A 71,083-nucleotide genomic window follows, 5' to 3' on the forward strand; every position below is an offset into this window, starting at 1 on the left:
CTTCATAACCTCCTTCTGGCCCCACTGTAACTCACAATCATCCATGTGGGTACCTCTCTAGTATGTGTAACTAATTGCTCATCCTGTTTTACGAATTACCTTCCATTTTTCACCACTGTCAACTACTCAGAGTGACCAATAGGACAACATGTTCACACCATCTAACTGCATCAATTGCTCAGCTTCAGTATATACATTGACATCTGGAAGTAAACAAAAAATGAAAAAAGGTTCCATTCTCTCAGAGCTCACTCTCCTGTGTTTTCCTAGAAGGAAGATACCGATATTTGCTGGTGTCTACATATTAAGTGTGCTTTTCAGGTTGCATGACTGAAGTTGAAATTTACCATTATTTTTGGGAGGCCTAACATAGGTGCTGCCATACCCCCTGGCTTGAAGTGGTTTCCTTCATATTCACAGTTTACAGTTTGGTTCAATGGCTCTCAACAGCCCCACCATACAAACTGTTCCAGCTCCCCTGAGGCCAACGCTTTCCTCCCACTTCCTCCAGGCCTCAAAACTTTAAATATACCTAAACTAGTTTTGTCTGTCAAATAAAGGAAGTGATGAATGAGAAAAGTGTAGGGTTTGATGAATTGGCGGTCTTCTCATTACCACTTCTGAAGTGTGGATGATCTTATTATATTAGATCTTTAAACTAATGCATCATGAAAAGCCTGTATGTATGTGGATCCAGCATAAGTGAAAGGGGTTTGGTCACTTTCACAACAATACAAAAAGGAGGAAGCGTGGTAAAAGAATCTAGAAAGCAGTGAATTATACAGAAAGAAAAAGACTGAAGCCTCCAGGAGGGAAAAACCTTTCAAAAAAACCAAGAAAATGATGAAACAAAAATTCTGCAGCCAATTATTTAAAGTCAGAGACATGAAGGAAAAACACAGCAGTCTACATAGGACCCTCAACAAACTCCAGGCTCAAGGTTCCACACAAAGAAAAGAAGTGGAAGACATCGGCATGACCACCAGTTGTTTGCTGCACATTTGCCTCATACTGCTCTTCTCCACTGAAATCTCATCTCAGGTCTGTACCATGCTTCACTTCCAGCAGAACAAAGTGAACAAAGAGAGCTTGGAGCTTCTGGAGAAAGTGAGCGGAAATCTCCCCTCACAATGCATAAATGAAAGGGCAGCTTACAAACCCACCCAGGATGTCCTCCAACTCCCAGTGTCCCCGAAGGAGAATGCCAAGGTGGCAATTCAAGAGATCCTCCAAGAGATCTTCAACATCTTTAGCAAAAACCTTACCCAAAGTGCTTGGGATGGGGCTTCCATAGTCAGGTTCCAAAATGGCCTTTACCAGCAAATTCAGCGGCTGGAGGCATGTTTGAGAGCACAGACAGAGAAGGGCTTAACCAACCCAGAAAGTCAGGACCTCCAGATCACCAGTCGGAGAGTGAAAAAATACTTTCAGGGGATAGATGCTTTCCTGAAAGAAAAGCAATACAGCCTGTGTGCCTGGGAGATCATTCGCGTGGAAATACCCAGATGTTTTGTACTGATTGACAAACTCACTCGAAGGCTGAGTAACTAAGGTACAGTACAAAACTTTTCCCTGGAGTAAATGAATTCACATTAAGGTAATTTATACAGCTGAACAGAGATAACGGATATTTTATAACTCTGCTTATATAGGGCCTGATCCTTCTTCTGTAGGATCAGTGGCCAAATCGCAACTGATTTCCATGGCAGCAGCTTTAGGCTCTTCCTGTCCTGTGCTGGAATTGGATTTTCAGTGACATGGATTTATTTTTTGGTGTTTCTACTATTGTTTATTTTTGCACATCTTCATACTCTCTCACATATCAGTACTGTTGTGCAGTAGGGAATTGGCAGACCATGCAACAAAGTACACATATGTGGAATCCTTCGGCACCTCACCAGCACTTTGTGGTATGGGAGGGAAGGAAGTATCATTATCTGATGACCAAAGTACTCTGACTTCGACATACGTAGTGTGTTTCTACAATTATCAGCATGGCTATTAATTAATTTGTCCTCATGAGAACTATTTCTAGTATTCCAAGGTTTGAGAAGCTTCCTAGAGACATTTTAAAAAAATATGAAGATACTAAAAGACTTGTGAGCTTACGTGTGGAAAAGATATTGTCATTTAATTTCTTGAGATCAATTCAGTGAAAATTTTACTTTTTCCCTTTGTGTTGCAACTATTTCCGATTTCATTTCAGCTCCGGATGCTGCAACTACTGAGGTGAAGACAGACGGATGCAGTGGAATCCCTCCTCTCTGCACATTCTTCCCACAGTGACATCTAACACTCCATAGTCCTTGACGTATTACGCCGTACATTCACTCTCATGAAATTCCAACTGCACAAATTTCATTTTATGTGATAATATTCTGTTCATTTACTCAGTGTTTAAAATGCAAAATGAAGGATATTGATGCAAAAAAGTTGCAAGACAATTAAGAATTATAAAAGAAAGGGTTGGACCTTAAACACTGTTGACATTGTGTGTTTGCGCTATATTTCTATGGTTCATCTCTTATCTGTTCCAATCTCACCTCTGAACTGTAACATGCAGTATAACCACAGTATAACAGCATAACACATGTGAACTGGAACAGCTTCCAAACAAGCTCCCTGAGGCGGGAGTTCCATTCAGAGATTCCAACATAGACTCATCAGCCAGCTGGACATCTGGAGACAGGTTTGGTTGCAATGATGGAAAGCGGGACTCTTTTACAAGGAAGGAAGGATCTTCAGCTCACCAGGATGATGGTGAAGAGATACCAGTTATTTCCTCTAGCAGACAAGCAGTTCAGCATCAGCGCTGGCAAGAGAATCCAAGTGGAATTACGCAGTTTTCAACTACAGGACAAAGTCACAAAGAAGTTTAGAAATTAAAAATACCAACCTGTTTAGAAGGACTAACTGAAATCAATGAACATTTTAGACATGATTTACAATGAGATGCAGTGGAATTTTAAAAGCTGTTGCGACTATTTATTCTATTTGTGCATTGTGGAAATAGTTTCAGATCATTTTATGATATTTGTAACAGGATATTTATATCAGTCGATTATTTATTGCTCTTATTTATATTTTATCGTAGATTAATTGGAATAAATTATTATCTTATACAAAATGGCAACAGAGTGGTAGTGATTTGGTTAAAAAAAAATCCAACCAAACACTCTTTTATTGTTCAGCCTTAAAACCCCAAGTCCAGAAAGTACTTATGCATGTGACTTCTAGTATGTGACCCATCCTACTGGTGTTCATGCTTCCAGCTGGGAACATACTGAGATACAAGGATGAATCAGTGTGCAAGTTCACTGTACTTCCATAGGAAAAAAGGAGGTATAGAGTGATAATTAATCTTTCCATGATAACAAACCATGCACCACACCTGATCTCTGCCTCTTTTTCCTCTGCTACTTTTTCCTTGGTTATTTTCCCCGAGCAGATAACTTCTTGTTGTGGATGTTTGGTGGAGTAGATGTGCTGGAAGAGGCCAAACTACTGCTGGGAGCAGGTGCGGGGCAGGGGCGGGGAGGAGGCGGGGGAGAAGAGGGCACCAATCAAGACAGTATATACCTTCAAACACACACCAGTTAAGTTACCATTTAATTAGCTTGCCTATAACTCCATCAATCACGTTTGTGTGCCTTCACATACCACCTCCCCACAATACATTTACAAGCACCACCCCCGCCCATTAAGTGTGGGCTTCCATGAATGCTCATCATTTGTCTGTCCCACACACACATTCGGTTCCATCATTTTTGTGTGAGCACAGCACAGACAAAATTCATTCTTGAGTGCACACCACAAATAAACGTCCATGTGAGTAATGAGAGTGGGAATAGGGCATTAGAATGAGGATTATCAAAGTTTCTCTGTCACCTCTAAAATGCAGCCCCCAGTTTGGGGGTGTCAAGGTTCCTTCCCAACTCTGAACTCTATGGTACAGATGTGGGAACCTGCATGAAAGACCCCCTAAGCTTATTCTTACCAGTTTAGGTTAAAAACTTCCCCCCCAAAAAATATCCCACCAAGCCCTACACCCGCTTTCCTGGGGAAGGCTTGATAAAAATCCTCACCAATTTATATAGGTGAACATAGACCCAAACCCTTGGATCTTAAGAACAAAGAAAAAGCAATCAGGGTCTTAAAAGAAGAATTTTAATGAAAGAAACAGTAAAAGAATCACCTCTGTAAAATCAGGATGGTAAATACCTTACAGGGTCATCAGATTCAAAACACAGAGAATCCCTCTAGGCAAAACCTTAAGTTTCAAAAATATACATTCCATTCAGCACAGCTTATTTACCAGCCATTTAAACAAAAGGAAATTGAATGCATTTCTAGCTAGATTGCTTCCTAACTTTTTACAGGAGTTCTGAAGAGCATTCCTGATCTGTTCCCGGCAAAAGCATCACACAGACAGACAGACAGACCCTTTGCTCCCCCCCACTCCAGCTTTGAAAGTAACTTATCTCCTCTTTGGTCATTTTGGTCAGGTGCCAGCAAGGTTATCCTAGCTTCTTAACCCTTTACAGGTGAAAGGGTTTTGCCTCTGGCCAGGAGGGATTTTATAGTTCTGTATACAGAAAGGTGGTTACCCTTCCCTTTATACTTATGACAGGGGGAATACATCAGTCAGTTACTATCCAGGAACAATACTGAATTCTTCTGAAAAAGTCTAACTGCCCCAAACCTATTCTGTGCCAGAGAGAAACCATTCCCATTCATGCCAGCAGACCTTGAATTAAAAAACGGGCCATGCTGAGTGGAGAATTCAGTTGAGCTCTTTGACAATATCACCTGTATTATAAGGAGCAGCCAATCCCAGCTCGCATTTCTTAAAAGAGAGGAAAACTGTGTAAATATCCCCCACTGAAGTTCTCCCACATCCTTCCAATGGTGGGCAGGAAGGAGGAGGAGCAGGTTGGACCCCAGCCTTCCTTCTGGAAGTGGCTGTAATTCCATCTCCACACTCAGCAGAGTCTATGGTTTCTGCACTGATCAAAAAGGTCTCTCCAGACACAGATCTGCAGCATCTGTCTCAGCTCTGGTCCCATTAGATTCCCTGCCCCAGTCCTTTTAGTGCCAAAGAGTATTTTCAGAACTATGATCCACCTACACAAAACTTGGCGGAGAGGTGGACCCTCACTAGATCTGATGCCACCAGCAGGTTTATCACTATAAGAGCTGAGAAAGGAAAAGGAAAAAAAAATAGAAATCAGCTGTTGCCACCGGCTAAGTAAAAACCACGTGCAAAAACCTCGTAAGACACCAAAAATACAACCCTGTTCTTAAAAAGGGTAAATATTAAAAAAAAAAAGAGAGAGAGAGAGAGAAAGCTAATCGCATCTTTCTAGACATTTCCTGATCTACGTAGATATCTGGGGGTTTCAAATTAGTAGTTTCTAGGTATGATACTGATGATATTTCATACCTGGCACCAGGCTGCTGACAGCAGAGCTGCTGCCTTCTTGTACTCTCCAGCTGGGAGTACAGACAGACAGATAAAGGGAGAGTTTTTCCTCCATTTTAAGAAGTTCCAGCATGGTGAGCACTCACTTCCTTTCACTTATGCTTTGCAAAGAGACTTTTTACCCCTTTACAGGTAAAGCAAGTAGAGAACATCTGCTACGATGGATTTTACATCTAACTGGCTGTCCATAAAAGGGAGCTTCCTCCCACCTTCATTTAGCACAACAGCTTCACAAAACTTGCAGCCACCGGCCCCCCTCTGGCCTTGGGGCCACCGGTTAAGCCATAGACTCCTCCGCCTCCTGTAATCTCACCTCTTGGAGATTCCAGCATGCCTGTCTCTCGCTCATCCCCCTTTGTTTTCCTGCACTCCAGTCAGTTACTGCAGGATTCTCTGTCCATGCGGTGCACTTTGATTCCAGTTGTCGCGGAGTCACTGTGTGATGCTCTGGAACTACTCCATACGAAGCCAGTCAGGACTCTGCGGGAGCATGCCTCCTCTCTTTGACCATAGTGCTTCCAGGGCAAGAAGCTTATACAGCTTTGACCTTCTTGGGTCTGACCTTTGAGCATTCAGCATCCCCTTTTCACACTGTGCGCTTCCTACAGTGAGTCCGCACAGGCGGGGTCCTGGGGAAGCGAAAGGGCCCTGTGCCCCAACTCCCTAGTCAGAGGTGACTCTTAGCCAGCGTTAACAGAAGGTTTAGTCGTCAACAGGAACACAGAGTAGAACGGAGCTTGCTATTACAGACATCGGTGACTTTCAGCCAAGTCCATCTTGGAAATCCTGAGCCAGACATTGTAGAGCTGTGCAAAAGGAGAGGGCTGCACGCTGGAATTGGAAAATTCACCAAGGCACAGCTGATTGCCCAGTTGGAAGAGAATGATCACGCTAAGTAGCCGGTTCCTGAGCCAGCTGGGGCCGCGAGAGAGGCTGGGAGCAGCCAGGCAGCCTCTGGGGTCATCCCAGCCACCGACCCAACCGGGGATGCGGGAGGGGCTGAAAGCAGCCAGGCAGCCCCAGGATCCACTTACCTGACCAGAAGGAGATCTTCCCGACCGAGTTCCCAGTTGGTGGAGCTGAGACGGTTGGAGTTGGAAATGGGACTGAAACTGCCTCCGTTTAAGGAAGGGGATGATACAGATGCCTTCCTCACTGCCTTTGAGAAGCCCTGCAGTGTGCACCAGGTTGGCTTGCAGACGGGGTTCAGCATCTGGCCCCCTTACTGGGTCCCAAAGCCATAGAGATGTTCAGCCAGATAGATGAGGTGGAAGCAGGGGACAATGAACTGTTCAAACAAGCCCTGCTGCGCACATTTGAGCTGACCCCGAGGCATACAGGAAAAGGTTCCGGAGTGTGCAGAAGACCCAGGGGATGACCTATCTGAAACTGGTCACGCTGATGGGGAAATACACCCACCAATCGGTAAATGGGGCCAGGGTCCAGACCAAGGAGGATGTGATTGAACTAATGGGGCTGGAGCGACGATATGAACTCTGTCCCCCTGATCTGAGGATGTGGTTCATGGACAAGAGGTTGAAGGACCTGCGCCATGCAGGATAGCTGCCTGATGAGTTTGTAGACAGCAGGTTGGGATATGGAATGAAATCCCAGGGGGACAGGCCCACCAAGAGGATCAGCTGGACCTGAGGTGTAATTACTGTGGGCAGCGGGGCCCACAGATGGGCCCGGTGCCAACAGCTCAGGGACAGGATGAGCAAACTGAGCCCTCAAAGGGTTAACTGGGTGGGAGCCCAGCCGGAGGAGGGTCCCCCAGAAGTACCGCCGCAGGCTACTGTACCTGGCCCATGATGTCCCTCTCTCGGGACACCAGGGAATCCAGTGCAGCAAGCAGAGGCTGCTACAGTACTTTTACTGGCCCAGGATCTTTGATACCATCCACAAGTACTGCAGGTCCTGCGACCCCTGCCAGAGGGTGGGGAAGGCCCGGGACAAAAGGAAAGCAGCTTTGTGGCCCCTGCCCATCATAGAGGAGCCTCTCCAGAATGTGACCCTGGACATAGTGGGACCCCTCAGCAAAGCAACTCGGACAGGGAAAAAATACATCCTGATGGTGGTAGATTTCACTACTCCCTGTCCAGAGGCGGTGGCCTTGTCCTCTATCCAGGCAGACACTGTGGCAGATGCACTGCTGACTGTTTTCGGCAGAGTGGGGTTCCCCAAGGAGGTCCTTACAGACTAGGGCTCCAATTTCATGTCAACTCTGCTCCGGTGCTTGTGGGAGAGGCGTGGGATCTGACACACCTGGTCCTCAGCGTATCACCCTCGGTCCAACGGGCTGGTGAAGAGGTTCAATGAGACCCTAAAGATGATTCTGAAAACTGTTATGAACCAGCACCCACAGGACTGAGACAAGCATTTACCCCACCTGCTGTTCGCATACCGGCAAGTGCCCCAGGAATCAACTGGATTCTCTCCTTTCCAGTTCCTTTGTGGGTGGAGAGTGAGGGGACCCCTGGACTTGATGAAGGACGAATGGGAGGGAAAGGCCTCCCCAGATGGAAAAAATCAGCGGTGGAGTACGTACTGACTTTCCCAGAAAAGCTTGCTGAGCTCACGGACTTGACCAGGGAGAATTTAGCCAACGGAAGCAAAAAGATGGTACAACCGCTCAGCGTGTGCCTGCTCCTATGCTACCGGGGACCAGGTGACGGTTCCCATTCCCTTGACAATGGACAAACTACAGGATGCCTGGGATGGGCCCTTGAAGGTCATCAGGCAGCTGAATGAGGTAAACTATGTAGTGAAACCCTTGCGGCCAGAGTCGGGCGCCGGCACAACAAGAGTCCATGAAAAGGTTACATTTCTTCTGGGACAATTAGATCCTCAAAAGCTGAACACATCTTTAATGAAACGTATTCAACACAAGAATGGCCATACTGGGTCAGACCAAAGGTCCATCTAGCCCAGTACCCTGTCTTCCAACAATGGCCAATGCCAGGTGCTTCAGAGGGAATGGAGAGAACAGGTAATCATCTCGTGATCCAACCCATTGCCCATTCCCAACTTCGGGCAAATAGAGGCTACCGACAATGTCCCTCTTCCCACCAGATTTTTCAATTTAAAGCGGATTCACCCAGTCCCTTAACTGTTGTCATAAAGACACACGTACATATGCTGGACATGGACTTTAGAGAAGCAGTCTGCAACAAATAAGTGGAACAAGTTTTACATTTCTACCTTTCTTGTATGACTCTCAGGGCCAAACGTTTAACAGACCTCCTGAAAGGCTTCCTCAACATTTGTAGGCAGATTTATTTGCAAGGCAAATTGGTCAGTTACATGTAGTTTCTGGATTTGCATAAGACTTGGTGCAAATGCCGAGGTTTGGCTCTAAAAGATCTGTTAGCTAGCACTCGAACAGGAAACTAAAACCTACTTCTAAAGCAGATAGCTAATTTATTTACTGGCTTTGAAAGATTGCCGCCACCTTTTCGATAGTCCTTCGTAAGTTCTTGTTCGTAAGTCCTTCCCAGAAGGTCACTAACAATAATATCCACTTTTATAAATAAAATATTTGCACACCAAGAAGGGACACCATCAAGGTGAGTTCTCCTAACTCCCTACAACAAGTTACCAAGTCTATGTTAAATTGAGGGGAAAACAATCAGTAAAGAAACAGATTTTCGTTTTGTGCCTTTTCTAGTTTGGAGTTTATTTATTGTTCCAAGGCAGCACAATCTATGGAGAATTAAAAAACAACAACAACAACAAACAAAAAACCCCGACACATTTGGGCTAGGCCAGGAGCTAAGTAAATTCAAATCTTAGCAGCACAATTATTTATACGACTTACCAGCAATACTTACTCATCCAAAAAAGAAGTTTCAAGGAGGCAATCTTTGATTTCATTTTGTATGAAATTTCTTCCAAAGGACTTATGGAACATGGAAGCAAAGATTTCAAAAGTAAGTGCAACCTGGGGTGGGGAACCTCGCTGGGCTCAGCTACCCTTGCGCACCACTTCCTTGGGGCTCGTAGGGGAATCCAGTCCCAACCTCAATTCTGGGTTACAGCCCAGGGCCCTGTACTGCACAGCTACGTCAAATTCTCTAACCATATTGCAGTTTTCCCTGCGCCATTTCCTTCCTCACCTCTTTACTTCCCTTCTAGGTCTCCCAGTCTGCCCCCTGGTTATTCTGGGTGCCTCCCTGCTCCCTCAAGACCCTGCAGCCACCTTCTGACTCCCTGCATTTTCTTTCCTCCAACCCTTCCTTAGCTGGGCCCACTCAGCAGTTAAACCTGGAATCACCTAGTTTCTTTCAGGTGGGGCCCATTCTGGTATCAGGGCTGGCTCAGTCAGGGGCTCTCTATTAGTATCATCTCAGAGCTCTGGATGATCTCTGAGTGTACATCTCTCTCTCTCTCTCTCTCCATATGGAGATTAATTTTATTGTCAGGCTCTGGCTCTGACCCTCTTACACCGATCACTGTAACTGACTTCTACTCTGGCTTATCTGTTTTCTTCTAATGATATTGGGCCAGCCAATGGTGCCAGGCTGAATTCCATGAGCTGAGGATCTGGCCCATTGTTCTCATGTTGGGCCAGATTCTGCCACCCTTAGGTTGACTCGTCCAGGCCCTGGTTACTGTGTTCCACTATGTTTAAATACATGTAGTTTGTTCAATACAAGCTCTCCCTGCCTTACTGTGAAGTACCCCATGAGCAAAGATTACCATAATTTGGACCTTATTATTTGGACTAGTTATGCTTCCATATTAGTTCAACAGCATTTCACCAATGGAGTTCTGTATACTATTGGGTGAATACATATCACAATCACAATGAGACTCCATGAATATGTTACATGTCTTCTGGGAGGGTTGCTCCCCAGCCAGGCTCTCCCCTATCATCAGCCCTTCAGTGGCTTGGTGTGGTGGCTGTAGACGTCGCTGGAAGAGAGAGGAAGAGCATGGCAAACATCTCTCCCTTTTTTCATGTTATTTCTTCCCTCTTGGCTTTGCCCCCTCCGCCTACCACTTCAAAGTCAGGTGAGCATTACCCCATCGCAGTCCCAAACTGTCCACAGGAACGGGGGGCAGTGACTCACTGGAGAGTCCAACAGATTCTTTTGTTGCTGCCTAGGCCAGCATCCTTTGTTCCTGTGAGGCTGGACTGTGTTTCTCCCGTACATGCCCTGATGAGGCGTGAACTGCCTCTCTGCTCTTGGAGAGTTTTTGCTTTGGCTTATTTTAAGCCATGAAGACACATTTTCAGCCTCACAACTCTAGACATGGAATTATAACCTATAACATTACTATAACAGTGCAGTAACAACAATTACTATCACATCACTATGACCACAATGCTCAGTGCATCTTGAGTCTTCCAAAGACACTCGACACAACAAACTTTGCATTAGATACCACACAATCATATTATAAGGATGAACACGGAGGTGTAGGCTGTTCCCACGAGGTGTAGAATGTCTCACCATGAAACTGTTCCATTTCTTCTGGGAGGATTAGATCTTCAGTAGCTGGACACATCTTTATGAAACTTGTGGCCAGAGGAGGTGCTGGCCCTGCCCTTGCGGCCCTGCAAGTCAGTGTGTTCACCTTTCCTCTGGGTGTCTTCTTAGGGAAAGGACTCAGAATATCCACAGCTACATGCTGAAACAGAACCTCAATTTTCGGGAGTGGCTGAAGAGGGGCCTTGACCTGGTCACATTGCACCTGGAGCCATACAAACTCTTCTTCAAAGTCTAACTTCTTCACTACCCCTATCGTGCAGAGGAGAACTGCCTGACAATCATTCTATCACATTGTTTTGAAGCTGTGCTGCGTGGAAGAAGCTTTTAATCTACTTAAGAGCCATTTAGTGTTATCCATCATCTATGACTTTAGGTCTTCCTGTGGGAAAGCCAACCACAGGTGGATGAAAGGGAGAAAAACACCACCAATACATTCCCACTTAAGCTCCCCCTTTTCATTCCACTAGCAGGCAGGAGGAAATGATTTCTGTGATGAAAGCTGGGGAAACTGATGACACGATGGCTTCTGCACAGAACACAAAATCTTTCCAAACAGTGCACCTGAGTGTCTGCATCACTTCTAGGGCTTTGTCAGACCTCCCTTCCAGTCCCTATCAGCGTGGTTCCATTACAGTCACCCTGTCAGGGCTGCCCCAAGCTGGAACAATGGCTGCTGGGGGTGTGAAACTTCAATAAAAGCGACCAAAAGCATGGTCTCATTCATATCCTGGGTTTGCAGTTTTGCTCATTTGCTTTCAGCACCCTGCAACATCTTCCCCTGGGATTTCACCCGGGTGTGGAATACAGATGCCCAACACCCCTGGAAAGTCATGGGAGAATAGGGAGCAGAGCCCATTACAACCTGCAGGCTGTGGTAAGTCTGATTTCTCTGCTTTGCAGGGTGTCTTTTTTAAATTTCATTTAAAAAAATATATTTGAATTCTTTCATTCCAGGACACACTCGGTAAAAAATACATAATGTGACTTCTCTGCATAACCTCCTTCTGACCACATTGTAAATCATAGTCATCCACATGGGTACCCCTCAAGCATGTGTTACTATACTAATTGCTCATCCTGTTTTATGAATTCTTCTCAAATTTTTACTCCTGTCAGCTACATGGAGTGATCAACAGGACATGATTTTCACACCTTTCAGCTTCCTCTATTCCTGAGCTCCACTGTGTATATTAAGACCTGGAAATAACAATAAGTTAAGGTGTAATTTTCTCAGAGCACTCTCTCTCTTATGGTTTCACTGAAGGAAGATGCCGATGGTTTGTGCTGTCTAGATTTTAAATGTGCCTTCTAAACGGAGGAAATCGTTAAAGTAGAGATTTGCCAATATTTTTGGGAGGCCTAACCCGTTCCTCCCACATTTACTTCTTCAATGCCTGGTGAACTTTAAATATTCCTAAACTATTTCTGTCTCTCAAATGAAGGAGGTAATGAATGGCAAGTGCACTGTCTGACAAATTGGAGGTCTTTTCTGTACCATTGTGGAATTGTGGCTGACCTTCTTCAATTACAGAAATTAAAATATGACAAAATGCCTGTATGTCAGGGGTGGTCACTTTCACGCACACACAAAAAGAAAGAAAGAAAGAAAGAAATGTGGTAAAAGAACTAGAAAACAGCAAGAAGAACAGAAAGAAAAATTCTGAAACCTTCAAGAAGGAAAATCTTGTAAACAGAAAATGATCAAAGAAACATTCTCCAACCAAATACTTAAATTCAGAGAAGAAAGGAAAGACACAGCAGTCTGCGTAGGACCCTCAACGAACTCCAGCCTCAAGGTTCCACACAAAGCAAAGGAGCGAAAAGACATCATCATGACCACCAGGTTATTGCTGCACGTTTGCCTCATACTGCTCTTGTCCACTGAAATCTCATCTTGACTCTGTACCATGCTTCACTTCCAGCAGAACAAAGTGAACAAAGAGAGCTTAGAGCTTCTGCAGAAAAGGAGCAGAAATTTCCCCGCACAATGCACAAATGAAAGGGCAACTTTCAAGCCCACCCAGGATATTGTCCAACTTTCAGTGGCCCAGAAGGAGAATGCCAAGGTGGTAATTCAAGAGCTCCTCCAAGAGATCTTCGACATCTTTAGCAAAAACCTCACCCAAAGTGCCTGGGATGCCACTTCCATAGTCAGGTTCCAAAATGGCCTTTACCAGCAAATTCAGCGGCTGGAGGCATGTTTGAGAGCACAGATGGAGAAGGAATTAACCAACCTGGAAAGTCAGAACCTCCAGATCACCAGTCGGAGTGTGAAACAATACTTTCAGGGGATAGATGCTTTCCTGAAAGAAAAGCAATACAGCCTGTGTGCCTGGGAGATCATTCGCATGGAAATACCCAGATGTTTTGTGCTAGTTGACAAACTCACTCGAAGGCTGAGTAACTAAGGTACAGTACAAAACTTTTCCCTGGAGTAAATGAATTCACATTAAGGTAATTTATACAGCTGAACAGAGATAACGGATATTTTATAACTCTGCTTATATAGGGCCTGATCCTTCTTCTACAGGGTCAATGGCCAAATCGCAACTGATTTCCTTGGCAGCAGCTTCAGGCTCTTCCTGTCCTGTCCTGGAAATGATTTGCAATTACATGGATTTATTTTTCTGTAAAAAGAAAAGGGGTACTTGTGGCATCTTAGAGACTAACCAATTTATTTGACCATAAGCTTTCGTGAGCTACAGCTCACTTCATCGGATGCATCCGATGAAGTGAGCTGTAGCTCAAGAAAGGTTATGCTCAAATAAATTGGTTAGTCTCTAAGGTGCCACAAGTACTCGTTTTCTTTTAGCAAATACAGACTAACATGCCTGTTACTCTGAAACCGGTCATTATTTTTCTGTGTTTCTACTGTCATTTAGGTTTGCGATTCTTCATAATCTCTCTCATATCAGGTGATGTTATGTATTGCATAATTGGCAGACCATGCAACAAAGTACATATGTTTGGAATCCTTAGCCACCTCACCAGTACTTTGGTCATCAAATAATGATACCCCCAAAGTACTCTGACTTCTATACATGTAGTATGTTTCTATTATGAGCATGGTGGCTATTTATTAATCTGTCCTCATCCTATACCACAGGTTGAGAAGTTTCCTAGAGACATTTATAAAAAATATGAACATGGGACTCTCTGACCAGGAAGAAAGGACCAACAGTTTCCCAGGATGAACGTGAAGAGATAACAATTCTTTCATAAAAGACAAGCAGTTCAGCCTCTCTGCTAGCAGGAGAATCCATGTGGAATTATGGGGTTTTCAAATGTCGGACAAACTCACAAAGAAGTTTAGAAATTTAAATATCAACATTTTTAGAAGTACTAACTGAAATCAAGTAATAATTTTTAAATGATTTAAAATCTGATGCAGTGGAATTTTAAAAGATGTTGTTACTATATCTACTGAAAATATTTTCAGATCCGTTTACGATATTTGTAACAGGGCATTTATGTCAAATTATTATTTATTTATTGTTCTTATTTATGTATTTATCATAGATATTTGTTACTTACCAATAAATAATTATTTTATATAAAATGGCAACCTATACCAGTAATGATTTGAATAAAATACCGATTGAACCAAAAAGAAAGAAAAGGAGAATAAAAAACCCCCTGTAATTGTTCAGCCTGAAAACCCCAATTCCAGAGAGTACTTATGCATGAGACTAACTTAAAGTAGGTGAGCCATCCCGCTCATGTTAGTGCTTCCAGCTGGGAACATGCTTCAATACATTGATGAACCCAGTGTCCCAATTTGCACTAATTCCATTTTAAAAATAATCATTACAGAACGATAATTAGCCTTTCCATTCAAACAGACCACACACCACACCTGAATTCTGCCACCTTTTACTATTCTACTTTGTACCAGGTTACTTGTCCCCCAAAAAACTTGTCAATTTGGATGTTTGGTGTAGTAGACAGTTGTGTTGGAAGAGGCTAGATTGGTGCCCTTTCCACCACTAAGCAAGAGTGCATGCACCCCTTAACACACACCAATTACATGTGAATAATGAGAGCAGGAATGGGGCATTCTGTATTAGAATTATCAAAGTTTCTCTTTGTCACCTCTAAAACGCATTTCCCCATTGGGTGGAATGCGTCAGTCAGTTACTGCCCACGAAAACTATGGAATTCTTCTGAATTCTTCTTGCTGTCTGGTCACCCTAGCTGGGATATCAGCTGGGAAGTCTCTGAAGCTTGGCTTGGGCTTCCTCAGCGAGGGGAAGTATGCAACCCGTGCCTGGCTGGTGTGGTGCTCTGTCACCCTCTACTGGCACCTGAACCATTTAGAGATTGAGGAGTCTGCTGCAACCCTGGCTTAAGAGGCATTATCACATGTTCACACAGTCAAGGCTCATGCACTAAGGTTCAAATGTCCAAGGTTCAATCCTGCCTGCTGACAACTTCAGCCTGTCGGTGTTACAAGTGGGGGCTCATCCAACATGTCAATTGGGAAGTCTTTGAAGCTCAGAATGTGCTTTAACATGTCCTCTCCCAGAAATATACCCAGAGGTGTTTACCTCTTCCAGGGGCCATGTAATACGTGTAGATTACAATATGGAGACACTTTGCACAGGATTCTAACACACTATTGCTATTTACTTAATCACTCAGAACATACAGAAAACGGAACAAAAATTGTAAACCCTATCTGCAATTCCCTGCCTCAGTTTCCTCAACACACCAGGCCATTCTATGAGCCTGTATCAGAATCACCTGGGGTCATCCAACATCCTTCTGTTGCAATGCATCACTTATATGCACAAAAACAGAGCATTCTCCTCCAGCTCACATAACCTGGCCTTGGCCAGTTCATCCCCTTCCTTCCTCTTGCCCAAATGTCCTGTGGGTCTTCCCCCTGGGATTTCTTTTAGAACCTTTTGGTTTTTCATCTGCTCTTTGTTGACCTTCGGGAACTTTCCACTCCTAACCCCCATTCTCCTTAACACCAACTTCACTAAACTGGTTTCCCAACTGGTTTCCCATTGTCCTCAGCCTAGTGAGTACCTTCTGGAGGTCCTGTCCAACCGGATGGATACACATAGAAAGAGGTTTCCTATGATGACGAAATTTCATGACAACAACTTCATAATATCACTTTAAAATTAACAAGTCTTACAGAGACTCCCCGCCTCCCGCCTGAGACACACACACACACACAAACAAATCAAGCCATATGAATCAGGTTTGTGTACACTCAAGTCAGCAATTCTGTCCCCCAGTTTTCTGACCAGCTGGTGCCACTGCTCCACACCCTCGAAATCAGGCGTGTGTGCTCCTTGCCACCAACAACCAGTTTGGTGCACAGAATGGATTAAACTTTCAGTTATAAGAGCTATCGGTCAACAGTAGCGCTGCCAACCACATAATTCAGCCACAGCCTGAATATTTGAGACTGATTCAACATTTATGAAAAATGTTTGGCCCTTTGAAAACATTTTCTGAAATATTTGTATGTGTGAGTTTTTGTTGGAAAAGAATATCTCTGTAGTCAGAAAGTATAAGAAACACTCATATAAATACATATTTTAAAGAGACTTTTTCCACAGAAGTTCATGCAGCCACCTGGAAAGCAGTTTTGAATTTGAAGGCAACCATCCCAGGAACAGACACAATAGCGTTGACTCAGGTGAACCATCACACAGAACAAGCAGCAAATTATGAACAGCAAAGGGAAAAGATGTGGTGACAAGGTCCTGAGCAATCAGAGTGGAATGTGTATAAATCATTTGTCAAATCTTTTTAAATAAATACATTGGCAAATTCTGAATTTCTTTGCAGATTATTTGCAAATTGGAAAAGGGGCTACACTAACCTCTTATTTCATATTCAAATTAAGCTGGCTGACACAGAAAAAAATAATTCCAGTAAAATTTCCTGCTATTTTCACTGAAATTTAAATGGACAGGATTTCATCAAATTCTAGCAAATATTTCAACCAGCTCAGTCTCCATCTAACCTTTCCCAGAAAACAAGCTCATTACTGATGAAAATATGCTGAGAGACTTTGTGTCTTTCCTCCCATAGCTTTCTTAATTTAACAGGAAAAGCTTAAATTCAGATTATTTAATTCCTCTCCTTCACATAACTATTATCTCCTGAAGCTTCAACTTGCCAGGAAATGCACACGCAGAACTCCCAGTGGAGTAAATGCAAGATTGGGGTGCAGCACCTCTGGTATGATTGGGTCCCTTATATGGTATACTTATGTACAATAAACTGCATTTTTGAAAGTGACATTTCCGAATCGTTTAGGCAAAACTCTAGATTATGATTTTAAAAAGTGCTCGAGGTGATGGGAGAGGGAGATGTAAAAGAAGTGACACAAACAGAAATATGGTCATGTTTTCTTCTTTTCCTTCTTTAAAATTAATATGAAAACATTCCTTTTCAATTTTTGGGTTGAAAACCATTCCCTTTCACTGATGGAAACTCCAACATGACAGCCTAGTGCTATGGTATGAAAAACAGAAAGTGAAACTTGCTACAGAAAGAAGGCTGCAAACTTCACTCATCAGACCACTTGAATTTCAATGTCCAAGCTCAGTGAAACGCACATTGAAAAAAGAATAAAGCTTGAATGGTGAAAAGGCAAACACATTTGAAAGTGACATTCATTTATATCAGTCGCTCTAGCATATTTTTTACCAGCCACACAATCTTTTTGACAGGTTTCAGAGTAACAGCCGTGTTAGTCTGTATTCGCAAAAGGAAAAGGAGTACTTGTGGCACCTTAGAGACTAAATTGGTTCGTCTCTAAGGTGCCACAAGTACTCCTTTTCTTTTTACAATCTTTTTGGACAACTCCCTTCCATGTCACTACACTACATCACTGGGAACTACTCAGAACTGCCCGAGAAGACAGCATGTTCACACCCTTCAACTGTACCTGTTCCTTGGGCTTTTCACAACTGGTATCAGGTTCTTAAGTAAACCTCACAGTTGCTCAGTGCTCTCTGTCCATCTCTGGTATTGGCCTACACACATGGTTTTTCATCTCTCATATTTCAAATGGCCAGGAAATTGCGAGAGATTAATAGAGACTTCTCTGGCCCCAATCTCCCACAGGAATTCTTTTCAGGCTTATCAAATATTAAGAGGTCCCTATAGTATTACTCCCTCTCAAAGGCTGGAAGGAAAGAATGAGACAACCAGAGCATAGCAGGCTTTTCTGATTTTGAGTGCCACACCAGAAAGGGAAAGTTTGCCACCTGTTGGCAAAGTGAAGGAACAGCAGCTTTACACATCACTGCTGTTATTTGCAGAGTCTAGCAAAAAGAAGCTCTGCAGTAGTTCCCCCCATCTGCCAAAATTCACTGTTATCACTTAAAAGCATGGATAGTCTTGCTGATGTGACAGACATTCAGACCTGCCGAGCAGTGCTAACTACAGGAACTTGGGAGCAAACAGACAGGTCCCTACTCTAACCTGTAACTGGATGACACTGTTCATCATCATATTCTTCTTACTCTTTACATTTTCGTTATCTAAGAGGGCACGGAGGACTGAAGGAAAGAAATGTTGGGGTTCAGTAATATTAAAGTAGTTACCAACTGGGATTTGGTTCTTCGAATGACTTGTTCACTTCCACTAACTAAAAAGAAGGAAACCAAAAGTAAAAACCTCAAGCAGAAAAAAACCTGAAAAGTAGAAAGTGATGAAAGAAAAATCTTTTCCGACAGAATGCTTAAATTCAGAGACAGGGGTCGAAAACACAAAAGTTTACAGAAGACCTTGAACAGACACCAGTTGCTCAAGTTCTACACAAACACAGGGAATCTAAGACATCATCATGATCAGCAGGAGTTTGCTGCAATTTTGCCTCGTGCTGCACTTCTCCAGTGAAATCTCATGTCTGGACTGTAACAGGCTGCATGTTCTACAAACCAGAATGAACAGCGAGAGTTTAGAGCATCTGGAGAAAATGGGTGGCAACTTTCCCTTCCAATGTCTAAATGAAGGGATAGCTTTCAAGCCCACAGATATCCTCAAGCTCCAACTGTCCCACCAAGAGAATGCCAAGGTAGCCATCCAGCAGATCCTCCAAGAGCTCTTCCATATCTTTAACAACAATCTCACCCAAGCTGCCTGGAATGGGACTTCCATAAAGGAATTCCAAAATGGACTTCACCAGCAGATTGAGAAGCTGGAGATGTGTTTGAGTGCTGAGATGGAAAAGGAGGTAACCTACCCAGGAAATGAGAACCTCCTGCTCACCAGCCTCAAACTGAAGAGATTCTTCCAGACAATAGAGGATTTCCTGAAAGAAAAGCAATACAGCCGGTGTGCCTGGGAGATCATCCGTGTGGAAATACCCAGATGTTTCCTCATGCTCAACAAACTCACCAAGAGACTTGAAAATGAAGGTACCATCTTTTCTTTTTTCCTTGAAAAACTCAAATAATATTATTTGAATAAAACAGCTGGTGAAAGATGGGTGATAGGGTTATAACTCCTAATACGTCGGGCCCAATCTTTCTCCCACAGTAATTTTATGCATACAGCTATTTCAAACGCATGCTCAAATCTTTTCAGAGTAGCATATAATTTAGTGCTTCTCTACCACACACAATATTCTGTATGAAAAATATACAAATATATCATAACTGCTAACTAAAGACAAAATATTGTTAAGTGATAACTCACTGTGCCAAATAGAACTTTGACCAGTAAGTATCTAAGTTGGGGAAAAGAACAGTGAGAAGCCCCCTTTCAACAACTGCCTCGTTAGACAACATTCCAGTTAGGACACCAGAAAACGGGGGGTCTGTGTTCACACACTTCTATCCCATCAACTCATTTTGCACATAGGAACGGCCGAGGGTTCTTATTCTGCTTTTCTTTCTTTTGTTTACCCCAAACTTCAACAGCTTTAGTAACAACAAATTGTGACAAGATGACAAGTGCACTAAGGCTCAGGATTTAGGATTTGACATCTGGTTAGAAAAAGATGGCCTCTATTTGGCATTTGAATCTCTCCATGTTTGAACCATTCCCCTTTTTCATTCCAGCACATGATGCTTCCAGTAATGATGCTCTGAAAACGGCTGAATGAAACTGCACCTCCACTGGAGTCCTTCGTCTCTAAACTGATTCTCAAATCAGCAGCTTTCGAGACTCCTATCAGTCCATCTTGAATTAAGCAAACTGCCAAACTTCAACTGCACTATTTATAGCCTTCTTGCCATTACCAAGACTGATTTATTCACATGAGAAAATGTAAAACAGAAGATTTTGCTGAAAATATTGCAGAAGACAGCATAGTATTTGAACCGAAGGAGAAAAACCTTACTATTTCTTAATCATTGGTATTACGCGTTAGCTCCGAATTTGCCTTGGGCTGCTTTTAAAAATGAAATCTTACCTCTTTACTGTAACAGGCTTCGCTTCGGCATAAGAAATATGAACCAGGACAATTTCCAAAAAAAATGGAAGGATAATTTTCCTGCAAAGGCAGAATGAAGAAAGACACCTAACATGGCCCCAAAATTTTCTCAAGCCCAGAGAAACCCAGAAAGAGACTGCCAAAGTGGACATCCAGGAGATCCTCCAACAGATTTCCTACATCCAGGGGTGAAAGTAACTTAAAGGACTTACCGGTATGACAGAGTCCTGAGCAGGGGGTAGGCCAAAACCAGAAGAGGTGTGGCCTCAACCGGAAGAGTACCAGCCTTTAAATCCCAGGTCTTTAAATCTCGGGCTACCAGCTGCAGAGGCGGCTGGGTGTCCCGGAGCTCGGGGGTGATTTAAAGGGCCTAGGGCTCCGTCCACCGCTACCGCAGTGGAGCCCCGGCCCCTTTAAATCAACGACAGAGCCCCAGGGGCTCTCTGCTGCCTCCGCTACCCCGGGGCTTAGGGCTTTGGTGGAGATTTAAAGGGCCTGGGGCTCCCTGCATCGGCTGGAGCCCGGGCTCTTGAAATCGCTGTCCGAGCCCCCTGCCAGAGCCCCCGGTGTAGCGGCGGCGGCCAGGGGCTTCGGTGGGGATTTAAAGAGCCCTTTAAATCATGGCCTGAGCTGCCTCCGCTACCCAGGGGCTCTGGCTGCTGCCAGGAGTCCTAGACCCTTTAAATGGCCAGCCTCGGGAAGCCGGTCTGGTATGGCATGGTGTCCCGGCTCTTGCCGTTATATTGGACCAGACCGGACCGCCTTACTTTCACCTCTGCCTACATCTCATGCAAAATACCCTCACAAGCTGCCTGGAACGACAGTCGCATGGAAAGATCCTGACATGGACTCATAAGCAAGGGAAACTTCTGGAGGTGTATTTTGTGGCAAGGATAACAAAGAAAGAAGAATATCCCAGTTTCTAGGTCACTTATAATTAGGCACTCTGAAATTTTAAACGAGTGCAAATATATATTCTTTTCCTGCACTGTGAAAAGATTTTCAGATCATTTTACTGGATTCGTAAAAGTGTCTTTATGTTGATCCATTTATATTTATTTACAATATTAATGTATTGCTTTTATTTATTTTTTCAGAGGTTTTATAATATTTATAAATAAATATTTATTTCTACAAAATAGCAACCTACAGCAGTAGTGATTTGTACGAATTAGATTTTAAAAAAAACAGAGACTCAATAAAAATCTTCTCTTGTTTTACCTTAAGACTCCAGTTCAGCAAAGGACTTGTAAACATTTGCCTAACTTTAAGTACACGAGCTTTCCTTTGACATAAGCAGTTAAACTTGACAACATGCTCAAGTACATTGTGAACATAAACCCTGATTCAGCAGTGACTCCATAAGAAAAATAGCTTGGGTAATTAGTTTGACCACTCCAACAGACCACACACCACAACCTCAACTCCGCAGCTTTTGTGTTTCTGCCCATTACCAGATTATTTTCACGCACAACATTTGTAGTTGCAGATATTTGGAGCAGTAGTTCATTGTGATGAAATGAAAGGGATGATGGAGACACAGGAATTCTAAGGGGAAGACTTCAGGTTGTCGTGGTACAAAGTTGCTTGTCCCCTTCCTCCCCAATGAGATGTGTGCGAACCGTCAGGTTTCCATGTGCACAGACTCCGTATCTCCCCCACCACCACCATCAGGAAGGGTTATGTGGGTCTAATTTTCCCCTTCCATCAGTCAGGTTTGGGTACACTTGGCTCACAAACACCATCAAGCTTGTACATACCGAACCCCTCCTGTGAATTAGGCTTGTAAGCATCTGCTGCTGCTTCCCTTTGCTCTCCCCCGGGTGCTCCCAAAACAAGCGTATGTGCTTAGGGACTGCATGTTGCACCAACAACCACCAGCTGGAGGAGCACAGTCCATCAAAATTTCAGTTGAGCTGTGAATGACTAAAAATTACCTGAAAGCAAAAAAACAAAACCAAAAACCATCCATTGGAACAAATCATGTAAGGATCTCTTTGCCAAGTTTAGGTATCTATATCGTATTTTTGAAGAGCTAATAGTTAGTCCCATCATTGTCTAGCATTAATTTAAGCCACACTCGAAATATGGAGATTTCTTATTTAAAAGTTTTTAAAGAAGTCAAACAACCACTACATTACATGTTCAAATAGTGAAAAAACAAAGTGTGTGTGAATTTTTACACTGATTGGAAACCTGCCTTTGGGAAAAAAACCAGGAAGGTATGTCCCATTTCAAATCTCTTTTGTAACACATTCCAAACTATGGTGTCTCTAGCTGGAGACTAAATTCTTCACAGTCAACAGATGGCAGCATTGCAGAAGCTTTTGCCCTCTGTTCTCTTTAGCTGACGGGTTCTCAAACATTTCATTATGTGGGCCTCATCTTACAAAAATTGATCCTTTCCCCTCCCATTCAGGATCAGCTAACATTTGTGTGGCAGGTACACCAAATGCTTACAAAGAAAGGTAGTACTAGAAACGCATTTATATAAGTTTCGCGGTCTTTAAAGGAACATAGGATCTGCCAGTTCTCTGAAGATCATCACCCAGTACTCCATGTACTGCCACTGATTCAGGAAACTCAGTTTGGGACCTGCTGGTTTAGAGGCATGTACAACGAGTTAACTCTTAAAACAAATGCCTCTCCTTTCTTATGGTGCAGTTTTTTCCAAGAGCTGTAGCCATCAGCTGTTCAAGTTCTTTCCTGCCCAAATCTTTCTCCCTTCATTCATTCATTCCTTCATGTAGCAGGAGCCAAACGTTATATTGACACAACACAATCATCTGAAAATAATGAGAGCAAAATTAGACTGCATGAAAAAGTCACCACCCCCATAATGTATACCCCGCTCTCTGGTGGAACATGGCCATAATATAGCACTTGGAGGCATTCAAACTCTTCAGATTCTAACTGCTTTGTTGCTCATGGAGTACAGTGGGGATCCTCCTGACATTCATCCCATCATATTGTTTATAAGATGTGCTTTGTGGAATAAATCCATTCATCTATTGAAAAAGCCATTTGATGCCATGTATCATCTAAGATTTCAGGCCTTCCTGTGGGAAAGCCAACCACAGGGGGATAAAAAGGGAGGAACATGCTAATAATACATCCCCACTTCAGCTCACTTTTATCCTTCCGCTGGCAGGCAGGAGGGGATACTCGCAGGTTTCTCCCCAGCCTTCATCATAGAAGCAGATGAGCCTATGGCTTCTACACAGAACACAAGGTCTTTTCGCACAGAGCTACTGAGTTTCTGCATCAGTTGTTGGGACCACTCAGAGCCCCGTTCCGATCCCTGTCAGCGAGGTTCCGTTACAGCCATGAAACCAGGGCTTCCTTCAGACTGCAGTTGCCTCAGACACTCTCTGTAGGTGACATGGAGAGATGCACCCACCAGACCTGTAGTAGCACTGCCCCAGCTCAATGCGCGTCTGCTCGTTCCAGGCCCCACACGTGGATCATAACTGTATGGAGAACACCCCAAGAGGGAACTGGGAGCAAAAGCTTCTGACTCCACGGCACCTCATCTCACCCCACACACCCTTCCATGTGGCACAGGGAAGAGGCATAAGCAGAGGGCTCTACCCCTGCATGGATCCTCTGCAGCAGGCTCTGAGGCCCTTGTAACCAAGTTTTCTCAAATAATAGACTGGTTCTTTGCCCTTCCATGTGGCACAGGGAAGAGGCATAAGCAGAGGGCTCTACCCCTGCATGGATCCTCTGCAGCAGGCTCTGAGGCCCTTGTAACCAAGTTTTCTCAAATAATAGACTGGTTCTTTGCCTACTTGCTGCAGGGAAGATGGAAGTAGGGGTGCTGGGGTTGAGCAGCGTCACGTAACATTAGCAAGTGAATGCATGGTCTCCATCATATACAGGGTTTACAGTTTTGTTCACTGGCTTTCAGCAGCCATACAACAACAAGTATTCCAGTGCCCCTAAATTGCTGTCACCATACAGATTTACTGAAAAAGATGATTTGGCTCCCCTGCCCCGCATTACCCTGTGATTACTTTGTTACCTTCTCCTACCCTAGTATTCATACTACGGTACTTATTTCCCTCTCTCCTCAACATCTTCTCTGGACTTCACCCTCGTGTGGGATAAACATCCCCAGCACCCATGGAAAGTAATGCGAGAAAGGGGAGCGTAGTGCATGGCAATCTGGGGGCTCTGGTAAGTCTGCTTTCTGTGCACTATTCAGAAACTTTCATGTCGCTGATATAAGACTCTGATAGTTCTTATCAAAGTGCAGGAAGCCTTGGGAGACTCTAACCAAATTAATATGCACAGAAATGTTTTCATGGTTTATTCAGGTGATTCTTCCTTTCTAATTTCAGTGAAAATAGTTTTCTTTTTGGATGAAAACACATTTTCCTGCCATGATGGCAAAATCCAGCACAACAGTCTGTGCTAGGGGAAGAAAACCAGAAAATAAAATGTGACCACAGGAAACCAAGAGGCTAAAAGAAAGCTGAAGAATTTCCCTGCCCACGCCAAGGGGAAAACAAAAAAATTAATGACGACAACCCAGGGACATGCCTGTTAAAAATACAAATCAGGACTTCTCTTCATAACCTCCTTCTGGCCGCACTGTAAAGCACAATCATCCATGTGGGTACCTCTCTAGTATGTGTAACTAATTGCTCATCCTGCTTTACTAATTACCCTCCATTTTCACCACTGTCAGCTACTCAGAGTGACCAATAGGACAACATGTTCACACCGTCTAACTGCATCGATTCCTCAGCTACAGTAATATACACTCAGATCTGGAAGTAAACAAAAAATGAAAAAAGGTTCCATTCTCTCAGAGCTCACTCTCTATCTCCTGTGTTTTCCTAGAAGGAAGATACCGATATTTGCTGCTGTCTACATATTAAGTGTGCTTTTCAGGTTGCATGACTGAAGTTGAAAGTTACCAATATTTTTGGGACGCCTAACATAGGTTCTGCCATACCCCCTGGCTTGAAGTGGTTTCCTTCATATTCACGGTTTACAGTTTGGTTCAATGGCTCTCAACAGCCCCATTACACAAACTGTTCCAGCTCCCCTGAGGCCAACCCTGTCCTCCCACTTCCTCCAGGCCTCAAAACTTTAAATATACCTACACTAGTTTTGTCTGTCAAATGTAGGAAGTGATGAATGAGAAGTGTAGGGTTTGATGACTTGGCGGTCTTCTCATTACCACTTCTGAAGTGTGGATGATCTTATTAAATTAGATCTTTAAATTAATGCATCATGAAAAGCCTGTATGTATGTGGATCCAGCATAAGTGAAAGGGGTTTGGTCACTTTCACAACAATACAAAAGGGAGAAAGCGTGGTAAAAGAATCTAGAAAGCAGTGAATTATACAGAAAGAAAAAGACTGAAGCCTCCAGGAGGGAAAAACCTTTAAAAAAAAACAGAAAATGATGAAACAAAAATTCTGCAGCCAATTATTTAAAGTCAGAGACATGAAGGAAAGACACAGCAGTCTACATAGGACCCTCAACAAACTCCAGGCTCAAGGTTCCACACAAAGAAAAGAAGTGGAAGACATCGGCATGACCACCAGGTGTTTGCTGCACATTTGCCTCATACTGCTCTTCTCCACTGAAATCTCATCTCAGCTCTGTACCATGCTTCACTTCCAGCAGAACAAAGTGAACAAAGAGAGCTTGGAGCTTCTGGAGAAAGTGAGCGGAAATCTCCCCTCACAATGCATAAATGAAAGGGCAGCTTTCAAACCCACCCAGGATGTCCTCCAACTCCCAGTGTCCCCGAAGGAGAATGCCAAGGTGGCAATTCAAGAGATCCTCCAAGAGATCTTCAACATCTTTAGCAAAAACCTCACCCAAAGTCCTTGGGATGGGGCTTCCATAGTCAGGTTCCAAAATGGCCTTTACCAGCAAATTCAGCGGCTGGAGGCATGTTTGAGAGCACAGACAGAGAAGGGCTTAACCAACCCAGAAAGTCAGGACCTCCAGATCACCAGTCGGAGAGTGAAAAAATACTTTCAGGGGATAGATGCTTTCCTGAAAGAAAAGCAATACAGCCTGTGTGCCTGGGAGATCATTCGCGTGGAAATACCCAGATGTTTTGTACTGATTGACAAACTCACTCGAAGGCTGAGTAACTAAGGTACAGTACAAAACTTTTCCCTGGAGTAAATGAATTCACATTAAGGTAATTTATACATCTGAACAGAGATAACGGATATTTTATAACTCTGCTTATATAGGGCCTGATCCTTCTTCTGTAGGATCAGTGGCCAAATCGCAACTGATTTCCATAGCAGCAGCTTTAGGCTCTTCCTGTCCTGTCCTGGAAATGGATTTTCAGTGACATGGATTTACTTTTTGGTGTTTCTACTGTTGTTTATTTGTTTATTGTTTATTTTTGCACATCTTGATAATCTCTCACATATCAGTACTGTTGTGCAGTAGGGAATTGGCAGACCATGCAACAAAGAACACATATGTGGAATCCTTCGGCACCTCACCAGCACTTTGTGGTATGGGAGGGAAGAAAGTATCATTATCTGATGACGAAAGCACTCTGACTTCGACATACATAGTGTGTTTCTACAATTATCAGCATGGCTATTAATTAATTTGTCCTCATGAGAACTATTTCTAGTATTCCAAGGTTTGAGAAGCTTCCGAGAGACTTTTTAAAAAAATATGAACAAACTAAAAGACTTGCGAGCTTATGTGTGGAAAAGATATTGTCATTTAATTTCTTGAGATCAATTCAATGAAAATTATATTTTTTCCCTTTGTGTTTCAACTATTTCCAATTTCATTTCAGCTCCGGATGCTGCAACTACTGAGGTGAAGACAGACGGATGCAGTGGAATCCCTCCTCTCTGCAGATTCTTCCCACAGTGACATCTAACACTCCATAATGCTTGATGTCTTATGCCGTACATTCACTCTCATGAAATTCCAACTGCACAAATTTCATTTCATGTGATAATATTCTGTTCATTTACTCAGGTTTAAAATGCAAAATGAAGGCTATCGATGCAAAAAAGTTACAAGACAATTAAGAATTTTAAAAGAAAGGGTTGGACCTTAAACATTGTTGACATTGTGTGTTTGCTTTATATTTCTATGATCTCTTCTCTGATCCAATCTCACCTCTGAACTGTAACATGCAGTATAACCACAGTATAACAGCATAACACATGTGAACTGGAACAGCTTCCAAACAAGCTCCCTGAGGCGGGAGTTCCAGTCAGAGATTCCAACATAGACTCATCAGCCAGCTGGGCATCTGGAGACAGGTTTGGTTGCAATGATGGAAAGCGGGACTCTTACCAGGACGGAAGGACGGACCTTCAGCTCACCAGGATGAAGGTGAAGAGATACCAGTTCTTTCCTCGAGCAGACAAGCAGTTCAGCATCAGTGCTGGCAAGAGAATCCAAGTGGAATTATGCAGTTTTCAACTACAGGACAAAGTCACAAAGAAGTTTAGAAATTAAAAATACCAACCTGTTTAGAAGGACTAACTGAAATCAATGAACATTTTAGACATGATTTACAATGAGATGCAGTGGAATTTTAAAAGCTGTTGCTACTATTTATTCTATTTGTGCATTGTGGAAATAGTTTCAGATCATTTTATGATATTTGTAACAGGATATTTATATCAGTCTATTATTTATTGCGCTTAATGATATTTTATCGTAGAATAATTGAAATAAATTATTTTCTTATACAAAATGGCAACAGAGTGGTAATGATTAGGTTAAAAAAAAATCCAACCAAACACTCTATTATTGTTCAGCCTTAAAACCCCAAGTCCAGAAAGTATTTATGCACGTGACTTCTAGTATGTGACCCATCCTACTGGTGTTCATTCTTCCAGCTGGGAACATACTTAGATACACGGATGAATCAGTGTGCAAGTTCACTGTACTTCCATAGGAAAAAAGGAGCTATGGAGTGATAATTAATCTTTCCACGATAACAAACCATGCACCACACCTGATCTCTGCCTCTTTTTCCTCTGCTTCTTTTTCCTTGGTTGTTTTCCCCGAGCAGATAACTTCTTCTTGTGGAAGTTTGGTGGAGTAGATGTCCTGGAAGAGGCCAAATTACTGCTGGGGGGGGGTGCCGGGGGGAGAAGAGGGCACCAATCAAGACAGTATACACCTTCAAACACACACCAGTTAAGTTATCATTTAATTAGCTTGCTCATAACTCCATCAATCAGGTTTGTGTGCCTTCACATACCACCTCCCCACAATACAATTACAAGCACCAGCCTGCCCATTAAGTGTGGGCTTCCATGAATGCTCATCATTTGTGTGTCCCCCACACACATTCGGTTCCATCATTTTTGTGTGAGCACAGCACAGACAAAATTCATTCTTGAGTGCACACCACAAACAAAATTACGTGTGAGTAATGAGAGCAGGAATAGGGCATTAGAATGAGGATTATCAAAGCTTCTCTGTCACCTCTAAAATGCAGCCCCCAGTTTGGGGGTGTCAAGGTTCCTTCCCCACTCTGAACTCTAGGGTACAGATGTGGGGACTTGCATGAAAGACCCCCTTAAGCTTATTCTTACCAGCTTAGGTTAAAAACTTCCTCAAGGTACAAACAGGGAAAGAGCCCACTTGGAGAGGTCTTCCCCCCAAAATATCCCCCCAAGCCCTATACCCGCTTTCCTGGGGAAGGCTTGATAAAAATCCTCACCAATTTGCATAGGTGAACACAGACCCAAACCCTTGGATCTTAAGAACAATGAAAAAACAATCAGGATCTTAAAAGAAGAATTTTAATGAAAGAAACAGTAAAAGAATCACCTCTGTAAAATCAGGATGGTAAATACCTTACAGGGTCATCAGATTCAACACACAGAGAATCCCTCGAAGCAAAACCTTAAGTTACAAAAATATACATTCCATTCAGCACAGCTTATTTACCAGCCATTTATACAAAAGGAAATTGAATGCATTTCTAGCTAGATTGCTTCCTAACTTTTTACACGAGTTCTGAAGAGCATTCCTGATCTGTTCCCGGCAAAAGTATCACACACACCCTTTGTTCCCCCCCACTCCAGCTTTGAAAGTAACTTATCTCCTCTTTGGTCATTTTGGTCAGGTGCCAGCAAGGTTATCCTAGCTTCTTAACCCTTTACAGGTGAAAGGGTTTTGCCTCTGGCCAGGAGGGATTTTATAGTTCTGTATCCAGAAAGGTGTTACCCTTCCCTTTATACTTATGACAGGGGGAATACATCAGTCAGTTACTATCCAGGAACAATATTGAATTCTTCTGAAAAAGTCTAACTGCCCCAAACCTATTGTGTGCCAGAGAGAAACTATTCCCACTCATGCCAGCAGACCTTGAATTAAAAAAGGGGCCATGCTGAGTGGAGAATTCAGTTGAGCTCTTTGACAATATCACCTGTATCATAAGGAGCAGCCAATGCCTGTGGGGAATCCCAGCTCGCATTTCTTAAAAGAGAGGAAAACTGTGTAAATATCCCCCACTGAAGTTCTCCCACATCCTTCCAATGGTGGGCAGGAAGGAGGAGGACCAGGTTGGACCCCAGCCTTCCTCATGGAAGTGGCTGTCATTCCATCTCCACACTCAGCAGAGTCTATGGTTTCTGCACCGATCAAAAAGGTCTCTCCAGACACAGATCTGCAGCATCTGTCTCAGCTCTGGTCCCATTAGATTCCCTGCCCCAGTCCTTTCAGTGCCAAAGAGTATTTTCAGAACCACGATCCACCTACACAAAACTTGGTGGAGAGGTGGAGCCTCACTAGATCTGATGCCACCAGCAGGTTTATCACTATAATTTCACTCCTACCTCCAGGGACGAGCTGAGAAAGGAAAAGGAAAAAAAATAGAAATCAGCTGTTGCCACCAGCTAAGTAAAAACCATGTGCACAAACGTCGTAAGAAATCAAAATTACAAGCCTGTTCTTAAAAAAGGTATATATTAAAAAGAGAGAGAGAGAGAGAGAGAGAGAGAGAGAAAGCTAATTGCGACATTCTAGAAATTTCCTGATCTACGTAGATATCTGGGGTTTCAAATGAGTAGTTTCTAGGTATGATACTGATGATATTTCATACCTGGCCCCTTATTTTCCACATTAAATTTTTATTTATCGGGACAGTCCCCATATTTGGAGCTTTGTCGTATCTAGGTGCCTATTACCCCTCACCTCCTGCCCCGAATTTTCACACTTGTTGTCTGGTCACCCTAGCTGGGATATCAGCTGGGAAGTCTCTGAAGCTTGGCTTGGGCTTCCTCAGCGAGGGAAAATATACAACCCGTGCCTGGATGGTGTGGTGCTCTGTCACCCTCTACTGGCACCTGAACCATTTAGAGATTAAAGAGTCTGCTACAACCCTGGCTTAAGAGGCATTATCACATGTTCACACAGTCAAGGCTCATACACTAAGGTTCAAATGTCCAAGGTTCAATCCTTCCTGCTGACAACTTCAGCCTGTCGGCCTTACAAGTGGGGGCTCATCCAACATGTCAACTGGGTAGTCTTTGAAGCTCAGAATGTGCTTTAACATGTCCTCTCCCAGAAATATACCCAGAGGTGTTTACCTCTTCCAGGGGCCATGTAGTACATGGAGATTACAATACGGAGACACTTTGCACAGGATTCTAACACACTATTGCTCTTTAATTAATCACTCGGAAATACAGAAAATGGAACAAAAATTGTAAACCCTATCCGCAATTCCCTGCCTCAGTTTCCTCAACACACCACGCCATTCTATGAGCCTGTATCAGAATCACCTGGGGTCATCCAACATCCTTCTGTTGCAATGCATCACTTATATGCACAAAAACAGAGCATTCTCCTCCAGCTCACAAAACCTGGCCTTGGCCACTTCATCCCCTTCCTTCCTCTTGCCCAAATGTCCTGTGGGTCTTCCCCCTGGGATTTCTTTTAAAACCTTTTGGTTTTGCCATCTGTCTCTTTGTTGACCTTCAGTAACTTTCCACACTCCTAACCCCCATTCTCCTTAACACCAACTTCGCCAAACTGGTTTCCCAACTCGGAAACACAGTCTTAAAGTAAAGTGTCCCCGTTGTCCTCAGCCTAGTGAGTAGCTTCTGGAGGTCCTGTCCAACCAGATGGATACACATAGAAAGAGGTTTCCTATGATGAGGAAATTTCATGACAACAACTTCATAATATCACTTTAAAAGTAATGTCTTCCAGAGACTCCTCCCCTTTCCCCCAGCCTCCGCCTGACACACACACACACACAAACAAATCAAGCCATATGAATCAGGCTTGTGTACACTCAAGTCAGCAATTCTATCCCCCAGTTTTGTGACCAGCTGGTGCCACCCCTCCACACCCTCCACATCAGGCGTGTGTGCTCCTTGCCACCAACAACCAGTTTGGTGCACAGAATGGATTAAACTTTCAGTTATAACATCAACAATGCCTGAAAATTACCTAAACCCAACATTTAAAATTGTAGTAATAAACCTGCTGGTGGCATCAGATCTAGTGAGGATCCTCCTCTCTACCAAGTTTGGTGTAGGTGGATAGTAATTCTGAAGAGCTATCAGTCAACAGTAGCGCTTCCAACCACATACTTCAGCCACAGCCTAAGCATTTGAGACTAATTCAACATTTATGAAAAATGTTTGGCCCTTTGTAAACATTTTCTGAAATATTTGTATGTGTGAGTTTTTCTTAGAAAAGAACATCTTTGGAGTGAGAAAGTATAAGAAACACTCATATCAATACGTATTTTAAAGAGACTTTTCTCCAGAAAAGTTCATGCAGCCATCTGGAAAGCAGTTTTCAATTTGAAGGCAGCCATCCCAGGAACAGACACAATAGCATTGACTCAGGTGAACCATCACACAGGACAAGTAGCAAATTATGAATAGCAAATACTCATAGGGAAATGAGTGTGGTGACGAGGTCCTGAGCAATCAGAGCGGAATGTGTATAAATCATTTGTCAAATCACTTTAACTAAATCCATTAGCAAATTCTGAATTTATTTGCAGATTTGCCTATTGGAAAAGGGGCTAAACTAATCTCTTATTTCACATTCAGATTAAGATGGCTGACACAGAAGAAAAATATTCCAATAAAATTTCCTGCTCTCTTCACTGAAATTTAAATATACAGGATTTCACCAAATTCTAGCAAATATTTCACCCAGCTCAGTCTGCATCTAACCTTTCCCAGAAAACAGGCTCATTGCTGATGAAAATATGCTGAGAGACTTTGTGTCTTTATTCCCATAGCTTTCTTACTTGAACAAGAACAGCTAAGATTCAGATTTTTTTAATTTCTCGCTCTTTCATATAACTATTATCTCCTGAAGCTTCAGCTTGCCAGGAAATGCACACGCAGAACTCCCAGTGGAGTAAATGCAAGATTGGGGTGCAGCGCCTCTGGCATGATTGGGTCCCTTATATGGTATACTTATGTACAATAAACTGCCTTCTTTACAGTGACGCTTCCAAATCGTTTAGGCAAAACTCTAGATTATGATTTTAAAAAGTGCTTGAGGTGATGGGAGAGGGAGATGTAAAAGAAGTGACACGGACAGAAATATGGTCATGTTTTCTTCTTTTCCTTCTTTAAAATTAATATGAAAATATTCCTTTTCAATTTTTGGGTTGAAAACCATTCCCCTTCACTGATGGAAACTCCAACATGACAGCCTAGTGCTATGGTATGAAAAACAGAAAGTGAAACTTGCTACAGGATGCAAACTTCACTCATCAGCCCACTTGAATTTCAATGCCCAAGCTCAGTGAAATGCACATTGAAAAAAAGAATAAAGCTTGAATGGTGAAAAGGGAAACACGTTTGAAAGTAACATTCATTTATGTCAGTCACTCTAGCATATTACCAACCATACAGTCTTTGCAAAAAGAAAAGGAGGTCTTGTGGCACCTTAGAGACTAACAAATTGAGCTGTAGCTCACGAAAGCTTGCGCTCAAATAAATTTGTTAGTCTCTAAGGTGCCACAAGTCCTCCTTTTCTTTTTGCGAATACAGACTAACACGGCTGCTACTCTGGAACAGTATTTTCAGTTGTCAGTTTCTTAAGTAAACCTCCTAGTTTCTCAGTGCCCTCTGTCCATCCTCTGGTATTCCCTACACACAGGGATTTTCCTCTCTCATAAGACAGATAGTCTTGCTGATGTAACTTACTGATCTAACAGATGTTTAGATCTGCCTAGCACTACTAACTACAGATACTTGGGAGTAGACAGGCAGGTCCCTACTCTAACCTGTAACTGGATGAAACAGTTAATCATCACTCTTCTGACCCTTTAAATTTTCTTTATCTAAGAGGGTGGGGCGGGGGGCCCTCAGGAAAGAAATATAGGGATTCTTTCTTCTAAAAAAAGGTAATGACTGTGATTTTGTTCTTCCAATGACTTGTTCGCTTCCACTAAATAGAAAGGAGGAAAATGAAAGTAAAAACTTCAAGCAGGCAAAAGCTTGAAAAGTAGAAAGTGATGAAAGAAAAATCTCTTGCTACAGAATCCTTAAATTCCTACTTAAATTCAGAGACATGGGTCGAAAACACAAAAGTTTACAGGAGACCTTGAACAGGCACCAGTTGCTCAAGTTCTACACAAACACAGGGAATCTAAGACATCATCATGATCAGCAGGAGTTTGCTGCAATTTTGCCTCGTGCTGCTCTTCTCCAGTGAAATCTCATGTCTGGACTGTAACAGGCTGCATGTTCTACAAATCAGAATGAACAGCGAGAGTTTTGAGCGTCTGGAGAAAATGGGTGGCAACTTTCCCTTCCAATGTCTAAATGAAGGGATAGCTTTCAAGCCCAGAGATATCCTCAAGCTCCGACTGTCCCACCAAGAGAATGCCAAGGTAGCCATCCAGCAGATCCTCCAAGAGCTCTTCCATATCTTTAACAACAATCTCACCCAAGCTGCCTGGAATGGGACTTCCATAAAGGAATTCCAAAACGGACTTCACCAGCAGATTGAGAAGCTGGAGACATGTTTGAGTGCTGAGATGGAAAAGGAGGTAACCTACCCAGGAAATGAGAACCTCCTGCTCACCAGCCTCAAACTGAAGAGATTCTTCCAGACAATAGAGGATTTCCTGAAAGAAAAGTAATACAGCCGGTGTGCCTGGGAGATCATCCGTGTGGAAATATCCAGATGTTTCCTCATGCTCGACAAACTCACCAAGAGACTTGAAAATGAAGGTACCATTTTTTCTTTTTTCCTAGAAAAACTCAAATAATATTATTTGAATAAAACAGCTGGTGAAAGATGGGTGATAGGGTTATAACTCCTAATACGTCGGGCCCAATCTTTCTCCCATAGTAATTTTATGCATACAGCTATTTCAAACGCATGCTCAAATCTTTTCAGAGTAGCATATAATTTAGTGCTTCTCTACCACACAAAATATTCTATATGAAAAATATACCAATATATCATAACTGCTAACTAAAGACAAAATATTGTTACGTGATAACTAACTATGCCAAATAGAAAAGAACAGTGAGAAGCCCCCTTTCAACAACTGCCTCGTTAGACAACGTTCCAGTTAGGACACCAGAAAATGGGGGGTCTGTGTTCACACTCTTCTATCCCATCAGCTCATTTTGCACATAGGGATGGCCGAGGGTTCTTATTCTGCTTTTCTTTCTTTTGTTTACCGCTAACTTCAACAGCTTTAGTAACAACAAATTGTGACAGGATGACAAGTGCACTAAGGCTCAGGATTTAGGATTTGACATCTGGTTAGAAAAAGATGGCCTCTATTTGGCATTTGAATCTCTCCATGTTTGAACCATTCCCCTTTTTCATTCCAGCACGTGATGCTTCCAGTAATGATGCTCTGAAAACGGCTGAATGAAACTGCACCTCCACTGGAGTCCGTCGTCTCGAAACTGATTCTCAAATAAGCAGCTTTCGAGACTCCTATCAGTCCATCTTGAATTAAGCAAACTGCCAAACTTCAACTGCACTAATTATGTCCTCCTTGCCATTACCAGACTGATTTATTCACATGAGAAAATGTTAAACAGAAGATTTTGCTGAAAATAGCCCAGAGAAACCCAGAAAGAGACTGCCAAAGTGGCCATGCAGGAGATCCTCCAACAGATTTCCTACATCCAGGGGTGAAAGTAACTTAAAGGACTTACCAGTATGCCACAGTCCTGAGCAGGGGGTAGGGCCTCAACCGGAAGAGGCGTGGCCTCAACCGGAAGAGGCCCAGCCTTTAAATCCCAGGACTTTAAATCCCGGGCTACCAGCTGCAGAGGCGGCTGGGTGTGCCAGAGCTCGGGGTGATTTAAAGGGCCTCTCGGCTGCCTCCGCTACCCCGGGGCTTGGGGCTCTAGCGGAGATTTAAAGGGCCTGGGGTCCCTGCATCGGCTGGAGCCCCAGGCTCTTTAAATTAGGCACTCTGAAATTTTAAACTAGTCCAAATATATATTCTTTTCCTGCACCGTGAAAAGATTTTCAGATCATTTTACTGGATTTGTAAAAGTGTCTTTATGTTGATCCATTTATATTTATTCACAATATTAATGTATTGCTTTTATTCATTTTTTCAGAGGTTTTATAATATTTATAAATAAATATTTATTTCTACAAAATAGCAACCTACAGCAGTAGTGATTTGTACTAATTAGATTTTTTTTAAAAAACAGAGACCCAATAAAAATCTTCTCTTGTTTTCCCTTAAGACTCCAGTTCAGCAAAGGACTTGTAAACATTTGCCTAACTTTAAGTACACAAGCTTTCCTGTGACATAACAGATCATTTTCACCCACAACATTTGTAGTTGCAAGTGTTTGGAGCAGTAGCTCATTGTGATGAAATGAAAGGGATGATGGAGACACAGGCATTCTAAGGGGAAGACTTCAGGCTGTCTTGGTACAAAGTTGCTTGTCCCCTTCCTCCCCAATGAGATGTGTGTGTCAGGTTTCCATGTACGCAGACTCCGTATCTCCGCCCCACCACCACCATCAGGGAGGCTTACGTGGGTCTAATTTTCCCCTTCCACCAGTCAGGTTTGGGTACACTTGGCTCACAAACACTATCAAGCTTGTACATACCCAACCCCTCCTGTCATTCAGGCTTGTAAGCATCTGCTGCTGCTTCCCTTTGCTCTCCCCCGGGTGTTCCCAAAACAAGCGTGTGTGCTTAGGGACTGCATGTTGCACCAACAACCACCAGCTGAAGGAGCACAGTGCATCAAAATTTCAGTTGAGCTGTGAATGACTAAAAATTACCCTAAACCCAAAAGTTAAAAATTACCTGAAAGCAAAAAACCATCCATTGGACCAAATCTTGTAAGGATCTCGTTGCCAAGTTTGGGTATGTAGATAGTATTTTTGAAGAGCTATTAGTCAGTCCCATCATTGTCTAGCATTAATTTAAGTCACACTCTAAATCTGGAGATTTCTTATTTAAAGGTTTTTAAAGAAGTCAAACAACCATTACATTAAATGTTCAAATAGTGAAAAAACAAAGTGTGTGTGAATTTTTTCACTGATTGGGGAAAAACTGCCTTTGGGAAAAAAACCGGGAAGGTATGTCCCATTTTAAATCCCTTTTGTAACACAGTCCAAACTATGGTGTCTCTAGTCGGAGACTAAATTCTTCACAGTCAACAGATGGCAGCATTGCAGAAGCTTTTGCCCTCTGTTCTCTTTAGCTGAGGGGTTCTCAAACATTTCATTATGTGGGCCTCATCTTACAAAAATTGATCCTTTCCCCTCCCATTCAGGATCAGGTAACATTTGTGTGGCAGGTACACCAAATGCTTACAAAGAAAGGTAGTACTAGAAACGCATTTATATAAGTTTCGCGGTCTTTAAAGGAACGTGGGATCTGCCAGTCCTCTGAAGACCATCACCCAGTAATCCACGTACTGCCACTGATTCAGGAAACTCAGTTTGGGACCTGCTGGTTTAGAGTCATGTACAGGGAGTTAACTCTGAAAACAAATGCCTCTCCTTTCTTATGGTGCAGTTTCTTCCAAGAGCTGTAGCCATCAGCTGTCCAAGTTCTTTCCTGCCCAAATCTTTCTCCTTTCATTCATTCGTTCATGTAGTTGGAGCCAAAGGTTATATTGACAAAACACAATCATGTGAGAATAATGAGAGCAAAATTACACTGCATGAAAAAGTCAAGGATTACAAAATCACCACCCCCAGAATGTATCCCCCGCCCCTCTGATGGAACATGGCTGTCATATAGCACCTGGGAGCCATACAAACTCTTCAGATTCTAACTGCTTTGTTGCTCATGGAGTGCAGTGGGGATCCTCCTGACATTCATCCCATCATATTGTTTATAAGCTGTGCTATGTGGAAAAAATCCATTCATCTACTGAAGAAGCCATTTGATGCCATGTATCATCTAAGATTTCAGGCCTTCCTGTGGGAAAGCCAACTACAGGGGGATAAAAAGGGAGGAACATGCTAATAATACATCCCCACTTCAGCTCACTTTTATCCTTCCGCTGGCAGGCAGGAGGGGATACTCGCAGGTTTCTCCCCAGCCTTCATCATAGAAGCAGATGAGCCTGTGGCTTCTACACAGAACACTAGGTCTTTTCACACAGAGCTACTGAGTTTCTGCATCAGTTGTTGGGACCACTCAGAGCCCTGTTCCGGTCCCTGTCAGCGAGGTTCCGTTACAGCCATGAAACCAGGGCTTCCTTCAGACTGCAGTTGCCTCAGACACTCTCTGTAGGTGACATGGAGAGATGCACCCACCAGACCTGTCGTAGCACTGCCCCAGCTCAATGCGCGTCTGCTCATTCCAGGCCCCACACGTGGATCATAACTGTATGGAGAACACCCCAAGAGGGAACTGGGAGCAAAAGCTTCTGACTCCACGGCACCTCATCTCACCCCACACACCCTTCCATGTGGCACAGGGAAGAGGCATAAGCAGAGGGCTCTACTCCTGCAAGGATCCTCTGCAGCAGGCTCTGAGGCCCTTGTAACCAAGTTTTCTCAAATAATAGACTGGTTCTTTGCCTACTTGCTGCAGGGAAGATGGAAGTAGGGGTGCTGGGGTTGAGCAGCATCAAGTAATATTAGCAAGTGAATGCATGGTCTCCATTATATACAGTGTTTACAGTTTTGTTCAATGGCTTTCAGCAGCCATACAACAACAACTATTCAAGTACCCCTAAATTATTGTTACCATATAGATTTATTGAAAAAGATGATTTGGCTCCCCTGCCCCGCATTACCCTGTGATTACTTTGTTACCTTATCCTCTCCTGGTATTCATACTACAGTACTTATTTCCCTCTCTCCTCAACATCTTCTCTGGACTTCACCCTCGTGTGGGATAAACATCCCCAACACCCATGGAAAGTAACGCGAGAATGGGGAGCGTAGTGCATGGCAATCTGGGGGCTCTGGTAAGTCTGCTTTCTCTGCACTTTTCAGAAACTTTCATGTCGCTGATGCAAGACTCTGATAGTTCTTATCAAAGTGCAGGAAGCCTTGGGAGACTCTAACCAAATTAATATGCACAGAAATGTTTTCATGGTTTATTCAGGTGATTCTTCCTTTCTAATTTCAGTGAAAATAGTTTTCTTTTTGGATGAAAACACATTTTCCTGCCATGATGGCAAAATCCAGCACAACAGTCTGTGCTTGGGGAAGAGAACCAGAAAATGAAATGTGACCACAGGAAACAAAGAGGCTAAATCAAAGCTGAAGAATTTCCCTGCCCACGCCAAGGGGAAAACAAAAAAGTTAAGAGAAGGAACTAGCCAAAATGGTGAACACTGATTTTGATTTTTAAAAAATTCTTTGAATGACTACAACCCAGGGACATGCCTGTTAAATATACAAATCAGGACTTCTCTTACAAATCACCTCCTTCTGGCCCCACTGTAAATCACAATCATCCATGTGGGTACCTCTCTAGTATATGTAACTAATTGCTCATCCTGTTTTACTAATTACCTTCCATTTTTCACCACTGTCAACTACTCAGAGTGACCAATAGGACAACATGTTCACACCATCTAACTGCATCGATTGCTCAGCTTCAGTATATACATTGAGATCTGGAAGTAAACAAAAAATGAAAAAAGGTTCCATTCTCTCAGAGCTCACTCTCCTGTGTTTTCCTAGAAGGAAGATACCGATATTTGCTGGTGTCTACATATTAAGTGTGCTTTTCAGGTTGCATGACTGAAGTTGAAATTCACCATTATTTTTGGGAGGCCTAACATAGGTGCTGCCATCCCCCTGGCTTGAAGTGGTTTCCTTCATATTCACAGTTTACAGTTTGGTTCAATGGCTCTCAACAGCCCCACTACACAAACTGTTCCAGCTCCCCTGAGGCCAACGCTTTCCTCCCACTTCCTCCAGGCCTCAAAACTTTAAATATACCTAAACTAGTTTTGTCTGTCAAATGCAGGAAGTGATGAATGAGAAAAGTGTAGGGTTTGATGAATTGGCGGTCTTCTCATTACCACTTCTGAAGTGTGGATGATCTTATTATATTAGATCTTTAAATTAATGCATCATGAAAAGCCTGTATGTATGTGGATCCAGCATAAGTGAAAGGGGTTTGGTCACTTTCACAACAATACAAAAAGGAGGAAGCGTGGTAAAAGAATCTAGAAAGCAGTGAATTATACAGAAAGAAAAAGACTGAAGCCTCCAGGAGGGAAAAACCTTTAAAAAAAAACAGAAAATGATGAAACAAAAATTCTGCAGCCAAATATTTAAAGTCAGAGACATGAAGGAAAGACACAGCAGTCTACATAGGACCCTCAACAAACTCCAGGCTCAAGGTTCCACACAAAGAAAAGAAGTGGAAGACATCGGCATGACCACCAGGTGTTTGCTGCACATTTGCCTCATACTGCTCTTCTCCACTGAAATCTCATCTCAGCTCTGTACCATGCTTCACTTCCAGCAGAACAAAGTGAACAAAGAGAGCTTGGAGCTTCTGGAGAAAGTGAGCGGAAATCTCCCCTCACAATGCATAAATGAAAGGGCAGCTTACAAACCCACCCAGGATGTCCTCCAACTCCCAGTGTCCCCGAAGGAGAATGCCAAGGTGGCAATTCAAGAGATCCTCCAAGAGATCTTCAACATCTTTAGCAAAAACCTCACCCAAAGTGCTTGGGATGGGGCTTCCATAGTCAGGTTCCAAAATGGCCTTTACCAGCAAATTCAGCGGCTGGAGGCATGTTTGAGAGCACAGACAGAGAAGGGCTTAACCAACCCAGAAAGTCAGGACCTCCAGATCACCAGTCGGAGAGTGAAAAAATACTTTCAGGGGATATATGCTTTCCTGAAAGAAAAGCAATACAGCCTGTGTGCCTGGGAGATCATTCGCATGGAAATACCCAGATGTTTTGTACTGATTGACAAACTCACTCGAAGGCTGAGTAACTAAGGTACAGTACAAAACTTTTCCCTGGAGTAAATGAATTCACATTAAGGTAATTTATACAGCTGAACAAAGATAACGGATATTTTATAACTCTGCTTATATAGGGCCTAATTCTTCTTTTATAGGATCAGTGGCCAAATCGCAACTGATTTCCATGGCAGCAGCTTTAGGCTCTTCCTGTCCTGTCCTGGAAACGGATTTTCAGTGACATGGATTTACTTTTTGGTGTTTCTACTATTGTTTATTTTTGCACATCTTCATACTCTCTCACATATCAGTACTGTTGTGCAGTAGGGAATTGGCAGACCATGCAACAAAGTACATATATGTGGAATCCTTCGGCACCTCACCAGCGCTTTGTGGTATGGGAGGGAAGGAAGTATCATTATCCGATGACCAAAGCACTCTGACTTCGACATACATAGTGTGTTTCTACAATTATCAGCATGGCTATTAATTAATTTGTCCTCATGAGAACTATTTCTAGTATTCCAAGGTTTGAGAAGCTTCCGAGAGACTTTTTAAAAAAATATGAACAAACTAAAAGACTTGCGAGCTTACGTGTGGAAAAGATATTGTCATTTAATTTCGTGAGATCAATTCAGTGAAAATTATACTTTTTCCCTTTGTGTTTCAACTATTTCCAATTTCATTTCAGCTCCGGATGCTGCAACTACTGAGGTGAAGACAGACGGATGCAGTGGAATTCCTCCTCTCTGCAGATTCTTCCCACAGTGACGTCTAACACTCCATAATGCTTGATGTCTTATGCCGTACATTCACTCTCATGAAATTCCAACTGCACAAATTTCATTTTATGTGATAATATTCTGTTCATTTACTCAGGGTTAAAATGCAAAATGAAGGCTATCGATGCAAAAAAGTTACAAGACAATTAAGAATTTTAAAAGAAAGGGTTGGACCTTAAACATTGTTGACATTGTGTGTTTGCTTTATATTTCTATGATCTCTTCTCTGATCCAATCTCACCTCTGAACTGTAACATGCAGTATAACCACAGTATAACAGCATAACACATGTGAACTGGAACAGCTTCCAAACAAGCTCCATGAGGCGGGAGTTCCAGTCAGAGATTCCAACATAGACTCATCAGCCAGCTGGGCATCTGGAGACAGGTTTGGTTGCAATGATGGAAAGCGGGACTCTTACCAGGACGGAAGGACGGACCTTCAGCTCACCAGGATGAAGGTGAAGAGATACCAGTTCTTTCCTCGAGCAGACAAGCAGTTCAGCATCAGCGCTGGCAAGAGAATCCAAGTGGAATTATGCAGTTTTCAACTACAGGACAAAGTCACAAAGAAGTTTAGAAATTAAAAATACCAACCTGTTTAGAAGGACTAACTGAAATCAATGAACATTTTAGACATGATTTACAATGAGATGCAGTGGAATTTTAAAAGCTGTTGCTACTATTTATTCTATTTGTGCATTGTGGAAATAGTTTCAGATCATTTTATGATATTTGTAACAGGATATTTATATCAGTCTATTATTTATTGCGCTTAATGATATTTTATCATAGAATAATTGAAATAAATTATTTTCTTATACAAAATGGCAACAGAGTGGTAATGATTTGCTTAAAAAAAAATCCAACCAAACACTCTATTATTGTTCAGCCTTAAAACCCCAAGTCCAGAAAGTACTTATGCACGTGACTTCTAGTATGTGACCCATCCTACTGGTGTTCATGCTTCCAGCTGGGAACATACTTAGATACACGGATGAATCAGTGTGCAAGTTCACTGTACTTCCATAGGAAAAAAGGAGCTATGGAGTGATAATTAATCTTTCCATGATAACAACCCATGCACCACACCTGATCTCTGCCTCTTTTTCCTCTGCTACTTTTTCCTTGGTTGTTTTCCCCGAGCAGATAACTTCTTGTTGTGGATGTTTGGTGGAGTAGATGTCCTGGAAGAGGCCAAACTACTGCTGGGGGGGGGGGAGGTGCCGGGGGGAGAAGAGGGCACCAATCAAGACAGTATACACCTTCAAACACACACCAGTTAAGCTACCATTTAATTAGCTTGCTCAGAACTCCATCAATCAGGTTTGTGTGCCTTCACATACCACCTCCCCACAATACATTTACAAGCACCAGCCCGCCCATTAAGTGTGGGCTTCCATGAATGCTCATCATTTGTGTGTCCCCCACACACATTCGGTTCCATCATTTTTGTGTGAGCACAGCACAGACAAAATTCATTCTTGAGTGCACACCACAAACAAAATTACATGTGAGTAATGAGAGCGGGAATAGGGCAATTGAATGAGGATTATCAAAGCTTCTCTGTCACCTTGTCACCTCTAAAATGCAGCCCTTCCCCACTCTGAACTCTAGGGTACAGATGTGGGGACCTGCATGAAAGACCCCCCTAAGTTTATTCTTACCAGCTTAGGTTAAAAACTTCCTCAAGGTACAAACAGGGAAAGAGCCCACTTGGAGAGGTCTTCCCCCCAAAATATCCCCCCAAGCCCTATACCCGCTTTCCTGGGGAAGGCTTGATAAAAATCCTCACCAATTTGCATAGGTGAACACAGACCCAAACCCTTGGATCTTAAGAACAATGAAAAAGCAATCCGGGTCTTAAAAGAAGAATTTTAATGAAAGAAACAGTAAAAGAATCACCTCTGTAAAATCAGGATGGTAAATACCTTACAGGGTCATCAGATTCAAAACACAGAGAATCCCTCTAGGCAAAACCTTAAGTTACAAAAATATACATTCCATTCAGCACAGCTTATTTACCAGCCATTTATACAAAAGGAAATCTAATGCATTTCTAGCTAGATTGCTTCCTAACTTTTTACAGGAGTTCTGAAGAGCGTTCCTGATCTGTTCCCGGCAAAAGCATCACACAGACAGACAGACAGACAGACCCTTTGTTCCCCCCCACTCCAGCTTTGAAAGTAACTTATCTCCTCCTTGGTCATTTTGGTCAAGTGCCAGCAAGGTTATCCTAGCTTCTTAACCCTTTACAGGTGAAAGGGTTTTGCCTCTGGCCAGGAGGGATTTTATAGTTCTGTATACAGAAAGGTGTTACCCTTTCCTTTATACTTATGACAGGGGGAATACATCAGTCAGTTACTATCCAGGAACAATACTGAATTCTTCGGAAAAAGTCTAACTGCCCCAAACCTATTGTGTGCCAGAGAGAAACTATTCCTACTCATGCCAGCTGACCTTGAATTAAAAAAGGGGCCATGCTGAGTGGAGAATTCAGTTGAGCTCTTTGACAATATCACCTGTATCATAAGGAGCAGCCAATGCCTGTGGGGAATCCCAGCTCGCATTTCTTAAAAGAGAGGAAAACTGTGTAAATATCCCCCACTGAAGTTCTCCCACATCCTTCCAATGGTGGGCAGGAAGGAGGAGGAGCAGGTTGGACCCCAGCCTTCCTCATGGAAGTGGCTGTCATTCCATCTCCACACTCAGCAGAGTCTATGGTTTCTGCACTGATCAAAAAGGTCTCTCCAGACACAGATCTGCAGCATCTGTCTCAGCTCTGGTCCCATTAGATTCCCTGCCCCAGTCCTTTCAGTGCCAAAGAGTATTTTCAGAACCACGATCCACCTACACAAAACTTGGTGGAGAGGTGGAGCCTCACTAGATCTGATGCCACCAGCAGGTTTATCACTATAATTTCACTCCTACCTCCAGGGACGAGCTGAGAAAGGAAAAGGAAAAAAAATAGAAATCAGCTGTTGCCACCAGCTAAGTAAAAACCATGTGCACAAACGTCGTAAGAAATCAAAATTACAAGCCTGTTCTTAAAAAAGGTATATATTAAAAAGAGAGAGAGAGAGAGAGAGAGAGAGAAAGCTAATTGCGACATTCTAGACATTTCCTGATCTACGTAGATATCTGGGGTTTCAAATGAGTAGTTTCTCGGTATGATACTGATGATATTTCATACCTGGCCCCTTATTTTACACATTAAATTTTTATTTATCGGGACAGTCCCCATATTTGGAGCTTTGTCGTATCTAAGTGCCTATAACCCCTCACCCTCTGCCCCGATTTCTCACACTTGTTGTCTGGTCACCCTAGCTGGGATATCAGCTGGGAAGTCTCTGAAGCTTGGCTTGGGCTTCCTCAGCGAGGGGAAATATACAACCCGTGCCTGGATGGTGTGGTGCTCTGTCACCCTCTACTGGCACCTGAACCATTTAGAGATTGGGGAGTCTGCTACAACCCTGGCTTAAGAGGCATTATCACATGTTCACACAGTCAAGGCTCATGCACTAAGGTTCAAATGTCCAAGGTTCAATCCTGCCTGCTGAGAACTTCAGCCTGTCGGCGTTACAAGGGGGGGCTCATCCAACATGTCAACTGGGAAGTCTTTGAAGCTCAGAATGTGCTTTAACATGTCCTCTCCCAGAAATATACCCAGAGGTGTTTACCTCTTCCAGGGGCCATGTAATACGTTTAGATTACAATACGGAGACACTTTGCACAGGATTCTAACACACTATTGCTCTTTAATTAATCACTCGGAAATACAGAAAATGGAACAAAAATTGTAAACCCTATCCGCAATTCCCTGCCTCAGTTTCCTCAACACACCAGGCCATTCTATGAGCCTGTATCAGAATCACCTGGGGTCATCCAACATCCTTCTGTTGCAATGCATCACTTATATGCACAAAAACAGAGCATTCTCCTCCAGCTCACAAAACCTGGCCTTGGCCACTTCATCCCCTTCCTTCCTCTTGCCCAAATGTCCTGTGGGTCTTCCCCCTGGGATTTCTTTTAAAACCTTTTGGTTTTGCCATCTGTCTCTTTGTTGACCTTCAGTAACTTTCCACACTCCTAACCCCCATTCTCCTTAACACCAACTTCGCCAAACTGGTTTCCCAACTCGGAAACACAGTCTTAAAGTAAAGTGTCCCCGTTGTCCTCAGCCTAGTGAGTAGCTTCTGGAGGTCCTGTCCAACCAGATGGATACACATAGAAAGAGGTTTCCTATGATGAGGAAATTTCATGACAACAACTTCATAATATCACTTTAAAAGTAATGTCTTACAGAGACTCCTCCCCTTTCCCCCAGCCTCCGCCTGACACACACACACACACAAACAAATCAAGCCATATGAATCAGGCTTGTGTACACTCAAGTCAGCAATTCTATCCCCCAATTTTCTGACCAGCTGGTGCCACCCCTCCACACCCTCCACATCAGGCGTGAGTGCTCCTTGCCACCAACAACCAGTTTGGTACACAGAATGGATTAAACTTTCAGTTATAACATCAACAATGCCTGAAAATTACCTAAACCCAACATTTAAAATTATAGTAATAAACCTGCTGGTGGCATCAGATCTAGTGAGGATCCTCCTCTCTACCAAGTTTGGTGTAGGTGGATAGTAGTTCTGAAGAGCTATCAGTCAACAGCAGCACTGCCAACCACATAATTCAGCCACAGCCTGAACATTTGAGACTGATTCAACATTTATGAAAAATGTTTGGCCCTTTGTAAACATTTTCTGAAATATTTGTACGTGTGAGTTTTTGTTGGAAAAGAACATCTCTGTAGTCAGAAAGTATAAGAAACACTCATATAAATACATATTTTAAAGAGACTTTTCTCCAGAAAAGTTCATGCAGCCATCTGGAAAGCAGTTTTGAATTAGAAGGCAACCATCCCAGGAACAGACATAATAGCATTGACTCAGGTGAACCATCACACAGGACAAGTAGCAAATTATGAATAGCAAATACTCATAGGGAAATGAGTGTGGTGACGAGGTCCTGAGCAATCAGAGTGGAATGTGTATAAATCATTTGTCAAATCACTTTAAATAAATCCATTAGCAAATTCTGAATTTATTTGCAGATTTGCCTATTGGAAAAGGGGCTAAACTAATCTCTTATTTCACATTCAGATTAAGATGGCTGACACAGAAGAAAAATATTCCAATAAAATTTCCTGCTCTTTTCACTGAAATTTAAATATACAGGATTTCATCAAATTCTAGCAAATATTTCACCCAGCTCAGTCTGCACCTAACCTTTCCCAGAAAACAGGCTCATTGCTGATGAAAATATGCTGAGAGACTTTGTGTCTTTATTCCCATAGCTTTCTTACTTGAACAAGAACAGCTAAGATTCAAATGTTTTTAATTTCTCGCTCTTTCATATAACTATTATCTCCTGAAGCTTCAGCTTGCCAGGAAATGCACACGCAGAACTCCCAGTGGAGTAAATGCAAGATTGGGGTGCAGCACCTCTGGTATGATTGGGTCCCTTATATGGTATACTTATGTACAATAAAAGAAAAGGAGTAAGTACTCCTTTTCTTTTTGCGAATACAGACTAACACGGCTGTTCCTCTGAAACCTGTCATTATGTACAATAAACTGCCTTCTTTACAGTGACGCTTCCAAATCGTTTAGGCAAAACTCTAGATTATGATTTTAAAAAGTGCTTGAGGTGATGGGAGAGGGAGATGTAAAAGAAGTGACACGGACAGAAATATGGTCATGTTTTCTTCTTTTCCTTCTTTAAAATTAATATGAAAATATTCCTTTTCAATTTTTGGGTTGAAAACCATTCCCCTTCACTGATGGAAACTCCAACATGACAGCCTAGTGCTATGGTATGAAAAACAGAAAGTGAAACTTGCTACAGGATGCAAACTTCACTCATCAGCCCACTTGAATTTCAATGCCCAAGCTCAGTGAAATGCACACTGAAAAAAAGAATAAAGCTTGAATGGTGAAAAGGGAAACACGTTTGAAAGTAGCATTCATTTATGTCAGTCACTCTAGCATATTACCAACCATACAGTCTTTGCAAAAAGAAAAGGAGGTCTTGTGGCACCTTAGAGACTAACAAATTGAGCTGTAGCTCACGAAAGCTTGCGCTCAAATAAATTTGTTAGTCTCTAAGGTGCCACAAGTCCTCCTTTTCTTTTTGCGAATACAGACTAACACGGCTGCTACTCTGGAACAGTATTTTCAGTTATCAGTTTCTTAAGTAAACCTCCCAGTTTCTCAGTGCCCTCTGTCCATCCTCTGGTATTCCCTACACACAGGGATTTTCCTCTCTCATAAGACGGATAGTCTTGCTGATGTAACTTACTGATCTAACAGATGTTTAGATCTGCCTAGCACTACTAACTACAGATACTTGGGAGTAGACAGGCAGGTCCCTACTCTAACCTGTAACTGGATGAAACAGTTAATCATCACTCTTCTGACCCTTTAAATTTTCTTTATCTAAGAGGGTGGGGCGGGGGGCCCTCAGGAAAGAAATATAGGGATTCTTTCTTCTAAAAAAAGATAATGACTGTGATTTTGTTCTTCCAATGACTTGTTCGCTTCCACTAAATAGAAAGGAGGAAAATGAAAGTAAAAACTTCAAGCAGGCAAAAGCTTGAAAAGTAGAAAGTGATGAAAGAAAAATCTCTTGCTACAGAATCCTTAAATTCCTACTTAAATTCAGAGACATGGGTCGAAAACACAAAGGTTTACAGAAGACCTTGAACAGGCACCAGTTGCTCAAGTTCTACACAAACACAGGGAATCTAAGACATCATCATGATCAGCAGGAGTTTGCTGCAATTTTGCCTCGTGCTGCTCTTCTCCAGTGAAATCTCATGTCTGGACTGTAACAGGCTGCATGTTCTACAAATCAGAATGAACAGCGAGAGTTTTGAGCGTCTGGAGAAAATGGGTGGCAACTTTCCCTTCCAATGTCTAAATGAAGGGATAGCTTTCAAGCCCAGAGATATCCTCAAGCTCCGACTGTCCCACCAAGAGAATGCCAAGGTAGCCATCCAGCAGATCCTCCAAGAGCTCTTCCATATCTTTAACAACAATCTCACCCAAGCTGCCTGGAATGGGACTTCCATAAAGGAATTCCAAAACGGACTTCACCAGCAGATTGAGAAGCTGGAGACATGTTTGAGTGCTGAGATGGAAAAGGAGGTAACCTACCCAGGAAATGAGAACCTCCTGCTCACCAGCCTCAAACTGAAGAGATTCTTCCAGACAATAGAGGATTTCCTGAAAGAAAAGCAATACAGCCGGTGTGCCTGGGAGATCATCCGTGTGGAAATATCCAGATGTTTCCTCATGCTCGACAAACTCACCAAGAGACTTGAAAATGAAGGTACCATTTTTTCTTTTTTCCTAGAAAAACTCAAATAATATTATTTGAATAAAACAGCTGGTGAAAGATGGGTGATAGGGTTATAACTCCTAATACCTCGGGCCCAATCTTTCTCCCATAGTAATTTTATGCATACAGCTATTTCAAACGCATGCTCAAATCTTTTCAGAGTAGCATATAATTTAGTGCTTCTCTACCACACACAATATTCTATATGAAAAATATACAAATATATCATAACTGCTAACTAAAGACAAAATATTGTTAAGTGATAACTCACTGTGCCAAATAGAACTTTGACCAGTAAGTATCTAAGTTGGGGAAAAGAACAGTGAGAAGCCCCCTTTCAACAACTGCCTCGTTAGACAACATTCCAGTTAGGACACCAGAAAACGGGGGGGTCTGTGTTCACACTCTTCTATCCCATCAGCTCATTTTGCACATAGGGATGGCCGAGGGTTCTTATTCTGCTTTTCTTTCTTTTGTTTACCGCTAAATTCAACAGCTTTAGTAACAACAAATTGTGATAAGATGACAAGTGCACTAAGGCTCAGGATTTAGGATTTGACATCTGGTAGAAAAAGATGGCCTCTATTTGGCATTTGAATCTCTCCATGTTTGAACCATTCCCCTTTTTCATTCCAGCACGTGATGCTTCCAGTAATGATGCTATGAAAACAGCTGAATGAAACTGCTCCTCCACTGGAGTCCTTCGTCTCTAAACTGATTCTCGAATCAGCAGCTTTCGAGACTCCTGTCATTCCATCTTGAATTAAGCAAACTGCCAAACTTCAGCTGCACTATTTATGTCCTCCTTGCCATTATCAGACTGACTTATTCACATGAGAAAATGTTAAACAGAAGATTTTGCTGAAAATAGCCCAGAGAAACCCAGAAAGAGACTGCCAAAGTGGACATCCAGGAGATCCTCCAACAGATTTCCTACATCCAGGGGTGAAAGTAACTTAAAGGACTTACCAGTATGCCACAGTCCTGAGCAGGGGGTAGGGCCTCAACCAGAAGAGGCGTGGCCTCAACCGGAAGAGGCCCAGCTTTTAAATCCCAGGTCTTTAAATCCCGGGCTACCAGCTGCAGAGGCGGCTGGGTGTGCCGGAGCTCGGGGTGATTTAAAGGGCCTGGGGCTCCATCCGCCGCTACTGCAGTGGAGCCCCGGGCCCTTGAAATCGACGACAGAGCCCCAGGGGCTCTCGGCTGCCTCCACTACCCCGGGGCTTGGGGCTCTAGTGGAGATTTAAAGGGCCTGGGGCTCCCTGCATCGGCTGGAGCCCCAGGCTCTTAAAATCGCTATCCGAGCCCCCTGCCAGAGCCCCCGGTGTAGCGGCGGTGGCCAGGGGCTTCAGTGGGGATTTAAAGGGCCCTTTAAATCATGGCCTGAGCTGCCTCCGCTACCCAGTGGCTCTGGCAGCAGGGCTCTGGCGGCAATTTAAAGGGCCTTGGGCTCTGGCCGCTGCCAGGAGCCCAAGACCCTTTAAATGGCCAGCCTCAGGAAGCCAATCTGGTATGGCACGGTGTACCAGCTAGTGCCAGTATTTCGGACCGGACAGCCTTACTTTCACCTCTGCCTACATCTCATGCAAAATACCCTCACAAGCTGCCTGGAACGACAGTCGCATGGAAAGATCCTGACATGGACTCATAAGCAAGGGAAACTTCTGGAGGTGTATTTTGTGGCAAGGATAACAAAGAAAGAAGAATATCCCAGTTTCTAGGTCACTTATAATTAGGCACTCTGAAATTTTAAACGAGTGCAAATATATATTCTTTTCCTGCACTGTGAAAAGATTTTCAGATCATTTTACTGGATTCGTAAAAGTGTCTTTATGTTGATCCATTTATATTTATTTACAATATTAATGTATTGCTTTTATTTATTTTTTCAGAGGTTTTATAATATTTATAAATAAATATTTATTTCTACAAAATAGCAACCTACAGCAGTAGTGATTTGTACTTATTAGAATTTTTTAAAAAAACAGAGACCCAATAAAAATCTTCTCTTGTTTTCCCTTAAGACTCCAGTTCAGCAAAGGACTTGTAAACATTTGCCTTACTTTAAGTACACGAGCTTTCCTTTGACATAAGTAGTTAAACTTGACAACATGCTCAAGTACATTGTGAACATAAACCCTGATTCAGCAGTGACTCCATAAGAAAAATAGCTAGGGTAACAGTTTTACCACTCCAACAGACCACACACCACAACCTCAAGTCTGCAGCTTTTGTGTTTCTGCCCGTTAACAGATCATTTTCACCCACAACATTTGTAGTTGCAAGTGTTTGGAGCAGTAGCTCATTGTGATGAAATGAAAGGGATGATGGAGACACAGGTATTCTAAGGGGAAGACTTCAGGCTGTCTTGGTACAAAGTTGCTTGTCCCCATCCTCTCCAATGAGATGTGTGTGAACTGTCAGGTTTCCATGTACGCAGACTCCGTATCTCCCCCACCATCACCATCAGGGAGGCTTACGTGGGTCTAATTTTCCCCCTCCACCAGTCAGGTTTGGGTACACTTGGCTCACAAACACTATCAAGCTTGTACATACCCAACCCCTCCTGTGAATCAGGCTTGTAAGCATCTGCTGCTGCTTCCCTTTGCTCTCCCCCGGGTGCTCCCAAACCAAGCGTGTGTGCTTAGGGACTGCATGTTGCACCAACAACCACCAGCTGAAGGATCACAGTGCATCAAAATTTCAGTTGAGCTGTGAATGACTAAAAATTACCCTAAACCCAATAGTTAAAAATTACCTGAAAGCAAAAAACAAAAACAAAAACCATCCATTGGACCAAATCTTGTGAGGATCTCGTTGCCAAGTTTGGGTAGGTAGATAGTAGTTTTGAAGAGCTATTAGTCAGTCCCATCATTGTCTAACATTAATTTAAGTCACACTCTAAATCTAGAGATTTCTTATTTAAAAGTTTAAATTTTAAACTTTTAAACCACTACATTAAATGTTCAAATAGTAAAAAAAAAAAAGTGTGTGTGAATTTTCACACTGATTGGGAAAAAACTGCCTTTGGGAAAAAAACCAGGAAGGTATGTCCCATTTTAAATCCCTTTTGTAACACAGTCCAAACTATGGTGTCTCTAGTAGGAGACTAAATTCTTCACAGTCAACAGATGACAGCATTGCAGAAGCTTTTACCCTCTGTTCTCTTTAGCTGAGGGGTTCTCAAACATTTCATTATGTGGGCCTCATCTTAAAAAAAATGATCCTTTCCCCTCCCATTCAGGATCAGCTAACATTTGTGTGTGCTCGGTACACCAAATGCTTAGAAAGAAAGGTGGTACTAGAAACGCATTTATATAATTTTAGCGGTCTTTAAAGGAACGTGGGATCTGCCAGTTCTCTGAAGACCATCACCCAGTACTCCATGTACTGCCACTGATTCAGGAAACTCAGTTTGAGACCTGCTGGTTTAGAGGCATGTACAACGAGTTAACTCTTAAAACAAATACCTCTCCTTTCTTGTGGTGCAGTTTTTTCGAAGAGCTGTAGCCATCAGCCGTCCAAGTTCTTTCCTGCCCAAATCTTTCTCCCTTCATTCATTCCTTCATGCAGTTGGAGCCAAAGGTTATACTGACAAAACAAAATCATCTGAGAATAATGAGAGCAAAATTAGACTGCATGAAAAAGTCAAGGATGACGAAATCACCACCCCCATAATGTATTCCCCCCCCCCCCCCCCGATGGAACATGGCCGTCATATAGCACTTGGAGGCATTCAAACTCTTCAGACGCTAACTGCTTTCTTGCCCAGGGAGCACAGTGGGGAACCTCCTGACATTCATCCCATCATATTGTTTATAAGCTGTGCTATGTGGAAAACAATCCATTCATCTACTGAAGAAGCCATTTGATGCCATGTATCATCTAAGATTTCAGGCCTTCCTGTGGGAAAGCCAACCACAGGGGGATAAAAAGGGAGGAACATGCTAATAATACATCCCCACTTCAGCTCACTTTTATCCTTCCGCTGGCAGGCAGGAGGGGATACTCGCAGGTTTCTGCCCAGCCTTCATCGTAGAAGCAGATGAGCCTGTGGCTTCTACACAGAACACAAGGTCTTTTCACACAGAGCTACTGAGTTTCTGCATCAGTTGTTGGGACCACTCAGAGCCCCGTTCCGGTCCCTGTCAGCGAGGTTCCATTACAGCCAGGAAACCAGGGCTTCCTTCAGACTGCAGTTGCCTCAGACACTCTCTGTAGGTGACATGGAGAGATGCACCCACCAGACCTGTCGTAGCACTGCCCCAGCTCAATGCGCGTCAGCTCGTTCCAGGCCCCACACGTGGATCATAACTGTATGGAGAACACCCCAAGAGGGAACTGGGAGCAAAAGCTTCTGACTCCACGGCACCTCATCTCACCCCACACACCCTTCCATGTGGCACAGGGAAGAGGCATAAGAAAAGGGCTCTACCCCTGCATGGATCCTCTGCAGCAGGCTCTGAGGCCCTTGTAATCAAGTTTTCTCACATAATAGACTGGTTCTTTGCCTACTTGCTGCAGGGAAGATGGAAGTAGGGGTGCTGGGGTTGAGCAGCATCAAGTAATATTAGCAAGTGAATGCATGGTCTCCATCATATACAGGGTTTACAGTTTTGTTCAATGGCTTTCAGCAGCCGTACAACAAGAAGTATTCCAGTGCCCCTAAATTGCTGTCACCATACAGATTTACTGAAAAAGATGATTTGGCTCCCCCGCCCCACATTACCCTGTGATTATTTTGTTACCTTATCCTCTCCTGGTATTCATACTACAGTACTTATTTCCCTCTCTCCTCAACATCTTCTCTGGACTTCACCCTCATGTGGGATAAACATCCCCAACACCCATGGAAAGTAACGCGAGAATGGGGAGCGTAGTGCATGGCAATCTGGGGGCTCTGGTAAGTCTGCTTTCTCTGCACTATTCAGAAACTTTCATGTTGCTGATGCAAGACTCTGATAGTTCTTATCAAAGTGCAGGAAGCCTTGGGAGACTCTAACCAAATTAATATGCACAGAAATGTTTTCATGGTTTATTCAGGTGATTCTTCCTTTCTAATTTCAGTGAAAATAGTTTTCTTTTTGGATGAAAACACATTTTCCTGCCATGATGGCAAAATCCAGCACAACAGTCTGTGCTAGGGGAAGAGAACCAGAAAATGAAATGTGACCACAGGAAACAAAGAGGCTAAATCAAAGCTGAAGAATTTCCCTGCCCACGCCAAGGGGAAAACAAAAAAGTTAAGAGAAGGAACTAGCCAAAATGGTGAACACTGATTTTGATTTTTAAAAAATTCTTTGAATGACTACAACCCAGGGACATGCCTGTTAAAAATACAGATCAGGACTTCTCTTACAAATCACCTCCTTCTGGCCCCACTGTAAATCACAATCATCCATGTGGGTACCTCTCTAGTATGTGTAACTAATTGCTCATCCTGTTTTACTAATTACCTTCCATTTTTCACCACTGTCAACTACTCAGAGTGACCAATAGGACAACATGTTCACACCATCTAACTGCATCGATTGCTCAGCTTCAGTATATACATTGAGATCTGGAAGTAAACAAAAAATGAAAAAAGGTTCCATTCTCTCAGAGCTCACTCTCTATCTCCTGTGTTTTCCTAGAAGGAAGATACCGATATTTGCTGGTGTCTACATATTAAGTGTGCTTTTCAGGTTGCATGACTGAAGTTGAAATTTACCATTATTTTTGGGAGGCCTAACATAGGTGCTGCCATACCCCCTGGCTTGAAGTGGTTTCATTCATATTCACAGTTTACAGTTTGGTTCAATGGCTGTCAACAGCCCCACTACACAAACTGTTCCAGCTCCCCTGAGGCCAACGCTTTCCTCCCACTTCCTCCAGGCCTCAAAACTTTAAATATACCTAAACTAGTTTTGTCTGTCAAATAAAGGAAGTGATGAATGAGAAAAGTGTAGGGTTTGATGAATTGGCGGTCTTCTCATTACCACTTCTGAAGTGTGGATGATCTTATTATATTAGATCTTTAAACTAATACATCATGAAAAGCCTGTATGTATGTGGATCCAGCATAAGTGAAAGGGGTTTGGTCACTTTCACAACAATACAAAAAGGAGGAAGTGTGGTAAAAGAATCTAGAAAGCAGTGAATTATACAGAAAGAAAAAGACTGAAGCCTCCAGGAGGGAAAAACCTTTCAAAAATACCAAGAAAATGATGAAACAAACATTCTGCAGCCAATTATTTAAAGTCAGAGACATGAAGGAAAAACACAGCAGTCTACATAAGACCCTCAACAAACTCCAGGCTCAAGGTTCCACACAAAGAAAAGAAGTGGAAGACATCGGCATGACCACCAGGTGTTTGCTGCACATTTGCCTCATACTGCTCTTCTCCACTGAAATCTCATCTCAGCTCTGTACCATGCTTCACTTCCAGCAGAACAAAGTGAACAAAGAGAGCTTGGAGCTTCTGGAGAAAGTGAGCGGAAATCTCCCCTCACAATGCATAAATGAAAGGGCAGCTTACAAACCCACCCAGGATGTCCTCCAACTCCCAGTGTCCCCGAAGGAGAATGCCAAGGTGGCAATTCAAGAGATCCTCCAAGAGATCTTCAACATCTTTAGCAAAAACCTCACCCAAAGTGCCTGGGATGCCACTTCCACAGTCAGGTTCCAAAATGGCCTTTACCAGCAAATTCAGCGGCTGGAGGCATGTTTGAGAGCACAGACAGAGAAGGGCTTAACCAACCCAGAAAGTCAGGACCTCCAGATCACCAGTCGGAGAGTGAAAAAATACTTTCAGGGGATAGATGCTTTCCTGAAAGAAAAGCAATTCAGCCTGTGTGCCTGGGAGATCATTCGCGTGGAAATACCCAGATGTTTTGTACTGATTGACAAACTCACTCGAAGGCTGAGTAACTAAGGTACAGTACAAAACTTTTACCTGGAGTAAATGAATTCACATTAAGGTAATTTATACAGCTGAACAGAGATAACGGATATTTTATAACTCTGCTTATATAGGGCCTGATCCTTCTTCTGTAGGATCAGTGGCCAAATCGCAACTGATTTCCATGGCAGCAGCTTTAGGCTCTTCCTGTCCTGTGCTGGAATTGGATTTTCAGTGACATGGATTTATTTTTTGGTGTTTCTACGATTATTTATTTTTGCACATCTTCATACTCTCTCACATATCAGTACTGTTGTGCAGTAGGGAATTGGCAGACCATGCAACAAAGTACACATATGTGGAATCCTTCGGCACCTCACCAGCACTTTGTGGTATGGGAGGGAAGGAAGTATCATTATCCGATGACCAAAGCACTCTGACTTCGACATACATAGTGTGATGCAAAAAAGTTACAAGACAATTAAGAATTTTAAAAGAAAGGGTTGGACCTTAAACACTGTTGACATTGTGTGTTTGCACTATATTTCTATGGTTCATCTCTTCTCTGTTCCAATCTCACCTCTGAACTGTAACATGCAGTATAACCACAGTATAACAGCATAACACATGTGAACTGGAACAGCTTCCAAACAAGCTCCCTGAGGCGGGAGTTCCAGTCAGAGATTCCAACATAGACTCATCAGCCAGCTGGACATCTGGAGACAGGTTTGGTTGCAATGATGGAAAGCGGGACTCTTTTACAAGGAAGGAAGGATCTTCAGCTCACCAGGATGATGGTGAAGAGATACCAGTTCTTTCCTCTAGCAGACAAGCAGTTCAGCATCAGCGCTGGCAAGAGAATCCAAGTGGAATTACACAGTTTTCAACTACAGGACAAAGTCACAAAGAAGTTTAGAAATTAAAAATACCAACCTTTTTCGAAGGACTAACTGAAATCAATGAACATTTTAGACACGATTTACAATGAGATGCAGTGGAATTTTAAAAGCTGTTGCGACTATTTATTCTATTTGTGCATTGTGGAAATAGTTGCAGATCATTTTATGATATTTGTAACAGGATATTTATATTAGTCTATTATTTATTGCTCTTATTTATATTTTATCGTAGATTAATTGGAATAAATTATTATCTTATACAAAATGGCAACAGAGTGGTAGTGATTTGGTTAAAAAAAAATCCAACCAAACACTCTATTATTGTTCAGCCTTAAAACCCCAAGTCCAGAAAGTACTTATGCACGTGACTTCTAGTATGTGACCCATCCTACTGGTGTTCATGCTTCCAGCTGGGAACATACTAAGATACACGGATGAATCAGTGTGCAAGTTCACTGTACTTCCATAGGAAAAAAGGAGGTATGGAGTGATAATTAATCTTTCCATGATAACAAACCATGCACCACACCTGATCTCTGCCTCTTTTTCCTCTGCTACTTTTTCCTTGGTTATTTTCCCCGAGCAGATAACTTCTTGTTGTGGATGTTTGGTGGAGTAGATGTGCTGGAAGAGGCCAAACTACTGCTGGGAGCGGGTGCGGGGCAGGGGCGGGGAGGAGGCGGGGGAGAAGAGGGCACCAATCAAGACAGTATATACCTTCAAACACACACCAGTTAAGTTACCATTTAATTAGCTTGCCTATAACTCCATCAATCACGTTTGTGTGCCTTCACATACCACCTCCCCACAATACATTTACAAGCACCACCCCCGCCCATTAAGTGTGGGCTTCCATGAATGCTCATCATTTGTCTGTCCCACACACACATTCAGTTCCATCACTTTTGTGTGAGCACAGCACAGACAAAATTCATTCTTGAGTGCACACCACAAATAAAAGTCCATGTGAGTAATGAGAGTGGGAATAGGGCATTAGAATGAGGATTATCAAAGTTTCTCTGTCACCTCTAAAATGCAGCCCCCAGTTTGGGGGTGTCAAGGTTCCTTCCCAACTCTGAACTCTAGGGTATAGATGTGGGGACCTGCATGAAAGACCCCCTAAGCTTATTCTTACCAGTTTAGGTTAAAAACTTCCCCCCCCAAAAATATCCCACCAAGCCCTACACCCGCTTTCCTGGGGAAGGCTTGATAAAAATCCTCACCAATTTACATAGGTGAACATAGACCCAAACCCTTGGATCTTAAGAACAATGAAAAAGCAATCAGGATCTTAAAAGAAGAATTTTAATGAAAGAAACAGTAAAAGAATCACCTCTGTAAAATCAGGATGGTAAATACCTTACAGGGTCATCAGATTCAACACACAGAGAATCCCTCTAGGCAAAACCTTAAGTTACAAAAATATACATTCCATTCAGCACAGCTTATTTACCAGCCATTTAAACAAAAAGAAATTGAATGCATTTCTAGTTAGATTGCTTCCTAACTTTTTACAGGAGTTCTGAAGAGCATTCCTGATCTGTTCCCGGCAAAAGCATCACACAGACAGACAGACAGACCCTTTGTCCCCCCCCCACTCCAGCTTTGAAAGTAACTTATCTCCTCTTTGGTCATTTTGGTCAAGTGCCAGCAAGGTTATCCTAGCTTCTTAACCCTTGACAGGTGAAAGGGTTTTGCCTCTGGCCAGGAGGGATTTTATAGTTCTGTATACAGAAAGGTGTTACCCTTCCCTTTATACTTATGACAGGGGGAATACATCAGTCAGTTACTATCCAGGAACAATACTGAATTCTTCGGAAAAAGTCTAACTGCCCCAAACCTATTGTGTGCCAGAGAGAAACCATTCCCATTCATGCCAGCAGACCTTGAATTAAAAAAGGGGCCATACTGAGTGGAGAATTCAGTTGAGCTCTTTGACAATATCACCTGTATTATAAGGAGCAGCCAATCCCAGCTCGCATTTCTTAAAAGAGAGGAAAACTGTGTAAATATCCCCCACTGAAGTTCTCCCACATCCTTCCAATGGTGGGCAGGAAGGAGGAGGACCAGGTTGGACCCCAGCCTTCCTCATGGAAGTGGCTGTCATTCCATCTCCACACTCAGCAGAGTCTATGGTTTCTGCACTGATCAAAAAGGTCTCTCCAGACACAGATCTGCAGCATCTGTCTCAGCTCTGGTCCCATTAGATTCCCCGTCTCAGTCCTTTTAGTGCCAAAGAGTATTTTCAGAACTATGATCCACCTACACAAAACTTGGCGGAGAGGTGGACCCTCACTAGATCTGATGCCACCAGCAGGTTTATCACTATAAGAGCTGAGAAAGGAAAAGGAAAAAAAAATAGAAATCAGCTATTGCCACCGGCTAAGTAAAAACCACGTGCAAAAACCTCGTAAGACACCAAAAATACAACCCTGTTCTTAAAAAGGGTAAATATTTAAAAAAAAAGAGAGAGAGAGAGAGAGAAAGCTAATCGCATCTTTCTAGACATTTCCTGATCTACGTAGATATCTGGGGGTTTCAAATTAGTAGTTTCTAGGTATGATACTGATGATATTTCATACCTGGCCCCAGGCTGCTGACAGCAGAGCTGCTGCCTTCTCGTACTCTCCAGCTGGGAGTACAGACAGACAGATAAAGGGAGAGTTTTTCCTCCATTTTAAGAAGTTCCAGCATGGTGAGCACTCACTTCCTTTCACTTATGCTTTGCAAAGAGACTTTTTACCCCTTTACAGGTAAAGCAAGTAGAGAACATCTGCTACGATGGATTTTACTTCTAACTGGCTGTCCATAAAAGGGAGCTTCCTCCCACCTTCATTTAGCACAACAGCTTCACAAAACTTGCAGCCACCGGCCCCCCTCTGGCCTTGGGGCCACCGGTTAAGCCATAGACTCCTCCGCCTCCTGTAATCTCACCTCTTGGAGATTCCAGCATGCCTGTCTCTCACTCATCCCCCTTTGTTTTCCTGCTCTCCAGTCAGTTACTGCAGGATTCTCTGTCCACGCGGTGCACTTTGATTCCAGTTGTCGCGGAGTCACTGTGTGATGCTCTGGAACTACTCCATACGAAGCCAGTCAGGACTCTCTTTGACCATAGTGTTTCCAGGGCAAGAAGCTTATACAGCTTCGACCTTCTTGGGTCTGACCTTTGAGCATTCAGCATCCCCTTTTCACACTGTGCGCTTCCTACAGTGAGTCCGCACAGGCGGGGTCCTGGGGAAGCGAAAGGGCCCTGTGCCCCAACTCCCTAGTCAGAGGTGACTCTTAGCCAGCGTTAACAGAAGGTTTAGTCGTCAACAGGAACACAGAGTAGAACGGAGCTTGCTATTACAGACATCGGTGACTTTCAGCCAAGTCCATCTTGGAAATCCTGAGCCAGACATTGTAGAGCTGTGCAAAAGGAGAGGGCTGCACGCTGGAATTGGAAAATTCACCAAGGCACAGCTGATTGCCCAGTTGGAAGAGAATGATCACGCTAAGTAGCCGGTTCCTGAGCCAGCTGGGGCCGCAAGAGAGGCTGGGAGCAGCCAGGCAGCCTCTGGGGTCATCCCAGCCACCGACCCAACCGGGGATGCGGGAGGGGCTGAAAGCAGCCAGGCAGCCCCAGGATCCACTTACCTGACCAGAAGGAGATCTTCCCGACCGAGTTCCCAGTTGGTGGAGCTGAGACGGTTGGAGTTGGAAATGGGACTGAAACTGCCTCCGTTTAAGGAAGGGGATGATACAGATGCCTTCCTCACTGCCTTTGAGAAGCCCTGCAGTGTGCACCAGGTTGGCTTGCAGACGGGGTTCAGCATCTGGCCCCCTTACTGGGTCCCAAAGCCATAGAGATGTTCAGCCAGATAGATGAGGTGGAAGCAGGGGACAATGAACTGTTCAAACAAGCCCTGCTGCGCACATTTGAGCTGACCCCGAGGCATACAGGAAAAGGTTCCGGAGTGTGCAGAAGACCCAGGGGATGACCTATCTGAAACTGGTCACGCTGATGGGGAAATACACCCACCAATCAGTAAATGGGGCCAGGGTCCAGACCAAGGAGGATGTGATTGAACTAATGGGGCTGGAGCGATGATATGAACTCTGTCCCCCTGATCTGAGGATGTGGTTCATGGACAAGAGGCTGAAGGACCTGCGCCATGCAGGGTAGCTGCCTGATGAGTTTGTAGACAGCAGGTTGGGATATGGAATGAAATCCTAGGGGGACACGCCCACCAAGAGGATCAGCTGGACCTGAGGTGTAATTACTGTGGGCAGCGGGGCCCACAGATGGGCCCGGTGCCAACAGCTCAGGGACAGGATGAGCAAACTGAGCCCTCAAAGGGTTAACTGGGTGGGAGCCCAGCCGGAGGAGGGTCCCCCAGAAGTACCGCCGCAGGCTACTGTACCTGGCCCATGATGTCCCTCTCTCGGGACACCAGGGAATCCAGTGCAGCAAGCAGAGGCTGCTACAGTACTTTTACTGGCCCAGGATCTTTGATACCATCCACAAGTACTGCAGGTCCTGCGACCCCTGCCAGAGGGTGGGGAAGGCCTGGGACAAAAGGAAAGCAGCTTTGTGGCCCCTGCCCATCATAGAGGAGCCTCTCCAGAATGTGACCCTGGACATAGTGGGACCCCTCAGCAAAGCAACTCAGACAGGGAAAAAATACATCCTGATGGTGGTATATTTCACTACTCCCTGTCCAGAGGCGGTGGCCTTGTCCTTTATCCAGGCAGACACTGTGGCAGATGCACTGCTGACTGTTTTCGGCAGAGTGGGGTTCCCCAAGGAGGTCCTTACAGACTAGGGCTCCAATTTCATGTCAACTCTGCTCCGGTGCTTGTGAGAGAGGTGTGGGATCCGACACACCTGGGCCTCAGCGTATCACCCTCGGTCCAACGGGCTGGTGAAGAGGTTCAATGGGACCCTAAAGATGATTCTGAAAACTGTTATGAACCAGCACCCACAGGACTGGGACAAGCATTTACCCCACCTGCTGTTCGCATACCGGCAAGTGCCCCAGGAATCAACTGGATTCTCTCCTTTCCAGTTCCTTTGTGGGTGGAGAGTGAGGGGACCCCTGGACTTGATGAAGGACGAATGGGAGGGAAAGGCCTCCCCAGATGGAAAAAATCAGTGGTGGAGTACGTACTGACTTTCTCAGAAAAGCTTGCTGAGCTCACGGACTTGACCAGGGAGAATTTAGCCAACGGAAGCAAAAAGACTGGTACAACCGCTCAGCGTGTGCCTGCTCCTATGCTACCGGGGACCAGGTGACGGTTCCCATTCCCTTGACAATGGACAAACTACAGGATGCCTGGGATGGGCCCTTGAAGGTCATCAGGCAGCTGAATGAGGTAAACTATGTAGTGAAACCCTTGCGGCCAGAGTCGGGCGCCGGCACAACAAGAGTCCATGAAAAGGTTACATTTCTTCTGGGACAATTAGATCCTCAAAAGCTGAACACATCTTTAATGAAACGTATTCAACACAAGAATGGCCATACTGGGTCAGACCAAAGGTCCATCTAGCCCAGTACCCTATCTTCCAACAGTGGCCAATGCCAGGTGCTTCAGAGGGAATGGAGAGAACAGGTAATCATCACGTGATCCAACCCATCGCCCATTCCCAACTTCGGGCAAATAGAGGCTACCGACAATGTCCCTCTTCCCACCAGATTTTTCAATTTAAAGCGGATTCACCCAGTCCCTTAACTGTTGTCATAAAGACACACGTACATATGCTGGACATGGACTTTAGAGAAGCAGTCTGCGACAAATAAGTGGAACAAGTTTTACATTTCTACCTTTCTTGTATGACTCTCAGGGCCAAACGTTTAACAGACCTCCTGAAAGGCTTCCTCAACATTTGTAGGCAGATTTATTTGCAAGGCAAATTGGTCAGTTACATGTAGTTTCTGGATTTGCATAAGACTTGGTGCAAATGCCGAGGTTTGGCCCTAAAGGATTTGTTAGCTAGCACTCAAACAGGAAACTAAAACCTACTTCTAAAGCAGATAGCTAATTTATTTACTGGCTTTGAAAGATTGCCGCCACCTTTTCGATAGTCCTTCGTAAGTTCTTGTTCGTAAGTCCTTCCCAGAAGGTCACTAACAATAATATCCACTTTTATAAATAAAATATTTGCACACCAAGAAGGGACACCATCAAGGTGAGTTCTCCTAACTCCCTACAACAAGTTACCACGTCTATGTTAAATTGAGGGGAAAACAATCAGTAAAGAAACAGATTTTCGTTTTGTGCCTTTTCTAGTTTGGAGTTTATTTATTGTTCCAAGGCAGCACAATCTATGGAGAATTAAAAAACAACAACAACAACAACAAACAAAAAACCCCGACACATTTGGGCTAGGCCAGGAGCTAAGTAAATTCAAATCTTAGCAGCACAATTATTTATACGACTTACCAGCAATACTTACTCACCCAAAAAAGAAGTTTCAAGGAGGCAATCTTTGATTTCATTTTGTATGAAATTTCTTCCAAAGGACTTATGGAACATGGAAGCAAAGATTTCAAAAGTAAGTGCAACCTGGGGTGGGGAACCTCGCTGGGCTCAGCTACCCTTGCGCACCACTTCCTTGGGGCTCGTAGGGGAATCCAGTCTCAACCTCAATTCTGGGTTACAGCCTAAGGCCATGTACTGTACAGCTATGTCAAATCCTCTACCCATATTGCAGTTTTCCCTGCGCCATTTCCTTCCTCACCTCTTTACTTCCCTTCTAGGTCTTCCAATCTGTTCCTTGGTTATTCTGGGTGCCTCCCTGCTCACTCAAGACCCTGCAGGCACCTTCTGGGTGCCTCCCTGCTCACTCAAGACCCTGCAGGCACCTTCTGACTCCCAGCATTTTCTTTCCTCCAACCCTTCCTTAGCTGGGCCCACTCAGCAGTTAAACCTGGAATCACCTAATTTCTCTCAGGTGGGGCCCATTCTGGTATCAGGGCTGGCTTAGTCAGGGGCTCTCTATTAGTATCATCTCAGATACTCAGAAAGAAGCTTTTAATCTACTTAAGAGCCATTTGGTGTTATCCATCATCTATGACTTTAGGTCTTCCTGTGGGAAAGCCAACCACAGGTGGATGAAAGGGAGAAAAACACCACCAATACATTCCCACTTAAGCTCCCCCTTTTCATTCCACTAGCAGGCAGGAGGAAATGATTTCTGTGATGAAAGCTGGGGAAACTGATGACACGATGGCTTCTGCACAGAACACAAAATCTTTCCAAACAGTGCACCTGAGTGTCTGCATCACTTCTAGGGCTTTGTCAGACCTCCCTTCCAGTCCCTATCAGCGTGGTTCCATTACAGTCACCCTGTCAGGGCTGCCCCAAGCTGGAACAATGGCTGCTGGGGGTGTGAAACTTCAATAAGAGCGACCAAAAGCATGGTCTCATTCATATCCTGGGTTTGCAGTTTTGCTCATTTGCTTTCAGTACCCTGCAACGTCTTCCCCTGGGATTTCACCCTGCTGTGGAATACAGATGCCCAACACCCCTGGAAAGTCATGGGAGAATAGAGAGCAGAGCCCATTACAACCTGCGGGCTGCGGTAAGTCTGCTTTCTCTGCTTTGCAGGGTGTCACTCTCACACACACACAGAAAGAAAGAAAGAAAGAAAGAAAGAAAGAAAGAAAGAAAGAAAGAAAAAGGAAATGTGGTAAAAGAACTAGAAAAAAGCAAGAAAAATTCTGAAACCTTCAAGAAGGAAAATCTTGTAAACAGAAAATGATCAAAGAAACATTCTCCAACCAATAATTAAATTCAGAGACAAAAAGGAAAGACACAGCAGTCTACGTAGGACCCTCAACGAACTCCAGGCTCAAGGTTCCACACAAAGCAAACAAGCGAAAAGACATCATCATGACCACCAGGTTTTTGCTGCACTTTTGCCTCATACTGTGAGTGAACAAAGAGAGCTTAGAGCTTCTGCAGAAAAGGAGCAGAAATTTCCCCGCACAATGCACAAATGAAAGGGCAGCTTTCAAGCCCACCCAGGATATTGTCCAACTTTCAGTGGCCCAGAAGGAGAATGCCAAGGTGGTAATTCAAGAGATCCTCCAAGAGATCTTCAACATCTTTAGCAAAAACCTCACCCAAAGTGCCTGGGATGCCACTTCCATAGTCAGGTTCCAAAATGGCCTTTACCAGCAAATTCAGCGGCTGGAGGCATGTTTGAGAGCACAGATGGAGAAGGAATTAACCAACCTGGAAAGTCAGAACCTCCAGATCACCAGTCGGAGTGTGAAACAATACTTTCAGGGGATAGATGCTTTCCTGAAAGAAAAGCAATACAGCCTGTGTGCCTGGGAGATCATTCGCATGGAAATACCTAGATGTTTTGTGCTAGTTGACAAACTCACTCGAAGACTGAGTAACTAAGGTACAGTACAAAACTTTTCCCTGGAGTAAATGAATTCACATTAAGGTAATTTATACAGCTGAACAGAGATAACGGATATTTTATAACTCTGCTTATATAGGGCCTGGTCCTTCTTCTACAGGGTCAATGGCCAAATCGCAACTGATTTCCTGGGCAGCAGCTTCAGGCTCTTCCTGTCCTGTCCTGGAAATGATTTGCAATTACATGGATTTATTTTTCTGTAAAAAGAAAAGGGGTACTTGTGGCATCTTAGAGACTAACCAATTTATTTGAGCATAAGCTTTCGTGAGCTACAGCTCACTTCATCGGATGCATCCGATGAAGTGAGCTGTAGCTCAAGAAAGCTTATGCTCAAATAAATTGGTTAGTCTCTAAGGTGCCACAAGTACTCGTTTTCTTTTTCCAAATACAGACTAACATGCCTGTTACTCTGAAACCTGTCATTATTTTTCTGTGTTTCTACTGTCATTTAGGTTTGCGATTCTTCATAATCTCTCTCATATCAGGTGATGTTATGTATTGAATAATTGGCAGACCATGCAACAAAGTACGTATGTTTGGAATCCTTAGCCACCTCACCAGTACTTTGGTCATCAAATAATGATACCCCCAAAGTACTCTGACTTCTATACATGTAGTATGTTTCTATTATGAGCATGGTGGCTATTTATTAATCTGTCCTCATCCTATACCACAGGTTGAGAAGTTTCCTAGAGACATTTATAAAAAATATGAACATGGGACTCTCTGACCAGGAAGAAAGGACCAACAGTTTCCCAGGATGAACGTGAAGAGATACCAATTCTTTCATAAAAGACAAGCAGTTCAGCCTCTCTGCTAGCAGGAGAATCCATGTGGAATTATGGGGTTTTCAAATGTCGGACAAACTCACAAAGAAGTTTAGAAATTTAAATATCAACATTTTTAGAAGTACTAACCGAAATCAAGTAATAATTTTTAAATGATTTAAAATCTGATGCAGTGGAATTTTAAAAGATGTCGTTACTATATCTACTGAAAATATTTTCAGATCCGTTTACGATATTTGTAACAGGGCATTTATGTCAAATTATTATTTATTTATTGTTCTTATTTATGTATTTATCATAGATATTTGTTACTTACCAATAAATAATTATTTTATATAAAATGGCAACCTATACCAGTAATGATTTGAATAAAATACCGATTGAACCAAAAAGAAAGAAAAGGAGAATAAAAAAAACCCTGTAATTGTTCAGCCTGAAAACCCCAATTCCAGAGAGTACTTATGCATGAGACTAACTTAAAGTAGGTGAGCCATCCCGCTCATGTTAGTGCTTCCAGCTGGGAACATGCTTCAATACATTGATGAACCCAGTGTCCCAATTTGCACGAATTCCATTTTAAAAATAATCATTGCAGAACGATAATTAGCCTTTCCATTCAAACAGACCACACACCACACCTGAATTCTGCCACCTTTTACTATTCTACTTTGTACCAGGTTACTTGTCCCCCAAAAAACTTGTCAATTTGGATGTTTGGTGTAGTAGACAGTTGTATTGGAAGAGGCTAGATTGGTGCCCTTTCCACCACTAAGCAAGAGTGCATGCACCCCTTAACACACACCAATTACATGTGAATAATGAGAGCAGGAATGGGGCATTCTGTATTAGAATTATCAAAGTTTCTCTTTGTCACCTCTAAAACGCATTTCCCCATTGGGTGGAATGCGTCAGTCAGTTACTGCCCACGAAAACTATGGAATTCTTCTGAATTCTTCTTGCTGTCTGGTCACCCTAGCTGGGATATCAGCTGGGAAGTCTCTGAAGCTTGGCTTGGGCTTCCTCAGCGAGGGGAAGTATGCAACCCTTGCCTGGCTGGTGTGGTGCTCTGTCACCCTCTACTGGCACCTGAACCATTTAGAGATTGAGGAGTCTGCTACAACTCTGGCTTAAGAGGCATTATCACATGTTCACACAGTCAAGGCTCATGCACTAAGGTTCAAATGTCCAAGGTTCAATCCTGCCTGCTGACAACTTCAGCCTGTCGGCGTTACAAGTGGGGGCTCATCTAACATGTCAATTGGGAAGTCTTTGAAGCTCAGAATGTGCTTTAACATGTCCACTCCCAGAAATATACCCAGAGGTGTTTACCTCTTCCAGGGGCCATGTAATACGTGTAGATTACAATATGGAGACACTTTGCACAGGATTCTAACACACTATTGCTATTTACTTAATCACTCGGAACATACAGAAAACGGAACAAAAATTGTAAACCCTTTCCGCAATTTCCTGCCTCAGTTTCCTCAACACACCAGGCCATTCTATGAGCCTGTATCAGAATCACCTGGGGTCATCCAACATCCTTCTGTTGCAATGCATCACTTATATGCACAAAAACAGAGCATTCTCCTCCAGCTCACATAACCTGGCCTTGGCCAGTTCATCCCCTTCCTTCCTCTTACCCAAATGTCCTGTGGGTCTTCCCCCTGGGATATCTTTGAGAACCTTTTGGTTTTTCATCTGCTCTTTGTTGACCTTCGGTAACTTTCCACTCCTAACCCCCATTCTCCTTAACACCAACTTCACCAAACTGGTTTCCCAACTGGTTTCCCGTTGTCCTCAGCCTAGTGAGTACCTTCTGGAGGTCCTGTCCAACCGGATGGATACACATAGAAAGAGGTTTCCTATGATGAGGAAATTTCATGACAACAACTTCATAATATCACTTTAAAATTAACAAGTCTTACAGAGACTCCACCTCCTCCCCCCGGCCTCCACCTGACACACACACAGACACACACACACACACACACAAACAAATCAAGCCATATGAATCAGGCTTGTGTACACTCAAGTCAGCAATTCTGTCCCCCAGTTTTCTGACCAGCTGGTGCCACCCCTCCACACCCTCGAAATCAGGCGTGTGTGCTCCTTGCCACCAACAACCAGTTTGGTGCACAGAACGGATTAAACTTTCAGTTATAACATCAACAATGCCTAAAAATTACCTAAACCCAACATTTAAAATTATAGTAATAAACCTGCCGGTGGCATCAGATCTAGTGAGGATCCTCCTCTCTACCAAGTTTGGTGTAGGTGGAAAGTAGTTCTGAAGAGCTATCAGTCAACTGTAGCACTGCCAACCACATAATTCAGCCACAGCCTGAATATTTGAGACTGATTCAACATTTATGAAAAATGTTTGGCCCTTTGAAAACATTTTCTGAAATATTTGTATGTGTGAGTTTTTGTTGGAAAAGAATATCTCTGTAGTCAGAAAGTATAAGAAACACTCATATAAATACATATTTTAAAGAGACTTTTTCCACAGAAGTTCATGCAGCCACCTGGAAAGCAGTTTTGAATTTGAAGGCAACCATCCCAGGAACAGACACAATAGCGTTGACTCAGGTGAACCATCACACAGAACAAGCAGCAAATTATGAACAGCAAAGGGAAAAGATGTGGTGACAAGGTCCTGAGCAATCAGAGTGGAATGTGTATAAATCATTTGTCAAATCTTTTTAAATAAATACATTGGCAAATTCTGAATTTCTTTGCAGATTATTTGCAAATTGGAAAAGGGGCTACACTAACCTCTTATTTCATATTCAAATTAAGCTGGCTGACACAGAAAAAAATAATTCCAGTAAAATTTCCTGCTATTTTCACTGAAATTTAAATGGACAGGATTTCATCAAATTCTAGCAAATATTTCAACCAGCTCAGTCTCCATCTAACCTTTCCCAGAAAACAAGCTCATTACTGATGAAAATATGCTGAGAGACTTTGTGTCTTTCCTCCCATAGCTTTCTTAATTTAACAGGAAAAGCTTAAATTCAGATTATTTAATTCCTCTCCTTCACATAACTATTATCTCCTGAAGCTTCAACTTGCCAGGAAATGCACACGCAGAACTCCCAGTGGAGTAAATGCAAGATTGGGGTGCAGCACCTCTGGTATGATTGGGTCCCTTATATGGTATACTTATGTACAATAAACTGCATTTTTGAAAGTGACATTTCCGAATCGTTTAGGCAAAACTCTAGATTATGATTTTAAAAAGTGCTCGAGGTGATGGGAGAGGGAGATGTAAAAGAAGTGACACAAACAGAAATATGGTCATGTTTTCTTCTTTTCCTTCTTTAAAATTAATATGAAAACATTCCTTTTCAATTTTTGGGTTGAAAACCATTCCCTTTCACTGATGGAAACTCCAACATGACAGCCTAGTGCTATGGTATGAAAAACAGAAAGTGAAACTTGCTACAGAAAGAAGGCTGCAAACTTCACTCATCAGACCACTTGAATTTCAATGTCCAAGCTCAGTGAAACGCACATTGAAAAAAGAATAAAGCTTGAATGGTGAAAAGGCAAACACATTTGAAAGTGACATTCATTTATATCAGTCGCTCTAGCATATTTTTTACCAGCCACACAATCTTTTTGACAGGTTTCAGAGTAACAGCCGTGTTAGTCTGTATTCGCAAAAGGAAAAGGAGTACTTGTGGCACCTTAGAGACTAAATTGGTTCGTCTCTAAGGTGCCACAAGTACTCCTTTTCTTTTTACAATCTTTTTGGACAACTCCCTTCCATGTCACTACACTACATCACTGGGAACTACTCAGAACTGCCCGAGAAGACAGCATGTTCACACCCTTCAACTGTACCTGTTCCTTGGGCTTTTCACAACTGGTATCAGGTTCTTAAGTAAACCTCACAGTTGCTCAGTGCTCTCTGTCCATCTCTGGTATTGGCCTACACACATGGTTTTTCATCTCTCATATTTCAAATGGCCAGGAAATTGCGAGAGATTAATAGAGACTTCTCTGGCCCCAATCTCCCACAGGAATTCTTTTCAGGCTTATCAAATATTAAGAGGTCCCTATAGTATTACTCCCTCTCAAAGGCTGGAAGGAAAGAATGAGACAACCAGAGCATAGCAGGCTTTTCTGATTTTGAGTGCCACACCAGAAAGGGAAAGTTTGCCACCTGTTGGCAAAGTGAAGGAACAGCAGCTTTACACATCACTGCTGTTATTTGCAGAGTCTAGCAAAAAGAAGCTCTGCAGTAGTTCCCCCCATCTGCCAAAATTCACTGTTATCACTTAAAAGCATGGATAGTCTTGCTGATGTGACAGACATTCAGACCTGCCGAGCAGTGCTAACTACAGGAACTTGGGAGCAAACAGACAGGTCCCTACTCTAACCTGTAACTGGATGACACTGTTCATCATCATATTCTTCTTACTCTTTACATTTTCGTTATCTAAGAGGGCACGGAGGACTGAAGGAAAGAAATGTTGGGGTTCAGTAATATTAAAGTAGTTACCAACTGGGATTTGGTTCTTCGAATGACTTGTTCACTTCCACTAACTAAAAAGAAGGAAACCAAAAGTAAAAACCTCAAGCAGAAAAAAACCTGAAAAGTAGAAAGTGATGAAAGAAAAATCTTTTCCGACAGAATGCTTAAATTCAGAGACAGGGGTCGAAAACACAAAAGTTTACAGAAGACCTTGAACAGACACCAGTTGCTCAAGTTCTACACAAACACAGGGAATCTAAGACATCATCATGATCAGCAGGAGTTTGCTGCAATTTTGCCTCGTGCTGCACTTCTCCAGTGAAATCTCATGTCTGGACTGTAACAGGCTGCATGTTCTACAAACCAGAATGAACAGCGAGAGTTTAGAGCATCTGGAGAAAATGGGTGGCAACTTTCCCTTCCAATGTCTAAATGAAGGGATAGCTTTCAAGCCCACAGATATCCTCAAGCTCCAACTGTCCCACCAAGAGAATGCCAAGGTAGCCATCCAGCAGATCCTCCAAGAGCTCTTCCATATCTTTAACAACAATCTCACCCAAGCTGCCTGGAATGGGACTTCCATAAAGGAATTCCAAAATGGACTTCACCAGCAGATTGAGAAGCTGGAGATGTGTTTGAGTGCTGAGATGGAAAAGGAGGTAACCTACCCAGGAAATGAGAACCTCCTGC

The 71,083-nt window shown here is 43.1% G+C and overlaps 7 protein-coding genes and 2 pseudogenes across 7 annotated transcripts in view; all 9 read left to right on the plus strand.

The window, feature by feature from the left end:
• The first annotated feature begins 975 nt into the window (after positions 1-975).
• LOC142070507 (interferon beta-like) lies at positions 976-1,551 on the plus strand. The gene has a single exon (XM_075124168.1). The coding sequence runs from the start codon at positions 976-978 to the stop codon at positions 1,549-1,551; it is 576 nt and encodes a 191-aa protein (XP_074980269.1).
• An 11,123-nt stretch (positions 1,552-12,674) lies between these two features.
• Positions 12,675-13,385, plus strand: LOC142070504 (interferon tau-2-like; annotated as a pseudogene).
• Positions 13,386-18,784: 5,399 nt separating this feature from the next.
• Positions 18,785-20,059, plus strand: LOC142070502 (interferon beta-like). Its single transcript, XM_075124163.1, has 2 exons — positions 18,785-19,370; positions 20,016-20,059. The coding sequence occupies exons 1-2, from the start codon at positions 18,797-18,799 to the stop codon at positions 20,057-20,059; spliced, it is 618 nt and encodes a 205-aa protein (XP_074980264.1). The 5' UTR covers positions 18,785-18,796.
• Positions 20,060-25,933: 5,874 nt separating this feature from the next.
• LOC142070505 (interferon beta-like) lies at positions 25,934-26,515 on the plus strand. The gene has a single exon (XM_075124165.1). It carries the CDS (start codon positions 25,940-25,942, stop codon positions 26,513-26,515), a length of 576 nt encoding a protein of 191 aa, XP_074980266.1. The 5' UTR covers positions 25,934-25,939.
• A 7,480-nt stretch (positions 26,516-33,995) lies between these two features.
• LOC125628852 (interferon beta-like) lies at positions 33,996-35,240 on the plus strand (annotated as a pseudogene).
• Positions 35,241-40,111: 4,871 nt separating this feature from the next.
• Positions 40,112-40,845, plus strand: LOC142070497 (interferon beta-like). Its single transcript, XM_075124157.1, has one exon. The coding sequence runs from the start codon at positions 40,112-40,114 to the stop codon at positions 40,775-40,777; it is 666 nt and encodes a 221-aa protein (XP_074980258.1). The 3' UTR covers positions 40,778-40,845.
• Positions 40,846-48,328: 7,483 nt separating this feature from the next.
• On the plus strand, positions 48,329-49,603 carry LOC125636389 (interferon beta-like). Its single transcript, XM_075124167.1, has 2 exons — positions 48,329-48,914; positions 49,560-49,603. The coding sequence occupies exons 1-2, from the start codon at positions 48,341-48,343 to the stop codon at positions 49,601-49,603; spliced, it is 618 nt and encodes a 205-aa protein (XP_074980268.1). The 5' UTR covers positions 48,329-48,340.
• Positions 49,604-55,171: 5,568 nt separating this feature from the next.
• On the plus strand, positions 55,172-55,837 carry LOC142070498 (interferon beta-like). The gene has a single exon (XM_075124158.1). It carries the CDS (start codon positions 55,172-55,174, stop codon positions 55,835-55,837), a length of 666 nt encoding a protein of 221 aa, XP_074980259.1.
• A 14,813-nt stretch (positions 55,838-70,650) lies between these two features.
• Positions 70,651-71,083, plus strand: part of LOC125637196 (interferon beta-like) — a 1,275-nt gene continuing 842 nt past the window's right edge. Inside the window, exon 1 of the mRNA XM_048851388.2 lies at positions 70,651-71,083. This exon is cut by the window's right edge and continues 153 nt beyond it. Coding sequence (XP_048707345.2) covers positions 70,663-71,083 — 421 coding nt within the window. The 5' untranslated portion in view covers positions 70,651-70,662.

The sequence above is a fragment of the Caretta caretta genome, unplaced genomic scaffold (genome assembly GCF_965140235.1).
Source record: "Caretta caretta isolate rCarCar2 unplaced genomic scaffold, rCarCar1.hap1 Scaffold_31, whole genome shotgun sequence".
Taxonomy (NCBI): Eukaryota; Metazoa; Chordata; order Testudines; family Cheloniidae; genus Caretta; species Caretta caretta.

What these genes read in the sequence shown, in the direction of transcription:
- LOC142070507 (XM_075124168.1), top strand. Translation starts at nt 976, where the DNA reads ATGACCACCAGTTGTTTGCTGCACATTTGCCTCATACTGCTCTTCTCC.
- LOC142070498 (XM_075124158.1), top strand. Translation starts at nt 55,172, where the DNA reads ATGAAGGAAAAACACAGCAGTCTACATAAGACCCTCAACAAACTCCAG.
- LOC142070505 (XM_075124165.1), top strand. Translation starts at nt 25,940, where the DNA reads ATGACCACCAGGTGTTTGCTGCACATTTGCCTCATACTGCTCTTCTCC.
- LOC142070502 (XM_075124163.1), top strand. Translation starts at nt 18,797, where the DNA reads ATGATCAGCAGGAGTTTGCTGCAATTTTGCCTCGTGCTGCACTTCTCC. An exon ending in CAAGAGACTTGAAAATGAAG is followed by an intron (nt 19,371 to 20,015) that starts GTACCATCTTTT and finishes TTTTCATTCCAG; the next exon opens with CACATGATGCTTCCAGTAAT.
- LOC142070497 (XM_075124157.1), top strand. Translation starts at nt 40,112, where the DNA reads ATGAAGGAAAGACACAGCAGTCTACATAGGACCCTCAACAAACTCCAG.
- LOC125636389 (XM_075124167.1), top strand. Translation starts at nt 48,341, where the DNA reads ATGATCAGCAGGAGTTTGCTGCAATTTTGCCTCGTGCTGCTCTTCTCC. An exon ending in CAAGAGACTTGAAAATGAAG is followed by an intron (nt 48,915 to 49,559) that starts GTACCATTTTTT and finishes TTTTCATTCCAG; the next exon opens with CACGTGATGCTTCCAGTAAT.